Source organism: Takifugu flavidus, chromosome 18, assembly GCF_003711565.1.
Source record: "Takifugu flavidus isolate HTHZ2018 chromosome 18, ASM371156v2, whole genome shotgun sequence".
Classification (NCBI taxonomy): Eukaryota; Metazoa; Chordata; class Actinopteri; order Tetraodontiformes; family Tetraodontidae; genus Takifugu; species Takifugu flavidus.
The window spans coordinates 10,174,255-10,238,009 of NC_079537.1; the positions used below are offsets into that span (position 1 = coordinate 10,174,255).

At 43.7% G+C, this 63,755-nt stretch overlaps 6 protein-coding genes and 2 long non-coding RNA genes across 16 annotated transcripts in view; 3 read left to right on the plus strand and 5 right to left on the minus strand.

The window, feature by feature from the left end:
• Positions 1–4,050: 4,050 nt before the first annotated feature.
• Positions 4,051–17,217, plus strand: cntnap1 (contactin associated protein 1). Its single transcript, XM_057014905.1, has 24 exons — positions 4,051–4,841; positions 7,366–7,467; positions 7,588–7,781; positions 8,041–8,194; positions 8,493–8,696; positions 8,790–8,974; positions 9,068–9,217; positions 9,307–9,568; positions 9,720–9,869; positions 9,945–10,119; positions 10,199–10,305; positions 10,391–10,513; positions 10,653–10,856; positions 10,937–11,093; positions 11,163–11,290; positions 11,380–11,553; positions 11,648–11,866; positions 11,962–12,201; positions 12,322–12,561; positions 12,719–12,846; positions 13,021–13,114; positions 13,205–13,435; positions 13,527–13,571; positions 14,321–17,217. The coding sequence occupies exons 1-24, from the start codon at positions 4,781–4,783 to the stop codon at positions 14,518–14,520; spliced, it is 3,927 nt and encodes a 1,308-aa protein (XP_056870885.1). The 5' UTR covers positions 4,051–4,780; the 3' UTR covers positions 14,521–17,217.
• LOC130515019 (uncharacterized) lies at positions 5,912–7,419 on the minus strand. The gene is made up of 2 exons (XR_008947111.1): positions 7,358–7,419; positions 5,912–6,913 (listed from the first exon to the last, which is right to left on the minus strand). It is a non-coding gene; the product is annotated as an uncharacterized LOC130515019 (long non-coding RNA).
• Positions 17,218–17,283: 66 nt separating the features above from the next.
• Positions 17,284–25,701, minus strand: ezh1 (enhancer of zeste 1 polycomb repressive complex 2 subunit). 5 transcript variants are annotated; one of them, XM_057014926.1, is made up of 20 exons: positions 25,306–25,698; positions 24,366–24,557; positions 24,139–24,264; positions 23,849–23,971; positions 23,491–23,608; positions 23,140–23,364; positions 22,640–22,742; positions 22,197–22,360; positions 21,993–22,084; positions 21,758–21,920; positions 20,914–21,098; positions 20,712–20,803; positions 20,562–20,590; positions 20,344–20,469; positions 19,218–19,396; positions 19,013–19,108; positions 18,860–18,941; positions 18,696–18,779; positions 18,508–18,592; positions 17,284–18,410 (listed from the first exon to the last, which is right to left on the minus strand). In XM_057014926.1, exons 2-20 carry the CDS (start codon positions 24,534–24,536, stop codon positions 18,350–18,352), a joined length of 2,304 nt encoding a protein of 767 aa, XP_056870906.1. In that variant the 5' UTR covers positions 24,537–24,557; positions 25,306–25,698; the 3' UTR covers positions 17,284–18,349. The 5 variants fall into 5 exon arrangements, with proteins under 5 accessions (XP_056870906.1, XP_056870908.1, XP_056870909.1 ...); XM_057014928.1 differs by having other exon boundaries at positions 18,696–18,776; positions 25,306–25,696; XM_057014929.1 differs by lacking the exon at positions 23,849–23,971 and having other exon boundaries at positions 25,306–25,701.
• Positions 25,702–27,082: 1,381 nt separating this feature from the next.
• ramp2 (receptor (G protein-coupled) activity modifying protein 2) lies at positions 27,083–31,155 on the plus strand. Of its 2 annotated transcripts, XM_057014986.1 has the most exons (6): positions 27,083–27,235; positions 27,739–27,801; positions 27,878–27,907; positions 29,508–29,537; positions 29,665–29,839; positions 29,932–31,155. In XM_057014986.1, exons 1-6 carry the CDS (start codon positions 27,184–27,186, stop codon positions 30,179–30,181), a joined length of 600 nt encoding a protein of 199 aa, XP_056870966.1. In that variant the 5' UTR covers positions 27,083–27,183; the 3' UTR covers positions 30,182–31,155. The 2 variants fall into 2 exon arrangements, with proteins under 2 accessions (XP_056870966.1, XP_056870967.1); XM_057014987.1 differs by lacking the exons at positions 27,083–27,235; positions 27,739–27,801; positions 27,878–27,907 and adding an exon at positions 27,921–29,359.
• A 4,265-nt stretch (positions 31,156–35,420) lies between these two features.
• On the minus strand, positions 35,421–37,288 carry apnl (actinoporin-like protein). Its single transcript, XM_057014989.1, has 3 exons — positions 36,960–37,288; positions 36,350–36,457; positions 35,421–36,278 (listed from the first exon to the last, which is right to left on the minus strand). Exons 2-3 carry the CDS (start codon positions 36,448–36,450, stop codon positions 35,834–35,836), a joined length of 546 nt encoding a protein of 181 aa, XP_056870969.1. The 5' UTR covers positions 36,451–36,457; positions 36,960–37,288; the 3' UTR covers positions 35,421–35,833.
• A 237-nt stretch (positions 37,289–37,525) lies between these two features.
• Positions 37,526–39,099, minus strand: LOC130515009 (DELTA-stichotoxin-Hmg2b). Of its 2 annotated transcripts, none has more exons than XM_057014991.1 (3): positions 38,951–39,099; positions 38,607–38,715; positions 37,526–38,128 (listed from the first exon to the last, which is right to left on the minus strand). In XM_057014991.1, exons 2-3 carry the CDS (start codon positions 38,708–38,710, stop codon positions 37,699–37,701), a joined length of 534 nt encoding a protein of 177 aa, XP_056870971.1. In that variant the 5' UTR covers positions 38,711–38,715; positions 38,951–39,099; the 3' UTR covers positions 37,526–37,698. The 2 variants fall into 2 exon arrangements, with proteins under 2 accessions (XP_056870971.1, XP_056870972.1); XM_057014992.1 differs by lacking the exon at positions 38,951–39,099 and adding an exon at positions 38,801–38,896.
• Positions 39,100–52,917: 13,818 nt separating this feature from the next.
• LOC130515014 (uncharacterized) lies at positions 52,918–57,531 on the minus strand. 2 transcript variants are annotated; one of them, XR_008947102.1, is made up of 4 exons: positions 57,383–57,531; positions 55,005–55,043; positions 54,592–54,788; positions 52,918–54,237 (listed from the first exon to the last, which is right to left on the minus strand). It is a non-coding gene; the product is annotated as an uncharacterized LOC130515014 (long non-coding RNA). The 2 variants fall into 2 exon arrangements; XR_008947103.1 differs by having other exon boundaries at positions 52,918–54,264.
• A 95-nt stretch (positions 57,532–57,626) lies between these two features.
• LOC130514996 (C1q-related factor) overlaps positions 57,627–63,755 on the plus strand; it is a 10,763-nt gene continuing 4,634 nt past the window's right edge. Inside the window, exon 1 of one of the 2 annotated variants that reach the window (XR_008947100.1) lies at positions 57,627–58,753. Coding sequence is in view for 1 of the 2 variants with exons in the window: in XM_057014969.1 (XP_056870949.1) it covers positions 58,145–58,753 (609 nt within the window). In the remaining variant the exon portion in view is untranslated. The remainder of the gene's footprint in view (positions 58,754–63,755) is intronic. The other variant, XM_057014969.1, reaches the window with a different exon arrangement.

A 63,755-nucleotide genomic window follows, 5' to 3' on the forward strand; every position in this document is an offset into this window, starting at 1 on the left:
AAACTTACATGAAGTGACAACTGCAAACAACTTACAAATATATCCTGTGTTTATATCAGAGGAGAAGGGTGTAGTGTGCCGGTGAATGCTTGATACATCCCGTTGTTTGCACTTAATGATTAGAAGTCTCATTAACAAACTGGCTTGGAACTGGGAAGATAGTGGAAGACAATGCGGTTAATGTGTGAGTGTAGGCTGAGTGTTTGCATGAGAAAGCAGATAACTTATTGACAGTTAGGGAGGTTGAATAGAGAGCCAAAGTCCTTCATCTATTTTTAGAATCCTGGCTGTGCGAAAGGATCCAGAATTGATGACACCCTGCCAAAACACTTTCTGCACTTGGCATTTGTGCAATGAAGCAAAGAAGCACATCTAGTGGAGGGGAAAAAAGTCCGAAACGAATGCAGAAGTGGTCGTGTATTGTATTATGTACAAATGGAAAACAGAAGTTGTTTTGTATTCCACAGGGTGGAACTGTTGCAAATGATGGGCCGTGTATGCTAAATTAAACTGGCAGAAATGTTCTCTTACTCTTATTTTTGAAGAAGTGCTGTATAATGTTCCTCTTTCCTGTGTTTAAATGTCAGCCTTCAGAATGTCTCTTAGAGGCACGGGCGTTGTAATTATTCAATATGGGAAAAGTCTTGTTCAGAGCTAATGAGCTTACATTCTTCTGGTCCGCTGCACAAGCCTGCTTTTTTTGTGTGTGTATAAGGGAAGAAAAAGACATTTGATTTAACAAGTAATCATAATCTGAAGGTAAATGATAGGGTTCTATTTTTCTAGGATAGAAAACTTTTTAAATAGTGATTAGTGTAATTTCCTTGGTAAATAATTGTCTTTCTGTGTGTTGTTTTTAGTGATCCTTCACAGGAAGGAAAAGCAACAAGGAAATCTTTTACTGTCAAGGTGTGTTGTGATTTGAGCTATGATAACTATGCCAGCTATGAGACTAATGCAGACTATAAAGGAATAATTTCACTGCCCCGGCCAGATCACTGACAGTGCAACTATGTCACTTGTGTGTGTTTTTAGGAAAATGTGTCCTTTAGTACATTATAAACTGTGTTGTGCGTGTGAGCGCCTGCTTGTGGGCTGTCTCAAGTTTCCTTCGGGACATGATCCAGACTGTTGCTAGGTGGCGTGACCTCCAAGAGTAACATTCATGGATGCAGAGAGTGAACTCTGCAAGGCAGGTGCTGTATTTTATCTCTGCACCTCCCCCGGTCACACAGTCACTCTGCACACCACAAACCTGCCGACTGGGTTCTGGGTACTGTGTTCTGCATGTTCTCCAGAGATCTTTTACAAAGGATATCAAGTTCCCTTCTGAGTTATGGCCTTCTCTGTTTTTTCAGAAGACTCTAATGTATAATAGGTATATGCACTAAGGTTTTTGTCCAGTTCTCCTGTTGCACTGATTGATTCCCTTCAGAACACCACTGGCATCAGTGGCCCTTAACTGAGAGAACCTTGCTGCCATTTATTGGAGCTTATCTACAGAGAACATGGCTGAAGATCACTGAGGAGATTGATCGTGAGCTAATACTGACGAAATACGCCTGAAATCACTTAACAAATGCGACAACATCACTTTTGGACCTTGAAAAGTCAGTTGCCACGACAGAGTGGTGTCCATCTACGGTCCCACCTAACCATATACATCATTTCTCATTTGTCACGTGCCTTTCATCCTCACTTATTATCCTCCCAGCTGCAACTGTCACTTGTCGCCATCAGCAATTCACACCACATAAAGCCCAGGCGGAGCAACAAAAGACAGAAGACAGTGGGCAAACAAACTGGGAGGCAGAATAAATAACTGTGGCTTGTCTGCTGCGTGAGGGAAACACAGCACGGCGTTATGCATGTGTCAGCGGTGGTGAGACGACATCTGTGTGTGTTCGTGTTGGCAGCAAACACCCCAAACAAAAGTGTCTCAGCTCCGTGCATCTCCGCTATAGACTGCAGCTGTTGCTGGTATTTAAACTTAATGCAGGTGCTAGTGTTGTGGTCTTCGTGGAGCTGTCAGTGGCCATATATCTCTCATGTCTCCTCTCCGTTCATAAATACACCCTGAAAAAATACATATGTTCATTGCTCTGGTCTGAAATGGATATCAGTGGTTAGCCACTAAACAATAACCCAATAAATAAATAATTTATTTATAGCAGAGCCAGTTCAAAGTATGAATCCCACAAAGCACGTTCCTTCCTATCTAGAGTTTTCCGAGAACTCCCACGGTCCAAACCCATGCACATTAATTTAAGTGGAGCCTGTGGCCTTCTAGTGTGGGTGTGTAGTGTGTGTGTAAACTGTGATGAACTGAACAGGCAGCATCCCTGCAACCCTGACCGGGGATAAGCTGGGGTTAACAGAGAATAGATGTCGGAATTCATGTGTTTAAAATTACTTTATCGGAAAGTCAATTACGCGCCCGCTGTTTTAGAGGTTCTACAGGTTGTAGCAGCTGTCTTGGACGTACCAGTTGAGCCAACAATGGGGGAGAGCTTCGTTGGTGGGATATTAGTCAATGCATTTCTTGCTCGTACTAGCAGGGATTGCCTTGCAGGGGGTCATGATGGGGGTGTACGGACACCTGGCAGCATGCTGTTTTAATTGCTGTGTTCACCCACCCAGAATACCAGGTTTCCCATGGATGATGGACGAAAACACCTGGCTGGACTCCCAAAATGCTGAAACTTTACCAAAATTCCTGAAATAAATTGCAGTCTGTTTTTCTCATATACTGTTGCCCATTAAGTGGACAAATTCCCCTTCATGTTCTTATTTATAGGCAGCCGTAGTATCAGTTTGAGAAGCTACACTTTACCAAGAATAAATCACATGGTTAGAATAATTTCAGATGATAAAAATATAATATTCCAGGTGTATGGGCAAAAATACTCAATGGTTTCTAATAAATACACCCGGCATTCACTGTTAATAGCTCACACCCCTGCATACACCATCATAACACACAATACACATCCATGATAACATATCAGCATTGTTATCTGTTGGAAAGAATCTTTGGCAACAGATTATGGCTTTGGCCACTGTTGGGAACAGGTGTTTGTGTGTGTGCGTGAGAGAGAGACAGAGAGAGAAAGTTTAATGGTGTATGTCCAGTGTGAGAATTTCTCTGTGTGGGATTATGCTCATACCTTTAGAACAGGTCCTGTGCAGGATAAAGTGGCACCCCTATGGAAAGTATTCCCAGTTCCAATGGAGGCGGCCCAGGGCACAGATATGTCTGTGAGAAACAAAGCAAGCATTGGCCTCCACCTGCAAGTTTGGATTTGGACGTGCCAGTGAGAGACAGAGCATGACATTTAACATAATGTTTGGCTTTGTTTTTAGAAACATTTACATCAAATTCGATACCGTTTTACTCAGAAATGGAACGAGAGGGATGAAATGTATCGCCATTAAACGCCACTTACACATAAAGAGCGCATGCGTGAATTCCAAGTCTGAGCTTACTCTGACATCTAGTGGACATTTGTGGTAGTGTATACATACAGGATGAACAAAGGCAACACACATTTCACAACTGATCTTATATGGCAGAGGCAACTATCTACTTAGCTGTATTTCTCTGATAGTTCCCTGGTAAATATGAAATAGGTTACTTGTATATTGTTCTATCAGGATTCAAAGTGCATCCAACAGTATAGAGCCCGGCTTTCTCTGCCAATACCATGCTGTATTCTCTCCTCTGCACCTATAATTCTACGCTCTTACTGTATTCCACCAAGGAGATTATAGACAATCTGATTTGATTGAAAACACGATAAATCCAATGTTGGCCGAGCCATTCAATCTCAAATCATCACTCACAACTGACCGCCCCATAAACCCACTTCTTTAATCCCAAAGCCTTTTTATTTTGTGGTCATTCGCCACAAATCCTCCGCTGTCTCACCCTGCCCCCATGCCCTCCGTGTGTGTGTGTGTGGGGGGGGGGGGGGGGGGGGAATGAATCCTGAGTTCGGGCACAGCTGGCATTCTCATCCTGCACCCTGTTCATCTGCGGGTGCACTGATGAACTGAGTATCTTAGAAATAGAAAAATAAGAGAAAACGGCGAGAATGTTGCACTTTGCGGAGCTGCTGTGTCGGTCGTGTTCTCTCTGGGTCTGATACAGAAAAGTAAGGATTTTCCTTCATCGTGGGAGTTTGTGCTGGTCAACATTCCTGGAGAGAAGGACCATTTAACCATCCATGCACTCTCAGGATCACCTGGCAGATGCGAAGGTGTGCCAGAGGAGCACGATTGCATCAGAGGACACGGGACGTCGCACTGACGACAGGATTGCAAAGACACATTCAGGATTTCTGACGTATTTGGAGATCACCTCACTTTTTTAAATATTTTTGAAAAATAATATCTATTTTGTGGAACTTTTGGAATTGTTGTGTCTCCTCTGCATCCAGACTCCTCGGAAAGGAGTCAGAGATGGACCATCCGAATCTCAACACAGTCGGTTCTGTGGATTTGCAAAAACCAGACGCAGGCGTTGCTTTATTCAACTACGATCATATCAGTAAAATCATATTTTGAATTATATTAAAGAAGAGGTGCGCGCTCTCGACAAAGCACAGCATACAGCATCACTTGCGCGCCCCCGCGCTGACGGAGGCTGTCCGAGATCCCGGGAAGAGGAGTTGGAGCCGCGCTGGTTAAAGTTGGGCCGAAAGGGGTTGAGAGGATGCTGCAGAGCAAGCTATCATCTAATTAGCATACCATATGCGGAGAAACGTGTTTTAAGTGAAGGATGACTTGCAAAACACTGACCATATGCCTCTTATTTTGGGGCTTTCAGCATTGCTTATCACGTAAGTCTTGGAAAGCAGCAATTGTTCATCGATCGACAGCATGATAACATGTGCTACCTGAAATTGCGATTATATGCCTGCAGAATGTTTAATATCTCGGCTGTTTGGGGGGAAAAGTTACAAAATACCATTTGATAAAATGTAAAAAAAAAAAAAAAAAAAAAGAAAGAAAGCCACTGGGTGGCCTGGAGTGTTTGAGGCTTTGAAGGGCAGCTCACGTTGCGATGGAAAATCAATGAGCCTCAAATGACGGACAACGCTACGTTTCTGTGCTCGGCTCGGCTGGTTCGGTGTGACATTTGCACAGATCCACAAAAGGTCCGGTGGCGAACCGCGTCGGTCCTGCAGAAGGTGCGCGCGGCAGCCCCCTTCTCCTGACTGAACTGTCTGCATTGCAGTGCTTTTGCTCCGGGCCGGCACGCAAGTTACTGCATAGAGCACATTCAACTCAAGCACTTTGAGGATCGAGGTAGCGTCGTTCCGAACGCGACCTTTTCCAAATCGCCCCACTAATGCATGTTGTTGCTGAAATCCGCAGTAATGGAAGTAGCGTTTGTGAGCGGAGGGCAAAGCATCCTGACCGGGACCAGCCCATTGCAGTAGTTTTTTTTTTTTTTTTTTGGGAAGCTCGTTCCCCCCAGTGTCCAGCGCTGCATCATGCGGAGGGTTTATCTCAAGGAGCTCTTTGGCACAATAAAGCCGACATAGATGGGTTAAAAATCTCGATATTTTTACCCCTCTGCAGAGCTCATACTGCTGGTAATTAAAGGAGCATCAAGCATTCTTTTGAGCTCGTGTCCCTGTAACACAACGCTCACAAAGATTTCTGGGGACACCTGGTTCTTATGGGGTAGCTTGTATAAACTAAGTTATGTAATGTGTGAGAGCCGTGTCTCACTAGGTTGATTGTTCATTACATCCCCAGGCTAGATCATTAGTGAAGGAAGAGCTGCCATGACTGCCGATTATGGATGGTTTCCAATAATAGTAACGAACAATATAGAAACCCCATCTATGTCTAATGTGTCTTACAAAATCTGCCCTTTCTGTAAGTTTGGGAGCGAACACACTGCGAGAAAACTTGCTGTATTATATATCATTTGAAACAGGATCCAAAATGTCTGCAGAACAGAGATAAATGGAGACTAAATGAAGGGCTGCTGCATGTTAATATAAATGAGAAGTTTATGCTTTGGGTTTTCTGTTGGTAGACTTGTTGGAAAGTCCATTTTTTATGTTTGTTCTTTGTTTATTTTACTTTTTTTTTTTACAAGAAATGTCTCCCCGGCTGTATTCAGACATGGTGATAGCTGCTTGACGCATGAATGATTTATTAAATCCCCCTTTGCAGCAGGTGCACCCCCGTATGCCGCTCTGCCGCAGCATTTCGGTAGAATTGCGTCCATCGGCTGCATTCAGTTCCACAGATAGAGTCAGCACATCCTCTGACTGCCACGAGAGGCACCTTGCATATGTGCGCCAGACCAGACTGAGCAGCCGTCGCTTAGAGCAGAGCGATGATTCAGCAAGTACGGTGGCAGAGCGGCACGCAGGCAAAGAGATGGGCAGAGAAATGTGAATGTACTGCAGGAAGGAAACCTCTGCACAGTCACGCCACTGCAGCATGGCAGCTTCCACTTTTTTTTGGGGAGGGGGGGGTGAGGGTAGAAAATAGTAACAATTATTCTGCAGCTGTATAGTGCAGGAACACTAGGCAAGAACAAGAGAGGAGAATGAGCGAGGGAAATGTTTTCTTGATGGGTGGGGTGTGGCGTGCCTGCCATGGGTACAGGATGAAGAGATAAACGGTTCGGGTTAACCCATTTATGGAGCTGCTCTCCATACAATAATCAAATCGCTGTCATTTTATCAGAAAGTGATGTGATTTTCAGCTGGAGAGCAGCTCCATCAGCTGTGCCTGTTCTGTGCTTTAAAACAGCTACAGAAGGTCAAGGTCATGTCTTGCTTGCTCAGCATCACATTCACCTGGATGTGCAGCATGTCCTTGCATGAGGGGAGGAAGGATGTCTGTCTTATGTTTCCAGATGTCCTCTTCTCTTTTTCCTCTGCAACTGTAAGAACAGGAACAAGTTCACATGATTTCACCTTTTCCGAACATTTGGAGTTGATTATCCTGCCAGAATTAAGCAGATTTAACTGATATTGCATGTGATCTTTGGTCTTAATCCAATACAGCATAAGCAAATGTTGGTATATTGATTTGATTGTATCATATTTCCCTGCATTTAAATCCCCATAAAGACTAAAAATGAGAGCTTTAGTTTTGTTTTTTTAATTTTGTCCCTCTGAAAAAAGGAAATAAGGTGCATTTATTTCTGCCAGCTATATTGAGCTATCAGCAGTATGTGAGCATTTCAGGAGTAATCAGTGCTAAAGCAGCTACAGCGCAGCTGTGACAGGCTTTGTTGTCCAAAATAGCATTTTAAAAGGTGGGTGAGTGTTGCTATATTTATTCTGACGTGCTGCTTCCTGATCCTTGTGTATTTTTTTATTACCTCTGCAGGGGAATGTGTGGATCCTCTGGTGTCTGGATTGTATGCCTCATCCTTCCTGGCTTCCTCCAGATATAACTTTCTTTACTCTGCCAATTTTGCCAAACTGTACGGTGAGTTCTCGACAGTGGCACGAGATGATTCCCTGACAACTTAATAGTCTGTAACCACATAAGTGTCCAGGGATAAATGAGTTCCAGGCTGCACCATCTTACACACATTCTCACCTCTAGGCAGCAGCGGTTGGTCTCCGTCCCCCAGGGACAGACAGCCATGGCTTCAGGTGGATCTGGGCAGAAAGTATCGGCTGAGGGCCATCGCCACTCAAGGGACCTTCAACTCATATGACTGGGTCACCAAGTACGCTCTGCTGTATGGAGACCGACCGGACTCTTGGACTCCATATGTAATGAAAGGAGGAAACCAAGTAGGTATCGCTGTGGTAGGAAGGCTGCAGTGGTGCATGGAGCGCCATGACGACAGGAGTTATATGAGGAGAAACTGTAATCTTGAGACTTGTTGTTTCCTGTTGTCACTGGCACAGATGCAAAGACAGCACTGCGTTTTCTCTCTCACCTCTCACAAATCTAATCTAATCACGAGTTCGTCAACACTCCTGTGGTGACGATGCCATTGCGGTGACTCAGTAAGTCACTCCTCGGTTTCCTGCTTCAATTTAATTGCAGACTCTGCCTGGGAACTGGAATTATTATCAAATCAAGAGGAATGTCTTCCATTACGCCTTCACAGCGAAACATATTCGTCTGATTCCCCTGGCCTGGAACACGGAAAATGGGGGGAAGATCGGCGTTCGGCTGGAGCTGTTTGGCTGTTCTTATGGTAAAAAGGACTGAAAGACATTCTGGAAGATTTACTGTATGTGACCCGCACTCAGGGACAATAATATTACCATTCAGTTGTATTATATAATATGCCATTAGAGCTAAAGTGCCAGATATGCTGTAATATATTCTTAGTTATCAGATGAACAGGGACAATGTCACCTTCGTCATATTTAGGAAACCATAAAGCCTTTAAACGACACCATAACCACAGCTCTTTATGTTTTTATACTCTCTTACCAACATCGTGCTACGTTTGAGTGATTAGGACTGAAATGTCGCCATCTTGTCTGCAGACTCCTACGTGCTACAGTACAACGGAGATGACTCAGTGGTGTACATGTACCCAGGAAAGAGGTCCCGTACGCTCCAGGACCATATCGCCATAAACTTTAAAACTCTGGAGCAGGATGGGGTCTTGTTACACAGTGAGGGGATCCAGGGAGACCTTTTCACCCTGGAACTCAAGAGGGGCCGTCTTTACCTCCACATCAGCCTGGGTACAGAGGAATAATATCCACCATAAATCAAAAATATTGTCATTGTACTTTGTGTAAAGGAAATATATCCTTGCTCTGGCCTCTGCTTTACAGGAAGCAGTGTAATCCACAAAGTTGATGGCCGGATTACACTGTCTGCTGGAAGCCTTCTCGATAATCTGCACTGGCACTACGTCACGATAAAACGCTATGGGCGACAGGTGAACTTTACTGTGGACAGTCAGACGGTGACGGGCATCTGCAACGGGGAGTTCACACACCTGGATCTGGATACACAGGTACACGCCTGTGCTCCATTCACATGCCTGGAGCTGTACCATCAATTGAAGACTAAATCCAAGTGTAACAGGTCCCCGTTACCTTTCTCTTAGTTGTATGTTGGAGGCGTCATAGAGCAAAATCTGCCTCACTTGCCCTCAACCCCAAATTTCCGGGGCTGCCTGGAGAACGTTTTCATCAATGGAGTCAACGTCATTGACAAGGCCCGGAGAGAAGACCCTGAAATCCGGATCCCAGGAAAGGTAAAACATGCCTGTCATAACTGCATTACCGTATCTACATCGACGCAACGATACCTAATGGAAAATGTTTTTTTTTTATCTTCTTCCAGAAAAAAATGCATTTTGCCTGCAGGGATATTTTGCTCAAACCAATGACCTTTGCGGGGCCGAACAACTACCTGCAGGTACCGGGCTTTTTCAGGAGGCCCCGTATGTTTGTCAAGTTCAAGTTCCGCTCCTGGGACTACACGGGGCTTCTTATGTTCACGCGGTTTGCTGACGACCTGGGTGCACTCGAGCTCGGCCTAAGTGAGGGACAAATTAATGTCACCATATTCCAGCCTGGCAAGAAGAAGCTTCAGTTCGGAGCAGGTGGGTTTACGGAGCTCTTAATCCCGACATCGTGACAGAATTGTCCTAGTGGGGTTTAGCCATTGTTACACAGTCTCTCGTTGATTTTGGACTTTCCTGATGGTGTCAGAGAAACAGTGTGTGTGTGTGTGTGTGTGTGTTAAATCTCCAGGTTACAGGTTAAATGACGGCTACTGGCATACAGTGGATTTGGCGGCGAGAGACAACCTGTTGACCCTCACAATTGACGAGGAAGAGGGCTCCCCCCTCAAAATCACCAATCCTTTCACAATCCGGACGGGGGACCGCTACTTTTTCGGAGGTGAGGCGCTGGCTTAAAACAGCTCTTGGCGATTCAAAAATACCAATTGGTTTGTGTTTGTCTTCCTGTGGTCAGGTTGTCCACAAACCAATAACACAGTAAGGAAGTGTGAAACTAAGCTGAACCGCTTCCATGGATGCATGCAGCACATCTTCATCGACAACGAACAACTGGACATCGATATCATACTTCAGCGACAGTGGGGGCGCTATGCTGAGCTGTTGTTGGGCACGTGCGGCATTACAGACAGGTGTGGCTATTGAGGTTTCCTTAAACGGGGTGCAGATGAGTTTAAATTCGTTTAATTTTTTTTATGCTCACATCCACAGGTGCAGTCCAAATCCATGCGAGCACGAAGGCAGGTGCATCCAGTCCTGGGACGACTTTATTTGTTTGTGTGAGAATACAGGTTATAAAGGAGAAGTGTGCCACATGTGTAAGTGCCGACCGGTAATCTCGCCACCATAAGGCTTTTATTTACACGCTCTAATTCATGTTTTCACTGTCATCTGATCAAACAGCTGTTTATAAAGAGTCCTGTGAGGCGTACAGATTAAGCGGCAAGTACTGGTCAGGGAACTACACGATCGATCCGGATCTCAGTGGGCCATTGAAACCGTTTGAAGTGTATTGCAAAATGAAATGTAAGTTCTCTCCCAATATGTGAAATTCAGCTGATCGATATCTTTAAATGGATCTTTTGTTGCTTTGCAAGAGCTGAACGGTAAAATCTGGCTCCTTTTAAGTACTTGTTCACCGACAGTGCTGACTACCATGTTACAGCCTATAAAAGTTGGACGGTGATCATGCACGACCGTGTGGCCGGCACCTCGGTGACTGGCACTTCCATAGAGCAGCCATATATAGGCAACGTCAACTACTGGAACGCCTCCTGGGACGAAGTCTCTGCTCTGGCCAACACCTCCACGTACTGCGAGCAGTGGATTGACTACTCTTGCTACAAGTCCCGTCTCCTCAACACACCCGGTAAGTTAGATTTACCCGTGCGCATGTGCGTGTGTGCGTGCAACTAACCGCTTATAACACGGTATGCTGTGTAAAACCAGACGGGAGACCATTTGGCTATTGGATTGGTCGTGATAATGTCAGCCATTATTACTGGGGAGGAACCTTCAGGGAGGTCCAAATGTGCGGCTGCGCCATCAACCAAAGCTGCACCGACCCAAGGTTTCAGTGCAACTGTGATGCTGACTACAGACAATGGTGAGAGGAGGCCTGGGTCTGTTCTGCTGAGCGTGGAGGTCAACTGACCCAAATGCGCTGTGCTTTTAGGTACTCGGATAAGGGTTACTTGGACTTTAGAGACCACCTGCCTGTGAGGAGGGTGGTCGTGGGAGACACAAACAGGACTGGATCCGAAGCAAAGTTCTACGTTGGGCCCCTCCGTTGCCACGGCGACAGTGATTTTACACACACATGCATACCTAATAAATGCTGATTTTCAAGTTTTGAAGGGTCTTTGACATATTCGAACACGGGTTTTCCACAGGAAACATCTGGAACACGATCGCCTTTGTCAAGCCCACCTACATAACCTTTCCTACCTTCAGACCCGGCTCCAGCGCCGACATTTCCTTCCACTTCAAAACCTATCGAAGCCACGGCGTCTTCTTGGAGAACTCTGACGATCAACTTCGAAACTTCATCAGAATAGAACTAAACAGTGAGTAAAAACCGTTATCCTTTAGGGTGCTCTATCTGTCCTTCTCTACTCAATGCTGCATAATAATGCCGTATTTTGTATTTTTGTCCTTCAGCCACCCATAACCTCGTGTTCATATTCATGGTCGGGGATGGAATCCTCAATGCTACACTAAATTCCCCGGTACCGCTCAATGACAACGAGTGGCACTTTGTTCAGGCAGAGATTAATGTGAAACTGGCTCGGATCAAGGTTGATTATCAGCCCTGGGCTGTTAGACGTTTCCCGGGTCAGACCTTTGTCACCATGGAGTTCACACATCCTCTCTTAGTAGGTCGGTGGTGTGACATTTCTAATTCAAAATGAGGGTGTATACAGTTGAGTTGCCCTTTCTGGGAGGGAAAAATCACCGCTGATGATGTTTTACAGGTGCAGCCAACCGTACTCTGAGACCTTTCTTAGGTTGCCTCCGGGGGTTACGCATGAACGGCGTTCCTCTCGATCTGGAGGGTAAAGTCAACGAGGAGCAGGGTATAAGGAGGAACTGCACCGGGCAGTGCCTCAATGCGACCATACCCTGCCGAAACAGTGGGCAGTGCATCGAAGGCTACGCGTCCTACACCTGCGATTGTAACAACACTGCTTTTGATGGCTTTTACTGCCATAAAGGTGAGTCCGCGCACGCTTGTCTGGGCTGCTTCAGAACCACAGAAGCTGTCGCATCCCGACTGTAATACAGAACAATGGGACATCTCTGCTCCTCTAGTTTCACAATTCTTCTTTTCTCAGACATTGGGGCCTATTTTGAGCTTGGCTCTTGGTTGAGGTACAACATACGAAAGAAGCCGGTGTCAGACGAAGCGGCGTGGGCCAACTGGATCGACCCGCACTACGACAACTTCAGCCTGGGCTACAATGATACGGCAGATGACATCGAGTTCAGCTTCAGCACCGTCTACAAGCCAGCTGTGTTACTCTACATCAGCTCCTTTGTGCAGGACTACATCGCTGTTATCCTCACAACAGAGGGTAAGAGCAGAGTTGGCATTTTCAGAAATTTACAGAAATAATTCTCTTCAACAACCGGAACAGAAACCCGACCTCGGTTGACGTCGCGCAGTTACTGGGTCGGTTAAACCAGCGAAGCGTACGCTCACGATGCCTTTCAATGCATCTGCTTCCACAGGGACCGTAGATCTGCGCTATAAACTGGGGCTCATAACACACAAGTACCAGCTGACTAACCGAAACCTGGCAGATGGATTCCCACATTACATCAACATCACCAGACATAACAGAACCATCAAAACGCAGGTTCATGCTCTCACTGCTCACACGCTGTAATATTTGCTTCTTTACCATGCTAATTTCAATAATAATACGATTGGTCCTTCAGTCGCAGGGAGCTTTCAGGCTTGTAGAAAGTCAGTAAACAGGGTGAACACCCCTCAAAGGTTTCCATCATGACTTATTCTGTGGTGTTTAAAGGTGGATTACATGGAGCCCGCAGTGGAAAAGATAACCTTGGTGGAGGATGCTAGGTTTGATTCTCCAAAGTCCATGTTTCTCGGCAGAGTCATGGGTAACGTCCTAACTTACCACTCGTTGCTGGATGTGTTCTATTTAGCAGTTATTAAGCTGATCCTCTCATTATTTTCATCTCCTCCTTCAGAGCTCGGTGACATTGACTATGACATTCAGAAGCACAACGCCCCCGGCTTCATCGGCTGTATATCTGGGGTGCGATACAACGTTTATGCCCCTTTAAAGGCTTTCTTCCGTCCAAACGAAACAGACCCTCCTGTAACCACGCAAGGCTACATTTCTGAGTCGGTATGTGGTGCTTTCCCTCCTGTGCTGGGTTATGTACCATGGGAGGCAGACCCGTGGTTTACTGGCATAGGTGAGTATATATGTCCCATAATGCATCACTTCCTGTTAATTACTGCACAAGTCTTTGTCTTCATACACATATTTGGTTATTTTTATTTCAGAGTATTTCTATATCCACGATGACATTGGACTGTTTTGGTTAACAGGTACGATTTAAAGAGATTTTCTTTATATTGTCCAGTTGAACATTGATCCATATGCACAAATATTATCCCAGTTTTAACTTGCAGCATTTAAAAAAAACGACCAGTCATGTGATCTTTTGCTTTTTAAAAAAACCCAAAAAAAACCTCACCTGTTCTCAGATGCATGACACAGGTCTGCACGAGCAGACGGAACTTCGTGTTCCTTTTTTACTGAAATCCTTTAATCCTAAATTCAACCATGGCTGTCGGATGCCAGTATAAGCTTATAACGTTTATTCAGGATGACTGATTACATGTGGGGCTTTGTAAGATATTAACATTATCCTTTATTGAATTAGCTATGAAGGGCAGCAGATAAGTGGTGCGCGTTTAAAGGCTCCGATTATCTTTCAGCGAAAGTGTTAAAAAACAAAACATTTTTTTCTTCAGGGGACATTTTTTTGATTTTGTTAGTGTTTAGACCACAGTGGGATTAAACTGCAGTACAGACAGTCTGAAACCATGAGCAGATCAGCCATATTTAGGCTGCATCCTCCCAGCTTAGCTTACATCACTGATAAATGCCTTGGTTTCAGAGATCCGGGGTGGATTCTGGGGTGTTGTGCTAGCGCACGACATCGCTTGTTAGCATCCCGACAATGGGCCACCTGGTCACCGCCTTTTCTGAAGCACCGCTCAGAAGTTATTACACAAATGTGTGTTTCATTCCTTTCAGCTGAAATGTTGACTGTGCTATTTCTGCTCTTTAGTCGTAGCCATCCTGGCTCTGCTGCTGCTCTTTGGAGGTCTGTACAGCATCTATGTCTATGCGTATCAACAGAAGGGCAGCTACCGCACGAATGAACCCAAGAACCTGGGCTCCCCCAGCAGCTCCAGGCCGCTGACTGAGACACTGAGGAGAGAAAAAAAGAACCTCCCAGAAATTGAAGAGGAATTCAGGAGTGGCTAGCGTCACAACATTGGGGATAGTGGGTTGGGTTTTGCGTGAGGGATGGTGGGTGGGGAAATAACGCTTATATACCCGTTTTCTACATTGGTTCTTCTCTTTTGTCATGTTTTTGGGTTTATTTTCTTTCCTCAGCTGGTTGAGATCTGATGCCTGGTGCTCTACATAGTATATGTTGGTTGGTATGGGTTCAAAGTTCAAGCCACACGTTGCGTGAGTAGCCAACAAGTCTCACACTGCATTGCAGGGTGAAATACTAAAGTGCCTCACCTGAGCAAGCTTGACCTGAATTCACCATATTAGCTTCTTCTAGGGTTTCAACACTGTGTGGACAGGATTTTATGGGATGCTTAAATATATATGGAACATCAATTTAAGGCTGCTTTTGAGTCTACATATATCTTACAAAAAATGCCATTTACCTGCGACCCTATTAAGGGATGAAGCTGTCACTAATGGGCAGATGGATAGATGGATGGATGGATTGATGGTTGGGTATTGCCTATTTAAAGAGAAACAACTATTGACAATCTCTCATGGAGCCATGTTTGAACTCGTAGTTCACAATACATCATTCTTTCACTCTGTGAGGATATCTGTCAACCAGTTAACTATCCCAGTTCACCCAATAAACACTGCAAATCCAGGCCAAATAAACCAAATAACACAAATAACAATAACGTACTGCTGAAGTGACCATTGTTGACTTCTTAAACACTCATATGTGCATATGAAGATTGTGATAGCTATATATGCTCATTTGTTGTATATCAGCATATAATAACAGTGCATTACATTATTGTAAATGGTTCTGATATGCCATAGTGTCAGTGCATAGAAGCTACTCTGATAACAATATATGCCTGGATTCTTAACACGTCATCTTTGTGCAGTATGATGGTTGATAATACATCATCGTGTGAGAGCTAACCAATTAGCAGTGAGTTCATTTAAACGGTAAATGGCGGCCTAAGTTCTCATCGATCCTGTCTTACTTGTTGTGGGTCATTTTATTGGTCAAACTGCCAACGGCTCGGTGCTACAGAGTGTTCCACTGGGCAGAGATCTCTACCAACAGCGTCACGATACTATCCTTCTGGAAACAGCTTCTCCAAATGGTCACGCTGAGAAGCAAAAACACAGATGCGCACACACAAAAACATGTACAGAGGACCACAAGAGTGTAAATGCTAGCCTTCTTAGACATTCAGCTTGAATCATTTTGGATTTTGCTGTTGGATTAACCGACTATGCTGCCACTGCTGCTAATGCTAACTGACATTCCCTTCACTGGAAAAATTAAGTTCCATTTGATGTGTAAAACCAAAGTCTGGAGCTTCCATCACTCATCGCGGCTCACCATACTAAAACACCTTTGTCTGTGTGGATAAAAAAATGAAAACATTTACAACATATTTGCTACGCACTTGCAGCGCATGACCACCCTCTGCAGTATCACGCAATAATACCTGAGCTTCGATTAGCCATCCAGTGATGCTACTGTTACTCTTCCATTTGCAAATGCACAATAGTAATTAGGATGTAATAACTGTATAAATGGATGTATAAATATTGTCAGGTTTCTTTTCTAATCACATTTTATACAAAAGAAAATTGAAATGGAGTCATTTGAATGTAGAGGAACTGACTAATGCGTGAGTGGATTCACCCATTCGTGAAGCCGCCCATGGCAATGAAAGTAAAATTATTCATAGTAGCTTATGGATGCTCAGGATCAATGAAGGTACAGCCTTTGTAAACACCTTTGACGACTTCTTCCATGACAGGTGGAAAAAGCCTCTCAAAAGTGTAAAGTGTAAGAATGTACAGTAAATGTCAAAGCTGGAATTGCTGTTAAGGAATATATTTTTTAAAATGTTGTGATAAGATGAATGTTTATGATATGTGAGCAGGGTGAAAGGTTTTGGGGCTCGTGATTGACCGTAAGGGAGTGAACAAATGTGTCAATGAGGAGAGTCGGCGTATATTCAACATCCATGTCTACACTTTTGATTTCATCATAGCAATATTATCATAGACCCTATTATCATCAGCACAGCATTGTCACTATCATGCGTGGTCCCTGCAGTGTGTGTGTGTGTGTGTGTGTGTGTGTGCGTCTGTGGCATTGAAAGAAACAACAAACTCACTCACTCACTCCTGATCAAATATGAGGAAGCTGTGAATGTTTCCAAGAGTGGCTCCTCTCTGTGCACGTGTGAACGATGAGCCTGCATCCAACTGTTAAAGGCAAAGACTGAAATAAAATGTCCACCAGAGGGGGTCGGTCAGCAGGTGGTGGTTGGATTTGACAGGATATCTGTGTTTATTCGTGCAACAAAATTAACCTAAACTAATGAGCGGACCCAAACGAAGACATATAATACAAAACTGAATGTGGCAAATTCTTAATCGAAACAGACAAAATTACCTTTACACGGAGTTAACCTTCATTCAGATGTCCTGTCAGTCACGTCAGGCAGTGAGGAGCAGGCAGGGTCACCAATTTAGGCTTCCGTGCACCATCAAACCGAGTCCTCCGACAATACAGTACTATGATCTTTGCAGTTTGTGATCACATTGAAGTTTCGGCTTTATTCTGCGCTACACTCTTTGTTTTGTACTATTTTCACTGTAAATGACCATTATTGTGTAAATCCTGGGACAACTCTCACCCCAATAAAAGAAGCTTGAAGAAAAGACAGTTGGGATTATTTTAAACGAGATGGTTGAACCGCACAGAGACTCACGGAGCAAACTCGAATGTATAGTTATAAAGTTAAACTTTTAATTTTATAGGCATACAGTGTATATCGCAGTAAACTCCTCTTTCCACACATTTGATGAAAATGATTTCATTTGAAATAGGTTCTCCAATGTCTAGTCTTGTTGTTTTTTTTAAATGAAAATAGACTGAATAACTTTGACATACAAAATACAGGAAAACAAAAAGAAAGTTGATAATATTTTACATTCAATAATATTTGGTCATAATTTAAATTTGTGTTACTTTGCAAGTGTTAAAACCGCCATCACGGCTTTGTTGATAATTACTTTCGCCCACACTGATTTCCCTTTTTATCGTGTGGAGTCATTTGGCACCCAGGATTTTAAGGGAAGACGTTACGATGTGACACATAAAAAGCAAAGATGCCTTAAAGATGCCATGTAAATAGAATGACGGAATCTTGATATGCTTAAAGTACAAACAAAGCGGGGGAGAGACCTCATACGGTTTACATTCAGTCAGTCGGTTTCTTCTCTGGTTGCCTATTGCTCAAAAAACAAAGATATAAAAGTACTATGATTGATTTAACGGCGGTGATCCGAGCTGCTGAACGGGCTTCGAGACCAAAACAACAACAAAAAAAGCAACTAAGCTGGCAAATCAGTCTGTTCTTCAGGACAGAAGAGCAGGTGTTGAGTGACACACAACAGTAGCGAGCGTCTGACTGAGGCTATGCTGAAACAGACATTTAACGGATTGTTTATCCAAGAGAAAGCACATGCATTTCACCGATCATTAGCAAAAGCTTGCATTATGTACTCAGAAGGTCAAAGATAAGCTAGTATATTAGTACAGTAACAAAAGTGCTAAGATAGTACACTACGCTAATGGCCTGGGAAACCACAGCCCCTTGTTTAGATAATAACACAATGAAAAACCTTGTTATCATATGGTTGGTAGACGGTCATGTAGACAGATGGTGGCCTTGGGTGGAGGACAGGGACTGAACAGCTGAGACTGATGTTTTTGGAGGCGCAGGGACGGGGACAGCCGCTGTTCACGGAAAGTCGCCGGTACGAGAGACGCACAAAGAAAGGTGAGAGGCTAAGTCACGTCTACCTCCCTCTCTATCCCTACATATTTAAGGGCGTCAGCTTGGCTGTATCTGTTGGAGGAAGCAAATATTTAATATTTAGTTCAGTGACTAGTGTCTGATTTAGTGTAAAGGCCTCTGGGCCTTGTGCGTATATTTCTGACTTCACCTGTAGTCAAAAAAGAGCTCCTCTCCTTGCAGAATGGCTCGTTTGGCAAAGATTCCAATGCGGTGGTCTCCGTTTACCATTACCACTGTGATGATATGCATTAAGAGCATCTATTAAAAGCTCAAATCATGAAAATAGGGTCCAAATTCAGGCTTGAGTGGCTTGCCAGACAACCTGCTCAGCCTTACCTTTTGCATAGCAGTTGGGATTAACGGAATGATTTGCAAAGCGGATTTTGTTCCCCTTTCTTGTGGCATCAACAACAAAGTCTACTGAGAGACATAGAGTGTAGTGATGATTACTTAAAATGCAACGGCAGTGGTGGTTACCACCAGGAGTGGGGATTACTTGCCATTGTTTAAGTTGAAAAGGAAGCTTGACATATATTTATCGTAGATTCTTCCACGCCGGTCGGCCTCATCCTGGGAGATCAGCTGCTCGTGAACAGAGACACCCATCAACAACAGTCTCAGTCATGCTGGGGGCACAATGGTTAAAGGTTTACCTCGCCACAGTATTCAGAAATAAACTCATTCTTCTGAACTGGTTCTTTGATGAAGGTGCCCCACCCTGCAACATCCGATGGAGCCAAAAGTAGATGCTAAAAAAAAAAGAGACATGGGAAAATGACAAAATCAATGTAACAAGGATCATATCATATAACTGGTCCTTTAAAAGTAAACAATGCTTGTTCAAATGCCCCTGTATACCTTTTTCAGGCCTCTTTGGATGCTGCAGTTCTTGCAGGACACCCCTTTGCTGTCCCAGTGGTCTGCAGCACCACAGGTCATGCACAGATCCGGGTCACACTCCCTCACAGCCAGGTAGCAGGGACACTGTTTGGTGTTGCACTGCGTCTTACATCTGCAGCCTGGGAAGCGGTTCTGACCTGAAAAGTAGGCAGAAAACATGGCTGCACCAATTAGGTCGAGAATACTCATCTAATAAAGACAGAGCCTACAAAGATTATCAGCTCTGTTGCTTGGCAGTGCACAATATGAGCCAGATTAAAGCAAATCTGCAAGGCTCCACAGCACAGACATTATGATGGCATACAGAGAAGCTGTTCTCTCAGCGCCCTCTGGTGGCTCATAGGTCAAACTACAGTTTTGGATGGGGTAATCCAACACTGCACAGAGGGATCAGACATGAGTAACCTGAATGTCTTACCAGCAGCCAGTGCTGGTGGAAGGAGTCCATTTTAAAGAGCATTTTTTCCCTTTCTGTTACTCTCACTCTGTCAACCCACGTGGGCTTTAATGACTTTAATATCACGCTTCAGTTAGCTGGAGCCGTCTGTCAGATATGACACTGTATATTACACAGAGTTGACCACATCCCTTTGATTTTCCTCCTTGTCATTAAAACACACATGTGCTTCCTGTTTGGCCAAACATTCTGTGTTACAGGAAATTGCGAGATAACTGTCGAGTGTGTGTGTGTGTGGGGGGGGTTGAAGGTGAGTAGCAGAATAGATGAGACTAAAACCAATAAGGCAAACCATTCTGCTCAAGCTACAGCTAAATATTTATCTTAAGTATTTTTGTTACTCTCCTGAGGACAAGATTCCTTCACCATGTGGCTGCCATGCACTGCACATTTCTCTCTCATTGCTTTTGAGGCAAGTGCCTCATTGTGAACAAACCTGCAGATTTTTGCCAGAAGACAACGTCTCCTTAGACTTTTAAGTGCTGCTTTTCTCTCTAACTTCACAGTTTTCTTTGCATTGAAACCTCTTGGTGATCAACGTACTCTAAGAGCCAGTGAAAAACATCCCTTCAACTGCCTCAAACCCTGTGGTTTTCTCTCCAAGTGACTAAGAAATGCGAGACTCACACTCATGCTCACACAGGCAGAACTTCTCACAGAAATTCTGGGTCATCACACATGGGCACGAGCTGTCGCAAGGATGGTCCGGGTGATCACATGGCTGGTAGTTGTACACCTGATTGGATGAGTTATCTGGAGCAGGAGAAGAGAGTCCTCAGACTGACACAAAAAGTGCTTTCTGCAGTAGAAGTCATCTTTAGAACCATTTTGTGTGGCGAATATACCTTTTTTAAGCTGGATTTTTGCCCACAACCTGCGAAGAAAAGAAAAACAGATGTTGAGTTTAAACAGTTCTGATTTAAAATATGCTGACGAGCGAGAGATTATTACCAAATAAAGATTTATTACTACAGTAATCAATGGTGATATCATGCCTGTGCTTCCTTTTTTTCTTTTGAGGTGAGATTCCTCCATCGACCAATGGAACTCGATGGATTAGGACCTCCTTCACTGCAAATTCATACACCTTAGGGGATTTGAAATGACAAGACATCATAGTTATGCTTTTTCCTGCTTGTTTCCATTGGAAACCTACCAAGAAGAAAGTGTTCACTTCCTCTCCAGAGTGCACCTCACCTGTTTGCAGTTCTTTGTACCAATAAGTCGAGCAATGGAACAGAAGTTGTTGAAATATGTGCCGTGTAACACTCTGAACAGCGACTCCTCTGCTCCGCTCCACTGGACCACAGAGGATTCCTGCTCCGTCACATCATCCTCCCCTGGACGCAACTTGGTGGGAGTCTGGCAACGTGAATTTCCTTCTGTGACGCAGACATATGAGAACAAATTCATCGACTATTGCAGCTCGTCTACGAGGCAAAATGGACATAATGCATTCTTATATTCTGCTTCACAACTGTACATTTATTACAGCTGTACAGATTCTAGCAGGCTGTAACATTTTATAAAAGTTCCATGTTGCATATGTTAACACAAAATTACAGGCATTTTAATGTTCAAAACATGAAAATACCCATAGGAATCAAGAAAAATAAATATATATATAAGAAGGGGCTGAAGGAACAATGCGTTTATGCTGGGGCTAAAACATGCGGAACAGTTTAAAGTGAGTAATGGCAGGTTTATTTTCCTTGGCTGGGCAACGCTGAAAAAGAAACCAAAAAGCCGGACATGAATGAATGACTCTCATCTTCAGCCAAATATGCTGAGGTGACTTCCAGAAAAGGGTGGTGTGGCAGCGGGAGTAAAGTAAATAATGCTTCCTCTCAGTCTGAAGCATAAACTAACTCGTGACACTGCATTAACCTTGTCTTTACCACGTCTACGTGTTACTTCGGGACCATGGTGAAATCTCAAAACAACGTGCTGCACGTGAAACACGACACAGTGAGGATAAGGAGAGGAAACTGAACAGTGGCCTTGAAAACGCACGTTCATTTCCCAAAGAAGAGCGTCCCACCTGAAGAGGACGTGGTTTCGTGATCACTGTCCCCCGGTTTGCTCTCCTCGGCAGACTGGGACGGTCCAGGGCAGTTGGACAGGTTAGGACGTTGCTGCCTGCGGTGCCTCCGGGACCTCTGTGACCTCAGCATGTTCTGATCCACAAACTCCTTTGCCCCTTTCTTTAGAAATAGGGGAAGGCTTAAAACCTGTTGAGGGATTTACAAAAATCCTCCACGCTAATCAAGTCACACCTGTAACAGGAAGCAGTTTTCTCCACATGGTTCCGTCTCTATATGGATCTCCTTGTTCTTCCTCTTGTAAACGTTGGGTGTCGCATGAAAGGCTGTGTGGAAAAACACACAGAGAATGAACTTAGACGTACATTTATATTGTTCTGTAGCCGTGGCAACGGCACGCGTGTCCAAAACAACAATGAAAACAAATCAGGCCATTACGGTGAAGGAAACAGTCGTATTTGAAGCATCGTCTGCAGAAGAGCGTGTGGAAGGAGTGCAACGACTGCTCTCTCTGCACAGACTTAGCAAAAGGTCCGTCCAAGTTGGGGGTGCACAGCGGCAGCAGCTTGACGGTGCTGGGGGGCTCCAAGAGGTCCTTGTATCTGCGAAGCCACAGGACGAGCATTACCACTGAGAAGCAGCATGTCACCTGAATGCAACGACCCTGGCACGCTGTTAGCATGCCTTTGAGGTTGCTCCCGTGACTGTATGTGCGCAGCTCTTTTAGATGCTGATTAAACTGCTCCTTTGAGTCAGAGTGCTTTTGAACAGGCACCATTATTACTTTCTTTCCTGACAGCCTCTGTCTCCATGGTGAATACTAAGCAATGGCCCGTTCGGCGCTGTGCTCATACACCCTCATTTCAGTGTGTTTTTCTTACTTTTCCTTCAGCTCCTCCATGGTGCCCTTGTAAGGGAACATTGAGGCGATGGCTGTAAATATCTTATCGTTGGGGACTTTCTTGCTGCTGGACGTGTCCCTCACTTTCGGAGAAGCAGAGACACGTCGGTGTTAGCCACACATCAGGTTTTAATACAGATTCACAGGTTTATGCAATATGCTGTTTGGGTGTTTTGCAACAGAGCCCCCCCCCCCCTTCCTTTTCTCAAGGACAGTCAGAAATAACATTTACGTAAAATGTTCCAAAAGAAAATCAATAAAACCACAGCATAATTTTTCTATGAGAAGATCATTTGTTCTTGGATAGGGTTGAGCAGGAACAGGCTACGGGAAAGAGGGATTGCATAATGGGAATAAATTTGATTTGTATCAGATTTTGATAGTCTGGCTGCGCTATAATGAGCCAAATGTGACTGATATGCTTTGTGTCAGCTTTAACACGTAATAAGAACAGCCTCGGTCATGCTGACACTGCCCTACCCTCAGCGGTGTTCCTCCTCTTCCTCCTTATGAACGGCATTGTACCAGGCCTGGAGTCTTCCGAACCCTCCGCTGAGCTCCTCCTCATCATTCGTTCATCCTCCTTTTTCCTCATCACCTCAGATGCTGCGCCTGCTTCTTCTTCTTCCTCATCCTCATGGTCAGAATACTGGCTCAAGGCCTCCACCAGCTCTTTAAAGATCTCATCACTGATAAAACCTCCCTCTGAAACAGAAATAATCACCACTCACGTGTTTCTCACAGGCCTCAGATGCAGAAAAGATTTCATTTCTGAATGAACGGTACAGCGATATGAAAGGGGAACGGAATGATATAACATTCACAACACACCTCTGTCGCCGTGGACGCCGTCGTAATTATCGATGAGTTCCTCCAAGAAGGCCTCGTCCTGTTCCAGGACATCATCGCCCATGTATGGGATGTTGTGGAGGAAAGTCTCATCTTCTACCTACCGCAAGAACAGAAAGACTCATCCAAAGAGAAACTTAAAAATACAAAGAGTTCCTTTGAAAATCCAGGAAATTGCAGAAAGGTTTTCACCATTCATGTCTGGACACTGAAACATTTGTAAATACCAGAACTATGGAGGTCAACTAAGGGGGTATGTTGGTTATGTTGTCCCAATGTGCTAGAATACTGCATGTAGATTTAAAAAATAATAAAGAAATTAAAAAAAAGAATGTCATACCATGAAGTTATGCTGTAAAGGTGACCATGAGTACATAAAGGGGATTCCTGCTATCGTTGACAGTGGTCTCATAGCAACGGCTTGAGCTTTAAAACCCGGGAAGCCAAACTCAACTGTGCACATCTGTAAGAAAGTTTAGCAGGCTTTGTCAGGATCGTGTTGTCAGATATCTGCTTCTTGAAATAAAACCTGGCCCAGTGCGCCGTGGCCCCTGCAGCCGAGGAAAAATGAGAACAATTCTAAAATATTGACTTGCTGAAACCTAGCCGGGCTATAAAAACAGATCGTACCCTCTTGCCCACCAGAGCTCCATTAGACGCTGACAGCGGGATAGACTGAATCCTGAGGGCGGACCACTCTGCGTTCAGGACATTCGTCTGCTGCTCAATCTTCCGTCTGTTGGACATGAACAAGGCCTTGAAAGAAAGAGAGGGCTGTTCACACACACCGCGTCCATCAATGCACATACACGTGCATAACTGCAGCTTTTACACCACTGGAGATATTTGGAACACACCTTGACCTCCTCTGCTTTTTTAAGGCGTTTTAGTTGACGAAGGCGCATGTACTCAGACTTGACCCTCCGTCTCCATTCCTGCAGACTGCAGGAGGCTGGGAGGGAGGAAGGTTGGGGTCTCGGGGTGCCGCCGCTTCCCTGGGTGAGAGCTGTAGCAGCTGTTTCCTCCATTTTTAAAATGCAGATATCAGCCTTCACAGACGACACAGAGAGCAGATGCCGTTGTCGGACAAATGTTTTTAGACCTCAAAAAGAATTTGAAAAGACTCAGAGGAATTGTGGTCTTTTAGACAGAACTTTTGAATTTCATTCTGATAAAAGTTGGTGTTCTCTCCTTTTAGTTACCCAAAAGGGGGAAAAAAAACTCAGTCAGAGGGGGAATGGCGCCCCCTCCTGGTGGCAAAACAACATTGGAAATAAATGCTAAACAGGGGATTTAAACTGCATCCAGCAAGGCTGCTGTTCTTCCCGTTTATAGTCTCCGAATAACAACTAAAAGCAGTTTGAGTACACAATACAATCAAATTTAGGGTGATTTAACAGCACAGGATTCCACATTGCTCTGGAGTGGGCGTGTCTCTCCAGAAAAGCCATATGAAGCGAAGCAGAAAAGTGCGTAGTAGCGTTTATCTGGACCCATCATGACAATAGTAGACAAGTTCCCCGTTTGAAATAAATCCCACTCAAGGAGAAAGACAAAGCAAAAGCAGAAGCAGCACACCTGGTTTTTTGGTGTTTTTTCTGGAGGGGGCAAAAAAGACAACGTGCACACGTTTCAGCTACAGCTAAGAAGTGAGCTAAGTCCCGTAGCTGCCACACAGATCCAGCATTTAAACGTGGATTACTTTACAGACGTGCGCCACAATAACAGCACCGGGCTTAAACGGACGCGTGCGTGTGCACGTTTCCCCACACAGCCCGTGTCGCAGTTATTAAATACCTTCAAATCCACGTCGTGCGTCCTATTTGTTGCAACAGGAGCCCGCAACGCGATCGAGCGCTGGACGTTTTTTTTTTTTTTAAACAGCTACCGAAGGCTACATCTGGCGTAAACTGACGCAGATATGGTCGCAGGGTGAGGGGCTGCTGGAGAGAGCCCCCCGCTTCATGGACATGGTGCTGGAGGTTGTTGTTGTAGCTTACAAATAGCTGCGCACTCGCTTTGCTTGAGCCAGCCCGAGCAAGAGGGTGACGTCTTTATTATGATCACAGCCTTTTCGAGCAGAGGAGGATTCATGACTGCTCTGCGTAACGGGAATCAAAAAAGTGGCGTGAGCAGGACGCCGACGGCGCGCACGCAGGAGCTGCTGCAGCTCGCCACACTCCACATATTTAAAGTCCCGGCATGTTTGGTGCTGGGCGTAAAGGAATCTCATGCAAACCGCAGAAATGTGCACGGGAAAATCCGGAAGGACGTCCACGATTGACGCATTTGTTTTTTTTTTTGGGGGGGGTGTTCTTGTTTGTTTGTTTTGTTATAAATGAAGTACAAAGTTAGGTAAAGGTGCAGACCAGTACATAAAATGCAACGACCTTATTCTAGTTCTGGTGGCGAAAGTATGTTACGAATAGACGTATATATGGTATTGTTGCAATACAGGAAGTGACCTTCCAATTAGCATGTTTACTGTTTTCACAGCAAATTTCAGACATGGTTAATTAAAATCACTTCATTAAATCATAAAAGATTGAGCGAATGTCAAAGAATCTAAACGTTCTCAGCTCGGGGAGTTTTATACACCTCTAAATGGTATCAATTTCCCCAAGGCGAATCTGATTAGAACTCTCGATTACTATTGTAAGCACGTTGTCATGGTGACCCAGCCATAACTTTGACGTATACATTTGACGACCTTTCCTATCTTTTGCGTATTTACGGGGATAAAAATAGAATGGGTAGTAACCTTCTGCGCACGCAAGATGGCGCTGTTCAGCCACAAAAAAAAAGCTTCCGACTATATTCTGTGTGTCAAGCAGGATTGGCGGTGTCGCAGTGCTGTGTTGACACTGAGCAGCCAAATAAAAGCAAACACACATGCAAAGATGAGGCCAGGCTGTGAACAGCAGGGAGCTTTCGATTGCACCTTGTCTCACCTCACAGCGAGCATTTTAATTACACTGCACTCTACGTTGTTGATGCTTTCTGAAGAAGGCGGTTATGTAATGGTGGCCTCCTATATGAAATGAATTGTGGAGGCAACTTTGGCCCACAGCTACATGGCTCATTCCCAACTCCAGCAGCTGAAAAACAAAAACGGTCCATCAATGACGTCCGTGATTGCGACAGTTTTCAAAGCGACCACCCCCGCGGCCCCTCTATCCCCCACACGCTCAGTGATGTTTAGCCCAGAGGTGGCAGGATCATAATACCATCAGCTCCGTGATGTAACACAGCACAGACGCTCAATCATACACATACAGTAAATCCCCTTTAAAAAAAGAGATGCTCCACAGCAGCATTCAAGTGTGTAAAATGTCAGTAGGTGACTTGTAAGAGCTTACAAGCTGTCAGTGCCATTAGTGACACACAAATATCACTTCTGTCTTAAGGGAAACCCTGACAGATAAAAGAAGAAGATAATAATTTGAACTAGAAATGGGTTATTAGTCCTCTCATTTATGGGAAGGGTGTGGGAAGATAAAGAGAGCGATGGTCAGGCACCAGTGTTCCAACTTTATCACAGTCTCTCTGTCACATTGTATGAATCCACCCATCCTAGGAAACGGGGGGCTTCCTGTTGTTTTATAGCCTTCCTGCAAAAAAGGAGAGATATTTAATCTCTTCCTACCAGTGAAGACAGTCACAGTAAAGATAGCCATGGGCAAATCTCTTGTGCTTTGTTGGGGTTTTTGGATTCTTCTGGGCTGGGGTGAGTAAAAATACATTACAACTACCTTCTGAGCATTTCATGCACTGAGTTATTTATAGTATAAAACTATAAATAAGTTATTTTTAGTATATAACTTATGTCCTCTGGCTCACCTCGCAAGAGACAGCGTTAGATTTAGAAATGAGTTCTGGGAGTTTGTGAGGGTTGTTACTTTGAGGGGTCTCAGTCAAAGCAATGATTATATCAACTGTTAGTCAAATATCTGTATAACATGTGAATATGGAGACATTAGTTACAATTCTTATATATCTGAATATTCTTTCAGGGGAAATATATTGATGTTATTGACTACCTTTTTAAGAAAATATTAAGATATTAATCAATATTATCTAGAACAATCTAAAAACAGTAATTAGGATTGCTATATATTCTTAAAGTGGAAGTATTAAGTGGAAATACACTAATTACTGTTCATAAATGCCACCTTCAGAGTTTTGCTGTCCTACCTAAAGTCATCCTAATCGCAACCTTTTGTGTTTCAGGGTGTGAAACGACGGTTTGCTCGGTTGATGATAAGTCGACAGTGCAACCGGTGACCAGCACTGGTACGTCACTATAACAGAACACTTAAACACGTGTCATTCATCAACTTTGACTAGTTTATTCTTTTTCACTGCACAGCATATCTGTCAACAACGCCCGGGATCGCAAGTAAGTCCTCCATTCCTCTTCCTTTACGCCCCATTATACACTGTCAAATACATTGTAAAGAAAGTTAAAAGTTGGGTGAAGTAGATGTGAATTCATTTCACAATCATAAAGAGCGATCAAGTGTCTTTGCCTGGAGGTTATGCTGGATCCGATTCCCAGAGTTTGCCTGGTTTGGAACTGAAAAACGCGGAAAAACAGCTCTCGGAAAGCACACTTCTCCAAAATCTCCCCGTGTAGTCTCATGAGAATCCAAGACAAACTCCTCGGGAGGTCTCCGCTGGTGTGAGGTCAACTGCAGCAGACACAAGGCCCACAATGGTTTGGGGTTGGAGGTTAATTCAAACCTCCTCATGGGCAGCCCACACCTGGCTCCACTTCCTGAATTTGTTCGTCATTCACCCCATGCAACGTCTGTGATCACACGTGAACTCCAGAGTTGTGAAATAACTGGAACGGCACCCCTTTTACTGTTCCTCATTCTGTGCCTCTTTTTTTTATTTTTTTGTTTTCCCCAGACTGTCTCCCCTTCTTCCCCTGCCAACTCCCCCCAACTCTCGACTCCTCCTTTTTCTGAAAAGGCACATTTCTTGATGTGATCAAAATTTTACTCGGCAAACAGATGTTGTGAGAGGCCCAACATGTGGACGGAGTGACAGAAATGAGAGTGCTCCTCGTGAGGAAAGCAGAATCTTAGATTTCAGTCCCATTCACCTCTCCCCACTTTTCCTGCTCGTCTTTCCCGTGACATACAAAAACACAGATGTGGTGCAAACACAAACACTCACCCGCTTTATTAACACTGTTTGTGCTCCGATCAGCTGATCCGGGGTGACTAAACACTTCTCCCCGGCCAGCTCAACTTAACCTAAATATGAACAGCAGAGCCTGCAGAGCAGTGATTACATCCACACCACAAAAGCGAAGCTGTAAATGTTTACTTATGTTTCCTATTTGGCAGAGGCAGCCCAAAAGGCAAATAAATCACATGCTGTGAGCTGGCCAGGCCTTTGACTGTGAGAAACTGAGACTAAAAAGCAGAACAAGAGTTAAAGAGTAAAGGGTTTTCAGATGTGAGTCCAGCCCAGCTTGGGTGTGCTCGCTTTTATTTGGGAGAATGAAGACGACGGCGCTCGGTGCCTCCACCCCTTTAAAACGGAAGAAAACCCAAAGAAGCCCGCGTTGGAGACGGGAAGAGCTGCTGCCAAGGCGCTGGCAACGGAGACAGAGCGCCGAACATCTGCTGTTGGGGGGCAACGCTCTCTGGACATCTGGTAGTTGAAAGTTACCCCGCGTCTCTTCCGTCCTGTCGGGTTTCCTGTTATGCATTACTGCTGTCACTCTGAGACGTCCAGGCTTGTTACACATCAAATAGGAGTGAGCCACTTGGGTTTGTTTTTCCTGACATGAAGATAGCGCTTGGCTTCATTGGGGTATTCCTCTCCGTTCTCTTGGGTGAGTGTGTGGGCTGACTGAAACGAGCTGTCTTGATGTATACCTTCACTGGGACCCTGATTAATGTATTTACAGATATAAACAGGTTATTACAGGTTATTACTGTTTGAAAGGTCTGTGGTCTGAGAGGTCTTTTTGTCTCTTTTAGACCACACTAATGGACAGATGATGCCATTTGGTAGGTGACCTTCTGTAACCTCACGAGACTTTCTAAACATTTTTAATGTCTTTATTTTATTTTGACTGGATTGTACTTTTCCCATCCCCCCCCCCCCCCCCCCCCCCCCCCCCCCCCCCCCCCCCAGCCTGTGGGAGTAAATCTCACATTTGCCCGGAGTACTGCAGTACCTGTTATAATTTTGCTGGACCAACCATACATTGCATTTCCATACTTCTTCACAATGAGTGCCTCAAAATCTTCGAGGACGAAATGGTCTCACGCAACAGGGATGACTGGTGCAACTGGGGTAACGTGAGCGGGTAAGTCGCACGTGCTTGCGAGCATAAAATGTAAACATTATTTATGTCGAGGCTCCTTGACGAACCCGGAACCTTCTGTCTCCAAACTGCAGTTTGTACAGCAACCTCAGCCTTTGCACAGAGAAAGTGTTTGACTGTCTTCTGATCCCGTGGCCGAACCCTTTCGTGGAAGCGATATTTGTGGACATTCACGCCACGTTCTTCAGGGATTGCCCCACAGAGGAACTGAACGACCCGCCACCAGCCATCGTGTTTGCTCTGGTAATAACTCCAATATGTCTGATCCCTGTCATGGTCAGCCTCGTGGTACTCAAGACCAAGAATGGAGATGGCAGCTCCTGAAAACCTGGCTTCCCCCTTTTCAGGCTTCAAGACAATAATTATTTTGAGAACTTCATTGCTCTTTGTATCCCAGCTTTGGAAAAACTCGCCGGTGCACACGTGTGCACGGCCGCTTTCCTTTTCATTTCCTCAACGACCTTTCGGGAGACCGAGTTTTGTTCTTTATTCCTAATTCTGAGGTGATTCTGATTTAGAGTGAACGTCCTGTTCCGCAGCGTCGTCCATTCTGGCTCTTCGGCAACAGAGACCAACCATCTATCCCGTTTGCACACGCGGTTCAAGGAACACAACTTGAATTTTACTGTATTTGGGGTCATAGTAACAAGAGCTCCAGAGCTTGCAAAGGTTAAAATAACGTGTATTTATAGCGACACTCCTCATTACGATGGGCAGCAGTTATGTTAATGAAGGACAAAGTAATTGTTATTGCAGGATTCTGCTTTGTATTTACTGCCATTTAACCCTGCTTTGAGCCACGTTTTAGACAATGCGTGCCGAGGGCACCTGCCGTCTCGGGGTGAGGCACAGCGATCGAGAGGTGGCTCTGTTTGTTTGTGAACATGCTTAAAAGAGCAGGGAAAGGATTCGTCTTGTGCATGGAGCCACTTATATAAGGCAGCCTAGGATACGTAATGTGTGGGGTCAGGGGTTACAGATGGAACACAATGGATGAGATGAGCCAACTGTGGCAAAGATCCATCATCTCCACCCAGACAAAAAGACGTTTGGAAGGCGAGTTGGACCGTGTGCCAAAATTGTGAATTATTATTAATTCTTTTTTTTAATACATTGTTCTTTCATCCTGACTGGTGGTTAAAGTGACTCAAGTTTAGACTCAGTTTAGATGAAAATGTGCATCCATGTACTGTGATTTTGACTGAAGGAACATGATTTTTCTACTCCCACAGACATATTTTACACATGTTTAAATATTTTGTTGTTTTTTTTGCAAATAAATCTACTGTTGCACTGCTTGTAACGGGTAAAATCTTTGTCCCTTAAAGCAAGTCAATCAAAACCAAGAATGTTTTCTGTTTAGCCGAAGATAACCTTTGACCTTTTCCGTACTTGAAACGCTCCTGTACGACTGTAGTGTAGTTGGCACTGCTCTGTCCCTGGGTTTGTGTTTCGGAGTGTCTTGTGAGCAGCTCAGTCTATTGTGATGTGGTTGCTATGCAACACAAATGCTGATGTAGTGAAGGAAGCAGTGACAGCAATCATGCATCACACACCCTCATCTGGCAGGAGGAGCAGTTCAGGGCGGACCTGTGTGTGTGTGTGTGTGTGTGTGTGTGTGTGTGTGTGTCTTATGGGCATGGCTTGATGGGGGAAAGTGTGTTCAGTGACCTTCTTCCTCTTCAGATTTTGGGGTCATTGTGGTTCCCATCCCTGCAGGATCCACCTAAATCTGTCAGCCAGAGGCAAGTTCATAAAATACTATTCAAACTGTATAAAAACGAATGAAATTAAATTAACGTGTATGAAGTTATTAATGGTTTTGCCGTACATCGACAGCGCAGTTGGTTTTCAGTCGGTAAAGTCCGCCCTCTAGTGGTCACGATAGTTTCCAGCGAAGTTTTTAAGTCAAGATAATGAAAGTATTCGTTTAAATTTATCAAAATAGCGAGATGTAAATAAAAATGCCTGTGTTTAGAGAGCCACAGTTTTAGAAAGGAGCTGGATCCTTTAAATGAAGATGACCAAAAATGTGAAAAGCGCAAGTATTTCTTGTTTATTTACACGCTTAAATTAGATTAGAGCTGGTGTGATTAACTAAAAAGTGTGTTTATAGTAGCAGGACAGTGCTGGGAATGTCTCTGCAGTAATCATTTCACCTGGTAACTGTCAAAGCGTGTCTGAAATCAATCTCTTATTTTCCGGCTTGTCAGCATTATTACGCAACCCTGCAAGATTTTTATTTATCTTGCATAAAATCAGCCGGCTGCACACAGTCCCAGGGGCCTCACCTCCGAGCGATCTGTGACTGATTGATGCCTGATCCCACGGTGCCAGACTATGAAATATAACCTATAATACGTCTGTTTCTGTCTCCCTGTTCTCCTCTTTATGATTAAAGGTGTTGTTATTACGTCAGAAGAGTCAAAACAGGAAAAGTCAGAATCCATGGCAACAACAGCTGCACAACTGACTATGATGAGTAGGATACACTATATTTGACACCCCTGGTTAATAAAAGACGAGGAGATAATAAAAGCAAACGGTATCTCAGGTTACTGAAACCATTATGTCACCCATGTGAGTAGAATCATCAATAATGAATTATATACACATAACAATGTAAAAGGCTCCTTCATTTAAGTCAAAGATACGACACCATACAGACACCAAATAAAGCGTCTGCTTCCGCTGAGCGGTGTCCTTGGTGTGAAGGTCAAAGAGTTGGCACTGAGAGCTCCTGTTGGGGTCCTGGGGACAGAAAAGGGAAGGACATCTGTATCACCTGCTGCCATTTTGGATCTCCTGTTGGCTGCAAAGTTAGCAGAAGAGTTTTAGCTGGTGGAGCAATCAGCTGCATTAAAGATGACCTCCACAGCCAGCCGTGGAGGTCGACCTTTAGATTATTTGTTATTGATGCCTCACTAACCCGTTTGACTGTACAACAGTCCTTGTTCTTCCTCCATACCTGCTACCCACTGATGTTTTTACCCACTTAAAATGGTTACCTTGCACACCGATGCACATGACTGACTAAGTTTGTGACGTGAGATCCCGGCAGCTGGATGTGTCAGAGCAGATCCCACAGTTGAATGCTGCCAGATGTCCGTACGATTGAATACTGTTGTTGCAATAACAAAACTTAACCTAAAGAAATATGCAGTGTCGACAGCTGTGGTCAGCCATCAGGAGTGTGTTGGCTATCTGGATCCCTCAGGCTTTGTGAGATGGTGTTCGTCTCATATCGGAGATAAAATACGGTCACCAGGTTGTCCACAGACGAGACACTTTGCAGATTCATCCAGTAGATGTCGCACTTTCCCTCTGATAGAAGGCACAACAACCTGAGACGGAACCATTTGCATACCTGGAACAAAAGTTCTATGAGAATGGTGGATTCAATGTTTTTTCATAAAAGGAGTTAACCTTTGATCACCCTGAATGTGTTCATTTACAATAAACATTTCCAATAAACAAAAAGAAGGTTTGAATTTTTAAAATACACCGTATTTAAAATAATTATATTTTTAATCATGCATAATTATGTATCGAACACAATAGATTATTGTGGATTTTTTAAAGTTATTTGCGGTGTTGTATTATATACGGTTGTGTTGGTCTGCATGCCGGAAAGTGAGAGTAACACAATGAGGTGAAAAGACATTAGGTAAACAAATAACTTTAGCTTTTGCAAGTCTGCAAAGTAACGCCCAAAGAAATTTGGCAAGGGAAAGCGAACTTGTTCCAGATGATTTTAAGAGCATTTGTCTGTCATGTTTATCCTTGAAAACAGCCTGGAGAGAAACCTGGGAATTCATACGATATTGGTGCCTTACCAGAGAGACTAATAATGACTCTTAAATATACAGAGTTCTACATTCATGAGCAGTTTTGATCCATAAATTAAACTTTTGCTCGAGCTGACGTGAACTGACTGTATTACTTCCAGAGATCGCCGCTAGATGGCAGCCTTCGGAAGTGTATTTGAAGTGATGCCCAAATTCACCGTATGCAGCTTAAAGAGAGCTGAGCAGACAAGACGGCATAATTATTATTTTTATTTGATTTAAGAGAAGAGAACGTGTGTTGGAGAATATTGCTCAGCTTTGTTCATTTACATATTTTCTTTGTTGTTGCAGAATGTTGACATGACCTCTTTTAGGCACATATTTGTCTTAGATTTCGGACGCTCCCGGTTTAAGTAAATGCATAATCCTCACGCAGCTCAATTTTCTGCAAATATGTTGACAATAGTCTAAACAAACTTGAGGGACACATCCCTGTGATGATCTAGCACTCCCTGTAAAAACAGTCTGAACTCTGTCAATCAGGCTGTGGTGAAACTGTCAAAACTAATATAATAAATTAGAGAATTCCAGTCAGATTCGCCCCATCGTCAGACATTCCTGGTTAGCCGTGAGGTTCAAGTCCTTTCTGCTGAGGTAACATGCTCCTTACATGTTTTCCTGGGAATTCTCGTTCTCCTCAGAAATGCAGGCTTGATGGGGGACACTTCTTGTGGTCTTAAAAAATGCACAGCTGAAGAATACATGTAGGATTCCGCATGATTTTCCTTGACATGGTCGGATTTTTTTATGCCCATTTGTTCTTGATTTATAGAAGCTGTTTTCGAGAGATGGGGTTTCTTGGAAAGTGTTGGATCTGCACACATCCCTTACTTTAAATATAACGGCAGGATTCTGACAGAAGCTTTTTACCATGACAAAACATTAGATTCACAAAGGCTTAAACCCTGAGCCTCTTACTATTTTTTCCCTTTTTTGGGGGGGGGCTTCTTCTGGCATGTGCAGGATCATGTGGACCCCCCCCCTCACACACACACACACACACACACACACACACACACACACACACACACACCCTATTTGCAGGTATACTAAACATAGAAGAGTCAAGAAGAACAAAAATATGGAAGATGCAGGAACTTATCAACACATTAAAGCTGACAAACAAAAGTTCCGCTTGGCTTTACCATCTGTTCTCGAGGATTTCTCCAATACACTAAACGATGCTGCAGGGTTTGTGTCTAAACAGGCCTAGTTTATGCTTCTATTACACATTGTATTTATTCAAATGCAGCGGTGACAGTGAGAAAAAACCTTTGATCTGGGTGTCTTTGTGGCTGCAAAAGCATTATGGATCTGCTGGGTGAAGGAGCACAGCATCGAGATTGGAAACACAATCGGGGGAAATAGGACAGCTTTAAATGCAACGTAAATTAGGAGCCGATGTACAGCCCCCTGCCCCAGACCCCACACATTATGCTTGATGATGCGAGGGCACGATTAATGTTCGAAGGGGAATAAAAATATTCGGACCTTTATTTATCACCACCTCCGCTGATATACATACATGTTTGCTGATGTTTGTGCCGCTGGCAGTAACTTTGGAGTTTAAGGCTTTCACAACATGCAAAAAGTGTAAACGTTCAAAACAATTAATGCCTTTCACACGTTGGGATGTAAAAAATAAATATATATATTCTTTTCACAAACTTCTACATTTTCCCGAAGCCTTTCTACAGATGACACAGACAGACAGCTTGGGCGAAAAAGGTTTATTTCATTCTTTTGATGATAGTGTCAAGGTAATACAGAAGCTCCTGGGGTGTTTTATTAAGCGATGTGCCCTCACGCTTCGGTGAATCATCCTTCAATTTTCATTTCTAAAGACGGCGTTTGAAAATCAGATGCTATTGAAACAGACAGAGGCTTAGGCTGCGAAAGGGATTTATTCCTGCCTGAATTTCAAAACAAACAAAAGTCTGATCTTAAGCAGATTTTCTGAAGGATAATACCCAGGTATACATACACATGTCGGCAACCATAGTGTTAAATCATCCATGTTGACGATTAGACACAGTCTGCCCGGTAAAAGCTGCAGATGGAGGGATTAAAGCTGATGTAGGGACTCATGACAGACGAGTGCTTATTAAGAGAGGTTTGGGAGTCTTCGCTACTCCAAGGATGGGAAAAGTTTATCCCACACCTCCACCTTCATGATTGCGTTACCCAGTGGATTCATCGTGGCCTTGATATCCAGGTAACTCCCAACGTAATTGATTCCCGACCCAGTGGCCTGATCCCTGACAAATCCATGCTCTGCTTGTTTCTTCTCATAGTACATTTGTTTATACAGCCCCTCATCACATTTAATGCCCTTTTTATAGATGCCCACTGCAAACACGTTGTTGTAACTGCTGTAGTCCCAGGGGACGGAGAACAGGATGGCCAGCGTCTCCACAAAATCATTCCGAGACCTCTCCAAGAGATCGTATGTCAGCACGCCGACGCTGCCGGTCGGAACGCCGCTGGACTTGGAGAAGGTGCAAACCTCTGACATCATGGGGCGAACCGTGGGCTGAGGTGGGTTGTACGTTTCCCCACTGTCAAGATACACCCTGAGAAGCACTGGGACATGTTAGATACAATCAGAGCTTTCCCCAAACCATCCCAGAGTGCAGGAACGTACCTGGGGTTGAGGAGGCAGTAATTATCTGTCATATTTGAGATCTCGATGGTCGTGCTTCTTGACCTGCTCACCTCAGCTGCGACAGCTTCAGCCGACTCCATCCTGTAGCTGTAAGATGTAGATGAGGTTAACGGACATTGGTGTACCGGCTGTGGCCGCTCTGGGAACCGCACCAGGAACTGTGGAGATCCTTCCCATAGCAACATAAAATTCTGCTGCTCCGCTGACACGCTGCATTACTCTGACCTTGAGAAGTTCACTCCAGCCGACCATGAATGATGCATTTCAAGGACTAATGAGATTTCCCAACAGTTGCGAGCGATCAGAAAATAGTTACGGACTCCTTGGCTCATTAGAAAGTCTACCTCCTCAATTACAGCACTAAGTATGATGGGTAATGGAGTTAGAGTCACAACACTAGAGGAAATGATGCTCCATTTGGTGAGGATGGAAGAAACAAATCAAACAAATACTCTATCTGGCTTCTGTGTACTTCTGAAAATGACTTTCTTCTTTAAGACTCATGAGCTCATGACCCATTTGTGGCACTGCATGGTCCCAAATCACCTAAACATGAATTATTGTGTCTTCCTTGAGATCTTTGACTCACCGGTTCAGATCCTTTGCAGGTGCTGCTTTATCCCTAAATGGCAAGTTACCTGTAATGGAGGCGCGTGTTAGTTTTCTTTTTCTTTCTTTTTCAAGGTTGTATCAGCTACTAAATCCTCCCATCTAAGCAACACGTCCCCTGTGGACAGGACACACCCTCCTCCAAATCCTCTCCATGTTGCATACACAAAAAAGAGACAAGAGACAATATTTGTCCATGCGCATCCCTCCTGCCACACCTTGGCACGAGGTCGAGGTCGCCACTTCTCCTGATCTCATCACCCTCACAATCAAATCAAATATCGGGCCGCCATTGCCTCTTTCTGTTTATCCTCGTGTATTTCTGACCCAAAGCAAAAAACATTTGGGTAGCGAAGTGAAGAGTCTCGGGGTGAATGAGGAGGACCGTGATTGTTATCTTGCAAATTAAGAGCCTCTATGAAGAGAGGCCATCTGCTGCTACTTATCAAAATTGGATAGATCAATTTCAATGATGAAAAAAAAAGAAACTGTTCTCCTGTAATAATAAAAACAGAGGCAGAGCAAGTAAACCAAAAAAACAAGCACTTGGTCTCAATTCTTTATTATAATAATTTCAGGGGAAAAAAACCCAACATGGTGAGATGCCATCTTTTTATACCCTGTTTAGTACAACAGCACTCCAATGCAATGAAAGACATTTTCTTTTTATTGGTTGGGGCACTGCAAGGTACAGTTTTGGCTGCTTTAATGCTTTTTCGTTAGCGGCCCAATTTATCATAGAGCTCCATTTTAATAATGGCTTTGCCAATAGATGACATTGTTGCCCTCAGATCCACATTTGGAGCTAGGTATTCCAGCCCACTGCCAATGTTCTCAGAGCGAACAAAGTTACTGGGCTCCTCCCCGTCATACATGAGGTCGTACAGATTCTCATCACAGGCGCAGGACTGCTCAAACACGCCCACAGCGAGCCGGTTCTCGTACAGGTTGTAGTCGTAGGGCACGGAGAACATGATGGCCATGCGCTCAGTGCAAGATCGGGTATGAGTGTGGAACAGGTCGTAGGTCAGCACCCCAACGGCACCTGTGGGGAAGTCTTCATCCTTTACAAAGGAACACACGCCGCTCTTCATGCTGCGGATGGTTGGCTGGGGCGGGTGCTGGCAGAAGCCACTTGACAGGAACACCCTGTACGGCAGGAAAATGCACAATTATCACCAATTTGACAAAAGTTACTTGTAGTTAGTTTCCAAGAGACTCTCAGGCGACTTTTTCGAGTGTTGAGCTTTCCAGGGTACCTGAGATGAGTTATGCTGATGGATGGAGTACCAGCGTAGACTTCTAAGCAACAGTGAGTCTACCTGCATGTAATGTGCAATGAGGCAGCGTGTGTCACTGCGTGATGGATAGGTGGATGTTCTCAACAAAGCGGTGTCACACGTGAAAACCACCCATCCATGATATGTTTTGTCCTGTCATAAATGATAAATGTAGACACACGGGAGAAATTCCAATGGGCCTGTGTCATGCACCCCTTTTATCCTTTTTTTTTTAGGTTTGATAAACCAAGTGATGAGTGCCTAAATAGATGCCCAACGTATTAGTTAGTCTGTAGATTTTCGATTTTCACTTGCAAAATCCCTACGCAAATCATAATTAAGCTTACTTGGGGTTGATTAGGCAGTAGTGTTCGCTGATGTTGCTTATCTCTATGGTGCAGTTTCTGCAGGTGGTGAGAGTGGCCGACACTGCCTCTGCTGTCACGTGCATGTTTGCTGCAAGAAAAACAGAACCAAGAGCTTAGAACATTGCAGCTGCACCGTACAAAAAAGATTCAGGCAGTAAAAAAAAACATCACACCATTGATCTGTTAGCATCTAGCGCAGGTTAATGGGTTAAAGAGAAAATCCCTACCGGAGGGAAAGAAAACAGAATTTATCTTGCTTTACTGTACGGACAGATAAAACATGCTCCCATCACAGATTAAAGAAAAGTGTCACACGTTATTACCTTTTGGCGTTAAACAGGGATTGTTTGCGACAGCAGTGTCAAGTCTCTTTTTCTAGGATTTTGAAGGGAGGTGGGGAAAGTCTGTCCTGGCTGCGTACACCCCCACGGCTCTTCCTTTAACACAAACACAGGCGTGTCCGTGAGCAGGTGCTCGGAAATCTAATATTGCTTGATTGCATTTTAAACAAAGATATGAATTAAACAAGAAAATTTGTCCACATTAAAAGACTATTACATTTGAAGAAATAAAGGCTTCTTTATTGTTCTCTCTGCTGCCTTGTTCATGTTGTTATCCAGCCTGCTGCTTGGACCTGTCAGCAAAAATCTAATTGTGTGGCAAACTTGTGTGTTAAGTTGCTTTTTTTTATATGTATATATTTATATAAGCCTTCAATATTCTATATCATGGCAGTAGTTTTAAGATTATTTAAATCCTTCATATCAAGTACTTGAAGTCAGCAGATGGCACCAAACATGCATTTGTAAAAATACATTTGCACTACACAGACTTCTCTGTTGAGTCTTGCACTCTGATGCGGATCCAGTGACCATTGCAGGAAAATAAATATTCAGCATGGCCTTCATTACACCCTGAAAAACAGCTCCACTTGGAGAGGCTCAAACTCAACCATGAACTATACGGTGTGTTAAAAATAAGCAGTTTTTAAAAAAAATGATAAATTCAGGAATACGTTCAGTGTTGGGCAGCCATCGCAATCAGTCGAGCTAACGAGCTAAATCCAAGTTCAGGTTGCTGAGTGAGTCAAATTTGTGTTTTTTCATCAAGACAATTTAATGACTAAATGTGTTTTGTAGCTCGCAAAAAAGATCATCCTGTTATGGACGCAGGGTTATAGTGGATTATTAATGAAAAATTAGGGCAAACTATTTATTTATTACTTCTGTCTGTGATGTGTTTGATAGGGAAAAAACACCCTTTTTAGGTGGTTGCCTGTGGAATTCATAATCCATATATGGCGGAACAGCTTGCAATTAGATAAATTAGACTACACTATGAACGCCCTCACTGTTGCCATGTAACTATACCTTTTCTTAGATTTCTCAGTGTCACCATCACAGCAACAACAAACCTTGACCTCATCGTTTGACCGATTCTTACAGAAACAAATTTTCTGTGTTTCTGATTTGAAGTTTCTGCAGAGCTTTTTGTAATTTAACCCCTGGTTTGAATTGGAGGCTTTGATGAAACCACTTAGCTATGAAAATGGTCTTCAAAGGTAAAGGACCTTCACTGAGTGACAATTGGTAGGGGTGAAAGAGGGGATTATGCAAACTTCACAGTGATTAATTTCAGCCTGAGATGTATCTCCAGTGATGATAGCCTGGAGAGGAGCATATTGATTGATTGCAGTGGGGGATACGAGGTTCTGCACATTTACTTTTTGATGAATAGGCTGTCAGGGCCACGAATAACAAACTTTGGCTCCTTAAATGAATGTTTCAGTGATTATGGTGTAAGTGTAAATATTACACGAGCTTTAAAGAGGATTACATTCCCTGCCTCTTCCAAGGGTGGTGGTGGTGGTGGTGGGGGTGCGGGACAACTTCACGGAATATCCAGCGGCTAAGGTACACGGAGAAATGCGGTTTTAATCTGCATATGTAACCTTATAAATTCTAAATGGGATGTCCTTGACATTAATCTGTGTATATGTGATGCCTGGGCATGCATGCCTGCCCATGACTGTGTATGTTTATGCCGGCTAGGCTGGGGATTCCAAGAAGACAACCAGAGAAGATGACAGCGCATGCTACTGCATTTACACGCCTAAATTACCACATGATAAACTGCATACAGGTTCAAGCACTGAAGGTGAGAGTGGGAATAAATGCCGGCTCCAAAGATGATTGTGATTAATCCCCCAACCTGAGAAAATCAATAACTCGGGAATACATTTGTGTCACTTTTTACGGACAAGGAAGTGAGAACACGTCCCAGGATCAGGCTCTGTCCGTACCCTTAAAAACTCCCCCCACAAAGACAAATCAACCGCCCAAAGGCGCGGCTCATCCGGCAGACCTGCCAGTAATTAGGAACCCGCATCGCAGAGCTCCACGTGAATTAAATCCATTTTCTTCCAAAGCGGCACTGGCATAATCTTTAACATCTGAAACTTTAACATTTGATCAGGAAAAATATGCAAATATATTCACCATATTCATCACTTGTTGTTCAAAATAAAACACTTTCAAGTCAAAGTTGCCTTTGCGCGACGGATCTGTTAGAACACAGAGTCATTTTAGAGATAAATTTCTGTGTATCTAACCTGAAACAGATACTTATATCTAAAGTAAATAAATAAAGGCTTATTCGCGGACAAATACACTTTATCCCAGAAAGCAACACGGAATCACGGCCCACAAAGAAATTCTGGATTCTCACAAAACAACTATGCGAGAAACTAAGTGGCTTTTATTCTGTCAACAGCACGTCAGGAAACCAGTGAAAACAAATCTGCCGTCCTGATTGTGCTCTCAATCTGCTGCAATTCTGCTAATTATCAACTGTGAATACATAATGATTTTCCAGTCATTTAGCAGACTGCTGTGCATTTCTGAAAAGCGTTTTGACGTCGCCTCTTTACAGCCGCTCTGTCTGCATCGTGCAAACATGCTGAATTGCAGGGTTTGATGCACATTTCCATATCCCAGATGGAGCGTCCTCGTGGTCACATTGACGTTGCAGGTGATAAACACCGGGGCCTCTGTTTGCCAGTGATCTTCAGAACAGAACGCAGACAGCGGATCAATAAGCTCCATCCCACCCTCCATCCCATCTGTAAGCATTGTTTTTTTTTGTTCATCCCCTCCACCCTCCCGTCCTTGCCCAACCCCTGTTTTTCACCAAATTGTCACACTGTCATCACATCCCCTCGCAGCCTCAAGCAGGCCGTGTGACGGCTTGATCCCCTGCCTTTCACTTGCACACCCATGCACACGCACGCACCCCCGTGCCACCCTTCCTGCTGCCCCCGCTTCCACTGCACCATCCTGCTTTATAAGAAATATAATCCCATTGATCCAAAATCCAATGGGAAGCGTTGATCTGTAAACATACGAGTGCTCAATAATGGCTGTTCAGTCCTCTTGAGAGGAGATGGAAGGATGGGATCTGTCAGAGACGGTGGGGGTGTGTTCTCGGCTCAGCCAGTGCAGGAGCTATATTTGATATGCTGCTGCGAGAGGGGAGAAGGTGGTGGTGGTGGTGGTGGTGGTAAAGTCTGAACTAGCATCATTTATCAGATTTATTACTTCCTTGTCTTATTGCTGCCATTGTCCCTCACCTGGCCCAGCCGGTCTCCCTAAACCTCGCTCCCATCTGAGCGGCAGCCACAATTTTATAAAACTATGTTCGACCAATGCAATTAAAAGAGCACAGCTCAGGGTGAGCAGATGAAAGGTGTGACATTTTACTTTGACTGACGATGAATTCGGACTGACGGGCCAGACAGGCGCGTTCAGGCAAGGATATGGATTTATTTTTGTCCGTTATGCTCCCCTACAGCCTCTCCACCAAGCTCCCCTCCTGTCTTCCCTCCTTGTCTCATTTTACCCATTTCTGGATGATGGGCCCTATGGCTTAAGGGTCGTGTGCCCCAATAACCCCATCCCACCACCACCCTAAATCATTACCTGACAGTTTAAAAGGGCACAGAGAAGGGATGGTCTTTTTATCTTTCTTTTTTTTCTGTTTCCTCTCTTTACGTTTTGCATCTGTGAAGTGAATTGAGTCCCCTTTACATACCGCACATTGTGTCTTTGTCAAGGTCAAATGTCAAGGTGAATACTGTATGGTCTCCGACAAGGGTTGAGGAAAGTATACATAGTTCAAGGAACTTTTTTAACCAATGAAACTCTCGTTATGACACCATTTTTTCGATTCTGGCTGCAGTTCTTGCCACTTCAGTGTCTGGATGATGGAGCATTGCATGAAACACATTAAGCTCACTCAAAAAAGTTTGCCTTAGTAGACAACATCGGTGCCTCGGGTGATGTTCTTTCTTCAGTTTGACATTTATTTAATCATAAAATATGGTACTGAGTGGAAGAGTCCAGAGAGTTGGTGAAGTCTTACAGTTTTACCCCTCACAGGTATCTGAAACACCTATAACTCATAAGACGGTTTAATGAAGCAGGTTTTATTGATGTATGCTAGAATAAAAACAGCTGCAATGGTATTTAGTAAATGTATTACATCAGGCATGCTTTCCTTAGCATGTGGTGGACTGTATGTACCTAAATACCCTGTTAGAATGTTGATCTACCAGTGTTCCCAGTAAACCACCAGCCACATGATGGAGATTAGTTTTTGTCCACTATTTCACATGCACCTGATGTGGACGGCTGATCAACTGCCATTTTCTTTTTAACGCCACAGCTGTGTACCAGTCAATGCAGTGGAAATGCGCTGCATCGTTCGTTACTGTTGGCTCATTTCAATGCAAGAAGAGGCTCTGAAAGTGGAGATTCCTACCAGATCTCCTGGTGCAATGTACAACAAAGGGAATTCCCGACCAAACCTTGGAATGGAGATGGATACAGGAAAAAAGAAATTATGGAAGCTAGTCAAAACTAAGGAGGAATAGAAATGTGTCATTATTCATGATAGATTGTTAGAAAACGATGATTAATCATCTGTTGACCGACTTAGACATCCTCAATCACAGGCTATGGCTACAATGCAACGGTGCTCCATCTTCTGTTTCATGGGGACTAAATTCATGTATGCGCACGGAGGTCAGCCTAAGAGATGCAGACAAATGCTTTGGACCATCAGCAATTCATTTACATTAAATGTAAATGACAGCATGTTTTATCAGTCGGTGTGCCCTGCGTGTGGCTGTGTGCACGTCTCTGTAGGGTTTCTTCCACTTACCCACCGTGATGAGGAGAATTCTAAATGATTAAACAGAGACAGTTACATTAACCTTATTGTTGGGTCTCATGTTTATTAATATCGTTCTTAGATATTTTGCTAAAGCATACTTGACACATCCATTTTTTTAACCAGATGTATCTCACGACTATCAATTTGCCCCCCCCCCCCCCTTTTTTTTAAAGGGACAAATCACATGGACGGGCTGTACTGTACATGTCTCATCAGGACAGATCATACAGTCTCTTGATGAAAGAAGTGAAAGGTTTTATGTGCCAGCGAAGGGTGCCCTGACCAAGTTGTCAGTCAAAGGAAGCGAGAGAATTACTTTAAATTAAACCACAGACATCTGGCAGAGCTCCTGGGCTGTTTTTGGCACCTTTGCAGAAGGCGAACCTTAAAATATCAGTTTTCTCTCCAAGGTGGGAGGTTGAGAAAATGAAGCACCAGTCTCTGGAAAAAAAAAATATCTCACAACATGTTGAAGAGAACAATGTGCAATGTGACACCCCATAGTGTAGGCCTGGCGTGGAAAAAGAAGCAATGTGCCCTATTAATCATTCGAATTTTGAACTAGTTTCAGTGCATGTAAAGTACATTTTGCATTTGCATGTTAAGTACTTTTTGCCTGATTCTTCACTCTGCATTCTGCTCTAAGTGCATACTGTACAATATTTGAAAAGATTTAATTATACATTTGACAATTATACCAGAATCTTATCAGTTTAGTATTTTGCGCCGACATCTTTCCCTCTTCACTTTTTGTTACCCTCTGCATCTCTGACTGTTGGGCCGACTCACATTAAAACCAGCCCACTCGTCAGAACAAATCTCACTCCGAGCTGCAGTCAGAAGTTGGCAGTCTTCCCCCTTCAAGATTATTAAAATTAGCATTTGCTGCCTGGAGGCTGTGTATTACTCAGGAGCATCTCGCGAAGAAAGTGGTTGTGATTTGTAAATCACAGGAATTTATCAGCTGATTGTCATTGATCCTGTAATAGATCATTTTCTAATCTCTCCTCCAGCTTTAATTCCGGTCCTTGCGTCAGAGATGGCAATGGTGACGCTCAAACCGTCTCTGTAAAAGCAGGAAGTAGAACAGAAAGATGAGCTTGAGGGAGATGGAGGCAGTTACAAAAGATGGTCAGGTGAAATTACACCTACTGCTCTGTTAGCTCTACCAGTGTGATGTCCCATAACACACCCCAAGGGCCCCTCAGGAATAAAAAAGCTAGTAAACCTCAAATATCAAAGTTTCTTTTGCTCCGTGCGACTGTTATTGCTCCTGCGCTTCTCCTTGACAGCCCTGTGATTCATTTCCTCCAGCCTCAAAGATGGGAAATGAATAGAAAGCTTGGATATTGTCAGGCACTAAATGGGAAGGCAGTTGCTCAGGAGACACAATACAGACAAGAATGGGGAACTTGGTTTAAAATGCCACTCAGTCCCAGTGTGCAGCTCTGCGCCTGTCTTATAAGGCTGAGGAAAAGAGGGAGGTGTGAATAGGAGTATAACACCAAAAAAAATCAGCATGGTAAATTGTTTGAGGGCGATACATTTCTTTCTTTCTTCAGTCTGCCAGACTTAAGAATCTTTACACGTTTTTATTCACCCACATCCTGGATAAAGAGAGTTTTTTCCCCCACATTTAACCTCTTTTATTGAGAAATGAAAAAAAATAAAAAAAACTCTAGCAGCTGGTCGGGCCTTTGTGTTCCCCGCAAGATGAATCTGTGGAGGTTTTTGAGAAGTGCATGTGGGCTGAGCAGAACCTCAACAATGGCTGAGGGTCGGTGCTGAAATAAAAGCCCACATATACAGAATGCCGGTATAACAACTAATTCACATACCTAAAATACCTCATAAAAGTGGAAAAACATTTTCATTTTTTAAGGGTACAATTTTTTTAAATTTCTTTGAAGCTGTCGGTAAACTTTCCGGAACTCAGAGTTCTAATTCGATGCACTGTAACAAAAAACAAAGGTTCTTAATTAACTGACCTAAAAGCGAAAGATAAATGACTGAATACCTGCACACGTGGAACAAGAATTCAGGCATTTGTTACAAAATCCCAGAAGCTTGATCTGCGTTCTTCTCTGCAGAGATGTAAAAGCCTGAATCTGAACCATCAACCTGCCCATGAGCCCAATTATTATCACAATCCATTCCATCCTGTCAGCATAAACCCCTCATCAATAGCTGGAATAAATGGGCTCTTGAGTTTAGTAATCAATGAAAGAAAGACTGTTTTACCTTTTAACTGGAACGGTGATTTCCATTGTCAGCATTTGTACTAGTAACTTCACATTTCACTCAAACCAAACAATGCGAGTTTCAATTTCATTTTATTTTAATTGTGGTTGCACTTGCTGTGTTCAAATCGAATGCTCAGTGATTACTCTGGAACCACCGTGCCATATTTAAGATTATCGCTTCTTAATACGTGTCTGAGTAGGGCAGCAGTCCAATGGGCTGCCCCAAAGACCATCAGAATAAATATAAAACATTCAGAGGGAACACTGTTTCTAAACAGTAGGAAGATATGGATGTATGCTGTTCAGCCTTGTTAGAATAATAGATTTTATGTGACTTAAATGTCTCCATACATTTTCATTAGAGTGGGTGTAAGGCCACGCAGCGCTTGGGTGACACTAATGCAGCCTGGCAGGTGCAAAGCAACCCGGCAATGTAACAAATTTGGACCAAAGGTAGAAATCTGAGCTATGGAGTCAAACGTAGTGGGTGATGCCGTCTGCATGGGCCGGTTCATCATGTTCTGTGAACTTCTCCCCGCGAGCGTGCTCCATGGGGCCTCGGTCTTTATTTGTGAGGATATCAGTGTGGTTGGGGGCTGCTCTGGAGTACGTCTGTCTCTGAGGTGGCAGCCTGCTGAGACTTGGACTCCCTGAGACGTGGAACGGGTAAACCAAATGTTAGTTTCACAAAAAACATGCTCTTTACCTCCGTAGTGAACAGCAGCTGAACGACACCAAACTAAGACACAGTGCTCTGGTTATCGCCCATGATTCATTCAAATGTGAACGTCGAAGCATATTGATGCATACTTGATAGTATGCTGATAGTTGCTGTGTATATGCATCATGCATACCAGTAAGAAGGATGAGGTAAGAGTCAGGATTTGGCATGGAAAGCTTCCATATTCAATTGACTTTAACATTTTTCTGGCTCAAAAAAATCAGAATAAGTAGTCAGAATGAATGACAATAGTTCAGAAGAAGGATATATATGTAAATCTTTAATGAGGCAAAATTGAATGCATCTTAAAGTTGACCAGATTTGAAGGAAATAATTGTGATTTATCTCAATCACGGACTTTTGACTGTGTTTATAACTGCAATAGTGACATTTGTTGGTTGCATTTTAAAGCGAACTAAATCTTTCATCATGCATCAAATGTACATTTTATTTATCAGAGCCAGTGCCGACTGCCTGTGGTGACATGAGATTTAAAGTCCTGCTGGGATTCAGAACTAAACATTGCAAGCATGCCGTCCTCAGTCTGCAAACATTTAAACATTCCATGTGTGTGTAAGTGGTCATGAGGTTTGAAGAGAAGAAACAATAAATGCCCAAGCTAATTAAAATTCCTGCTTTTCTTCTACTACGAAGACAAACGACAACTATAGCATCTATAATCCCACAGCAGGCTCACGAACTGCGATCACTTCTTTTCCCTCCCAATTTATATATCTGCAGCTGTTGACAAGTAGAACACCTGTCATCCAAAAAAAAAAATAGACAAAAGATGACTGACTACCCAGAGGAGATAAAAAAAACAAACCCAAAAAAACCCTTCTCTTTCAAACACCTTGCATGGAGGTGTGGATTCATGGCAACTCTCTGAAGAAAAGGGATCAGGTTTGGTTCTTCTGGTGCCACAGAGTCATAAGAGTCAAATACCCCCCAACAGATGAGCCATATGGCCGTGGATGAGTTTCATGGGCGAATATTTGCGACAGCCAGCCCCATGCTAGTCCCTCTGCTGATTTCTCATTATCGAGGAATAAATAGAACAAGACTACAAAAAAGTTGCCCTGTTGTGTCATACCCGTTCTGACATCAGTATGAGGCAGATGGCACAAACTATGTGGCAGGATTTAAATAGTCTTATGAAAATGGGGCGGAAACGCTCGACAAAATGAATGCTCTATTCTCCTTTGCTGCTCATTTAATGAAAAGCACCACCGCAACTGCAGACTCACCTTTGCTTTGTGGTCTGGAGTCGGGCGTGAGAAAGAGAGCTCAACATGGGCTCCTCCAAGGTGGGACAGGAAGCACAGACAGGCAAACCAAAATGTGTAAAACTGAGGAACTGAGGCTACCTGAAAAATTATTATCACTCACAAGGTCCAGTTTCGATTAAATAGCTACGCATTTTCCAGCTCCTGGCTTTATTGCATCGCTGCTGTGGGAGCAGGAGCCCAGGAGGCTCTTCAACATTATTAGCAGCTCACAGTACATAATCCCACGGCAGATTCTTGTCCGTCTTCGCACCAGTCTCACATTTATGGACAGACAGCAGCAAAAGAAAGGGTTTGGTTTTTGTTACTCTGTGGCCCGGCTCTCTTTGGGTACACCTGGAACAGACCGAGACGAGGACAACTGAGCCGGAGAAGAAGTGACTCTTCATACCGGTCAGGTAAGAGTAGCAAGAATTTCTCTTCTTTCATAACTGGCAACCACAAATGCACCAAGCAGCATTTGTCCCGTGTGGATTATAGCAACTCCTCATCTGACTTTGACATAAACTCAACGTGGTTAAGGAACTTTGAGAGAACCAAAAAATTCCGGCCATGCAAAACACCTTTCAATGACTTCTACCATTAATACCACTCGACCTTCAGATTAAACTGTTTGTCCACTGACCCTCAGAGAGAGAGGGAGGGAGAGGCAGAGGAGCAGACTGCATTTCTCATCATGGATAAAGCTGATTCAATGACAGACTCCAGATGGTGGCCCATCTCCAGGGGTGCCCTGTCTCTAAAGGCCAGATCCTGTGCCAGTGTCCTCCTCCACCATTCCTTTAGAAGGAGAGGAAGCCACTGCATTTGGCCCCGAACGTCTCAGCTTGGTTCCAATTCTGGCTTTCTGAAAATTCCCAGGTGCCGGTTCTATTTATCAATCAACAAGGAAGACATTTATTCCCTTTTCACCAAAAAGAATGCAGACACATTTTTATTACTTTCTTCTTTATGCACATTTAATCGTTAAACCCATCACATTGTGTTGTTTTGCTTTTTAAACTTCATGTTACTGAAATGGACCTTAAATAGGGGACAGAGACACCTGCATGTGGAGCCGAAAGGCATTTATTTTAAATACACCTTAAATGAGTGTGACTGATCTACAGCAGAAGATGGACAAAAGCAACAACCTTCATATGATCTCCACACCATTACAGTACCTCCAATCCGACGTGTCCACGGCTGCTCTTCTCAATCTTTGTCTCCTCTGTCAGAAGGTGAGGACGTCCTCGTAATACCTGCCAGCGAGACACGCCATGGGTCGGTCAGTGGTTGTGGTGACGCTTCGCGCCAGCCTGTCATTGGCTAATCAGCAGATTAGAAGAGATGCCTCAGAAGAATCACAGCATCACAGAAGCACTCACAGCCTTTCTGATGTGCTGGACAGGGAGGAGTTTAGTGCGATGGCCCACCAAGCACCCTTTTATCCAGGACGGTGTCTGTGATTTTTAAAGCCCATTGATGGCATAAATAAATGGTGTCAAACCCATCACGCTGCCAGACTTTTAATCACGTCCACAGGGGCGCGGAGTTTTTTCTTTCTTTCTTATTTCCTTAAGCTTATAATGAATTGAAATTAACATGTAAAGACTGCCAACAGTTATTTAGAGATGCCATAACAGGAAGGAAGGAAATACAAACAATTTAAATTAATCTGCACAAAAAACCCATCACATTAAAGCAGAAGTACCATGAATGACGAAGCTCAGGGTGCATTTCTATGGGGGGGGATGAAAAATCACTTTATTAAAATGATGAATCACATCAGACATAAATGCAAATAAAATCATTTTTTTTGCTGTGTATAAACCTTAACTTTAAGTTTAAAAGTGAACTTTAACATCCGTCAGTTCCACTTGTCATATTAAGTTCAAATTATGGTTCAGGACTGTCTGAGCAAAGTTTCTGCATCCAATAATATTCGTCCGACTCGCTGTCTGCATACTCTACCCGCCTGCCTGACCTGGTGCAGGTAACTGCTGCCACAGACGTAAAGGTTAATGAATGCTCATTGAATGCCAGGAGCCATGGGCTGCTTTGGGGCATTATGCATTCAGATTTTTCAGTGGTTGGCCTGAAGATGATCTACTGTATATTTTCAGCTCTCAGCTCGGGGAGAGAAATATCCACCTGAGAGGGTAGAAATACCTCACTGCATCGCCGGCAACGTGCAAAGGACAAGTGCATAAGGTTCTTACCTAATGGGTCTAATAAATAAATAAATAAATAAAACTACCTGAGAGGTTAAAGTTCAGTTATAGTCAGGGGCCTGTTTTACACGACATGTTCAGATATGTCCTTTGACAAAGATAAAGCTTGCCTGACATGTCCAAGTAAGAACCATCCAACAATCACCTTGTCAGAGTCCCGATCTTTTCCTTGCGTCTTGGCAGCAGCAGTAGCAGAAGTGACAGGGTGCTGGTGACACATATGGCCAATTATAGGTGGAAGTGGAGAAGATGATGTGAGCTGAAAGCTTGTTCACACATGGCAGGTGTCCGGACACCCTGTGGATGCTTAGTGGAGAGCGATGGGAGGGAAAATGTCATCAATAGCTGAGTTCCTCTCATAGATCCTCGGTTCCTCTCTTCAGTTCAAGTCTGATGTCAAATCAAAGATGACTACCTTCAGCGATCGATAAGGCCCCTTAACTTCCTTTTATTACTCCGTAGCCGGAGTAATTGTTTGAGAGGAAGATACAATATTCAGTTCATAAATCATGTGGTGTAAAATGTCAGGGCAGTAATTGTGCATGTTTTTTTCCCCACACCCTTTCAGAAAGGTAGAAATTATTAATGGGTTAATGTTGCCGGGTAACCCTCATTCATTGTGGGACTTTGAAAAAGATGACCTCTGCTGAACACAGATAAAACAGTGAGGGGCACTAAAGGTGTAAAAACAAAGCCCATCTTTGTGTTTCAAGTAGTTAGGACGGTCTTATATACACTATTCTTCTTTTATTTTTCTTTTATTACACTTCTACACATGCACATTGAGCAAAATAACTGGTTTTGCTTAACATTGGAACTGCAAAATAATGTCCAATACATGGAAAATAATTCTCTATCAGATTCCCAAGTTACACTAGTTTTGTCTCATCTTTTATGATTAAATGGTTTGATTTCTGTTCTCTGTGGGCGATTAATCCCATGGGGTTAAAGAGATTACAGAGATGGAGCCACACAAAGCCCTGGTAATGGATTCACACAGAGGCGCTTCCATTCAATGAGCTAATGATATTGGATTATAGGACCTGGGCTTCAGAGAGGAGAGGGTCTCACAAGAGATATCTTCTGAAGAGATCAAATTTAGGGAAAAAAAGAAGGCTTTGAGGATGGGAAACATCTTGCTGCTAGGAATGACCTTGCCTGAAGTTCTGCTCAAGTGACCCTTTCTTAGAAAGACTTAAATCTAAGTACCAGCTAAGCTTGTCGCGTTTACACCTGAGCACTTTTTCGTATTCCTGCAGAGAGTTTCACATATTTCTTGGGATTTATCATAATAAGGAGTATTGAGAATGGGAACTCCTAACACATTTTTTTCATTCTACACACTTTTTCAAATTAGATTTGAAATTTTAGTTTTTTCTTTGTTCAAATGTGTCACTCATTCACTTGCCGTGACTGTTTTTGACATTCTTGACAATTAAAGATCCATGAATAGAACCAAACCCCTGTTGAGCAGTAAATGGCTATTTTACATCCGCTAAATGAGTTAATGTATCTTTTATCCACAAGAGAGAGAGAAAAGTCCTAATTTGAGGTCATTTGCATCACAGTAGAGAAAAGATCCAGAATAAAAGTGGTCGTATGAGGTCAACATATAGACAATTAAGCATTTCATGAAAGTACCTGCAGAGACAGAACATCAGTGTTGTGGCTGTTTTTCCAAATAGCTCCCTATTTGCTTTGACCGCTCCTTTTACCTACATGCTAAAACAGGAAATGGAAGGAGGCAGATTTACATAAAAGCTTGAAGAGCGCACATAGTGAAGTGTTGACAGATGCCAAAGTTAGCAAAGAGATGTGAGGACAACAAAATTTATGCAACTTACACTGAAACTTTTATGGATCTGTTGTACTGGTGGAATTATGCTGCACCAGTTAAAAACAACACACTATATACTGTACGTGTTTCAATGTATGTGTGTTTTCCCGCCAAGGGCGTTTTAGGAATCCAGTTCAAGGTGAATTGTGTTTTTGCAACACCCCCTTCTGACATCATAAGGCTGCAGTTATGGAGGCTAATTACGGCCCAACACTGGGGGATTTCTGCCCCCCCAGTGAAACCTGCGGCCGTGGAAATCGCACTGCTGCTGACTTTCAAAAAATGTCTGTCTGAGTGAGGCATGAACATACATACAGCACACACACACACACACACACACACACACACACACACACACACACCACACACACACACACACACACACACACACACACACACACACAGGGTTTCAGCCTATATTCATTGCAGTGCTGAATGTCTCCAGGTACAGAGGCAAAGAGTTTTCCCTCAGTTGCAGAAGCCATTAGTCAGAATGGAAGTGATTTATGGGTTGTCTCCTTACAGAATTTAAATTAACTGCCATGCAGTGTGGGGAGAGCAGTACTGCTTTTTGGGCCTTTGCACTCCACCTACCTCTGGCTGGCTTTCGCTCTCTCTCAGACTGTAGACTCCTCTTTTAGACGCTGAAGTGTCATTTGGTCAATGTAAAATATGCTTGGTCACAGGACATAAAATTAAATTCAGAGGGCTAAAAAAATGAAGATGGCATTATGAATAATAAAGACTCTAGGTCAAGGTCACCAGTCACTAGAGGGTTTTATTTGTTTTTTGTAAGCCAACAGCTCTCCAGAGCCTCCTTCTCCATATTAGTGTAAATATAGATGTAATGGTTTCCGCACTAATTTATAAAGGTTAATTAAAAATGCATTTTCAAATGTGCAGTGACATCCTTGCTAATTATAGATATATCACTGTAAGATGTTGTGTTCTCAGTGCTCCCAGGTCTACTGTGTATTAATGATTCTGTTGTTTTGTGCCGTAAACTTTCTCATCTCTAATGGCTGCATGAGATGACCTGGACTGGTTCAGACATCGTGGGCGATTAGACCTTAAGGGACATGAAATTAATCAGAGCTCATCAGAGATTCCGCTCCACCTATCAGCTGATTCATTGAGTGGACTTTTATTCTAAAAGAAACACAAATTTGCATGAATATCAGATGTTGGATGGGTGGTAAAGAAGCATCGAAGCATAAATGAAAGGAGAGAAAACAACGCAACAACAGTCACTATGGTTAGCCCAATAAAATTAAAATGCACCAGCTGTACATTAAATGCATATAATTATTGTTATTCAACTTTACAACTCAGTAATTAACATGCTGTACACCAATGTCAATGTAATAATGCGTAAAATTTACAGTAAGTAGCTCAGTGCAGTTATTGAGTCATTTTACTGGATAATGTAAAGTCATAACGTAGAGTTTTCACTGCCTTTATCCACATCTATAAGGCTCAGGGATGGACAAACTGAGGTTCACATTTATATTTACAGTAATAGCTTCTTCATTTACCATTTTTTCTTGAAACCTTTGCACCTTCCATAACAAAACAGCAGTTTGTGAAACAATGGAATGCAAGATCTAATCCAAATAGTATCAATCTTAATTGTAAAATCAAAGAGGAACAGAATAAAGGAATTGTGTGGAGCCTAATCTGGCAGCATTAACAACAGTATCACAGATGGATGGACTGGAATGTTCAGGCATCACATCCTTATGGGCTTTGAGATTCCCGCGACTGTGCTTTATTTAATCCTTCCATCCAACCAATTTTTCTTCATTGTCATAACTTATTTAATCACAAAGGAACATGTTGGCCATCACTGTGTTATAACTGTTTTAAAACCGTCCAAGCATCACGTTGGATCTCCTATAGTCACGTTTGGAGAAAGTGGTTTATTGCATCGAGGTTTTATAGGGTTTCTCAGGACAGACGATTCCTCCCATGCTGGCAGCACGAAACCCCATCGTAGTGTTTTCAGTTGACTCCAGCTGAGTTTTTGACAGACTCTTGTCTTCAGCGCCTGGATGAAGGAAACCACCCTGGGACGTCCCCTGGGTCAGAAAGAAGGGGAAAAGAGGCTGAGTGGTGGAGGAAGAGAATAGGAGAGTAAAAAGGAAGTGTTGGCTACAAATGTGGCAGGAATTCTTCTGTTCATTAACAAATCTTCACAGCAGCTGATCTGTAAGATACATTTCCCCGTGTGGAAAGAAAAAAAACCCTCAGAAGTAAAAGCAAAATGATAATCCTTAAACAGATCCTCACAATCCCAGTTGAATGAATACATTCAAACAGAACAGCGCCATATGTTTGAAGTTTATAGGCCAGCTGAGAGAAACCAAATTCTGTCTGGGGCCATTTTTGGAAATCACATTTATGTCTTGAAAACTGTAATTCAAAAGTCTGACCTTTCTTGCATGCATCACTTTTAACCCCATGCAGAGCAGTAGACAACATTTAGACATGATGCTTCAGAGCAGATTTCAGTTCAATCTGTGAGTGACGCTGCAGCCTCGGCCAAGGTGAAAAGGTCAAACTATCTTCTGGGAGGAAGTGATGTCGAGATGGACAAAGGCCAGAACCAGTTTGTTGCAGGCAAGAGACACTGAGGGAATATTAAGAATAGCAACAACGCTAATAAGGATGCTAACAGTAATAATAACAACAATCCTATAGAGCATTGCAGTCATGAATAAAAATGCATGTATTTGGAGATTTTCCAAACATGTATACTCTCTTCTTCTGCCGGTGCACGTGTTATGACATGCAAGAGGAGCTACAGTGTGACATCTGAACACAAAAGAACACCAGAGTGACTCACCTCCAAATGTCTGATCCCAGGTCAGCATGGTCAGTTATTCTGCGGAGACACTTGATTCGAGTAAACACAACAAATGACAGGCTTGATCCCACTGTTAGTGTAGTCTGTAGCAATGTGTGGCCTCGGGGAATCCTGTGTGTGTGTGTGTGTGTTGTGTGTGTTTGCTGGGTCGTGTCCTTCACCTCAATATTCACAGCATTATCCAGCATGTCAGCAAGAAATCAGTAAGGCGGATCAAGTTCAAAGCAAACATGGGTTGCTCTACCAACAATCCACACGCTTGTGCAGGAACGATTGCCCGTCTTTCACGCCTGCGCCGCGTTTTTGAAACGTGCCCCCCCCCACCCCCTTAAATGTACAAATGCACCGTAACGTCCCTGCTCGCCGCCTTCAGTTCTGACTTCCTCTGCCCCCCTTTCTTGTTGTAAGGTGTCACACCCCACCTCCACCCCGCTGCCCTCCCTATCTCCACCCCTCCTCTGTGGATGCCAGCAGTCACAGCAGTGCCTTGATCCTAACATTTATGAAAGGAGCGCTTTGATAAGCCCCGGCCAGGAGCAACACAAGGGAAGCAATCAGAGACACAAACTCAGCGAGAGACGAGGCATTTTTGTGTGTGTTTCAGGTCCCCCCTCCCCCCATCTTTGACCTGTTAAACTTTCTACTTGAAAAAGGATGAAATACTTCAAAGTTTTTATATACTATGTTTTTTGGATTTCCCCTGTGAACTTCCCAAAACTCTTGGCTCTCCATTTCTTTGTAGCAGGGGAAAACAACAAAGTTATTAAAAGTGTTTGAGGTGTGCTCGGGCTTCCTGTGTTCACCCCGGTTTTTTTCCCCCGGAACCGAGTGTATTAAAAATCTGCTAGCAAATTCCACTGTAGGTAAATAAAAGCAACCATCTGTGCACGTTATCATTTTACGTTAGCAAGACTATAAAGTATAGTGGGAGCTGTTGCCCTCTGAGGAAACATGGCACCAGCCGACATCTGCACTGTCCAGTTGGACTGAAATGACCATTTTAGACGTATATACTACTGAATTAAAGATCAATTACGGGGTTGACAGCATTCAATGAGTCATGTCACCATTTAAAAACTTGCTGGCATATCTAAGAAGCCCGGCCATCCTGAAACGTGATGAAAGACGAAGGCAAATCATGCTCACTATGGACCGATGAGAAAAACAAGCTCCACCAATGTAAAGCTCAGCTGTCACTGCACTTTCTATATGTCGCGCCTCTTGATACCTTCCTTCCTTCCTCTGTATTGCCTGGCTCCCTGTTTTTCTTGTCTCTCTTTCATCCATGTGTCTGCTAACTCTGTTTGTCATCTCTGGTGTGCATTGATCTCTGGTTGAGAGATTTAGAGATTTGGGGCACAATGATCTGACTGGCAGTTACAGCCGGCAGGTGTGAAGAACAAACAACCCCTAAACAAACCCCAAAACCAATTTAGGGCTTGTGTGCCTCCTCGTATAGGCAAACACGTGCCTGTTATGATGAAGAAAACAAACCAGGCAAACATGCTTAGCAGGAGCACCTGGTGTGGCGTCATTTGGGTGTCCTGGTCAGAAATAAGTCAACCTTCTGATGATAGCATAAGTTTGCAGCTAAAGTTTAATGAGGACGAAGCAACAGATGCAGCAAGCAAATAAGTAGTGATGTGTCAAGGGAGCTAACAACAGTTAGTCAGGTATCCTACACATCAATTAATTTCAATCCATAAGAGCTCGGCGCGGTTCTCTGGAAACCAAGCGGAAATAATCAGACATGTGACGTAGCGAGCCAAGCCCTTTATTCAGAGCTACACATGTTAGGTAGGCAGTATATGTATAGATCAGAATAACCAGGAGAAGACTTTGTTGGTTGAGACTATTTTACTTTATTTCCTGAAACCATAAATTAAGTCTTTTTACTTTGGTGGCGTCACTCTGTTTTGCACTTTTGAAACGGCGGCCTTATTGATGGATACTCTGCATGCTGTGTTGTCTATGTTCAAGTTGATTCATTTTTCCATTTTATCTTTTAGAAATAACATTGAAAAACACTTTATTTGAACTGGCCTCATATTTCAAACGCCTGCCTTTTTTTTTTGACATCCACAGACTCTATTTGTTCCCCTACTTTGCCATTCATCACTATTTGAAAATGTCAAACACATGATATCACTGCTGTATATAGATTTCCCCCCAACCTAGGCCCTTAATTTGATAAGGAAGAAAAGAACAGGAAATCAATACCTAAAAAAAGAAGCCAGGGTAAGTGACACAAGGGAAAAGGAAACATGGGCGCGAAATACCAACAAAAGCGCTGCTTTGCCTTGAGGATTTTATCACGTTTCATCTGTGCTGTATATGCATGGATTTCTGCAACCCACCTCCAGGAAGAAAAAGATGACATGCTGGTCGGAGAAGACAATTGGTTTTCTATGTGGTTTAGGAGAGCGCTAGGAAGCAATGCAGTGGGATGAGAGTCCTTCCTCTGAGTAAGCTGGAGAGAGAAAGGGACATAACCACATTCAGCCTCTCATGCTCAGGATGCTGGGTGGGGAGGTGGTAACTCGGCTCCTACTGCTGTATAAAAAGCCAAGCCTGAAAATCCAGCACCACAAACTCACCACACACACATACACAGATCGAGTGGCTGCTCTCTATTTCTCACTCACTCACCCTCTCTCATGCTCATTCTCATTTCCTCTCTCTCTCTCTCTCTCCCTCTCTCCCTCTCTCTGTGTCTCACTCACTGTGTCTCTCGCTCAATTCCTTTGGGCTCTGCATCCTTGTTGCTTCTTCTCACACTTCTCACTTCAGACTGTATTTGTAAGTATGTGCTGAATGTTTCCTTGTGTATGCTTGGGTTTTCTTAGCTCTTTATGTGTGCATGAATGACTGCTTGCCTACTTCAGAGTGACTGAGAGCAGAGCAGAGTATCAAGTGTATGTGGGTCTCTGTGTTACCCTCACACACTTGCCGGTCCTCTTGCAACTCTTCTTGGGATCTCTGGGTCCCTTTCTTCGGTGGCAGGCTCTCCACACCAAGTAGTCACCATTTCCGCTCCCGGGAGACCCACGCTGGCAGCGCAGCCCCTTCCCCGACTCAGCATCGGGAGGAAGACCCTGGTGGCGGCTGCCGTAGGGGTTATGCTAGTTCTGGTACTGGTGGTCCTCATTCCCGTCCTTGTCAGCTCTGTAAGTACAGATGCCAGTCACTATGAGATGTTGGGCACCTGTCGCATGGTGTGCGACCCCTACCTGAACAAGGGCACTCCACCCAGCAGCACCAGTTCCACCGGTCTTCAGGCTGAGGCTGAGGCATTGAGTGACCACAGCAATGTGCACCCTCCTTCAACTTTACTACAGGGTCCACAAGGGAAGCCTGGCAGGCCAGGAAAGCCAGGACCACCCGGACCACCAGGAGAACCAGGCCCACCAGGACCAGCTGGGCCTCCTGGTGACAGAGCGGATCAAGGAAGGACTGGGATTTTGGGTCTTGGGGGGAACGGAGCTATCAGCACCGCCACTTACAGCACAGTGCCCCGGGTGGCCTTCTATGCAGGGCTTAAGAACCCCCACGAAGGCTACGAGATCCTCAAGTTTGACGATGTAGTCACCAACCTAGGCAACAACTACGACGGCATTTCGGGCAAGTTCATCTGCAGCATCCCAGGTACATACTTCTTCATCTACCATGTGCTGATGAGAGGAGGGGATGGCACCAGCATGTGGGCAGATCTCTGTAAAAACGGCCAGGTTAGTGCTTTTAAACTTTTCCCGTTTTTTCCCCCTAAAACATATCTCAAGCGCTCTTTGGACGTAGTTTTGTAAATGTGCCTCGCTCTAAATTGAGTTTTCATCCAGCCATTTAATGAGAAGCGAAGGCGCATCTGCCGTGCGTCCTGAAAGCGCAGAACGCACAGCTGTGGCACCACCGCGCCTGGAGATAAAGATGTGTTGACTGGTTGTAACCCGCGCTCCCTTTCTGCGTGATGTGTCTTGACATTATTGTGCACGTCCTCGAAAGGACCGTTAGAGCCGAACAACGAGAGCGCACGGCTCTTTTATTCCGACAACGACGAGGGGTTCATAAAAAACGACGTCACCACAAAACTCTGATTAGCATGCTGGAAAAGTGGAAATATGCTGTAATAATAATCGCATGCTGTTACACCCATACGTAAAACAACTATTATTATTATTATTATTATTATTATTATTATTATTATTATTATTATATTATTATTATTAGTCGGGTTGTCACTATTTGAATCTATTTTCTGCGAAAACAACTTTTTACTTCGGTGTTTCGGAGTTAGTCTGCGCAGTGGATTTTCAGTTGCTACACTCCCGCACAAGTCCACTGGATTACAGCCAGCGCCGCTGCATTTATCTTTATTTGCAATCGGGCTAAATGGATTAGGTAGTCGACGTGATCTATTCCGGGCTTCTTTGGTGAACCGTGTTAATGGGGCTGTAATTTTATTTTGCGCCCCGCGGGGTTTTCTCAGGTTGGTAATGCGCGCTGGTGTACTTTGCAGCCTTCCGATCGTCAGATGTCTTTATCATAGTACCTCTGAAATCCGCTCCATGCAATCGGATGCTGTATAGTGTGTCCTCGGGATGCCACCCCGTCGTAATTAGTTGCCAATATGACAAAAACGGTAAATGTAATAATGAGCGTGGAAATGAGAGACGGTGCAGCTTGGTTTGTTGTTACGGAAATCAGCTTTCAGATTGATCCCGCAAATCTAATGTCATAAAAAAGCTTTCATCACTATCCACGCAGGGGTTAAACTTAATTTAACACCTGAGACGCGCCCAGGTTTCCCAGCATTATCTTGTCTCAATCTGATTCACATATTGTTCCATTATATTATCAGAGCTCCGCTGTTAAACAGTTATACAATAATGCCTTTACATTATTAATGGAAATAAAACAAATGCATGCACATTTTTAAAACAAGTTGGCTTCTCTGACAAATATGGAGATCGAATCAGAGCCTCCTGCAGTCTTATTAACAGAAGAAGTTAATCCCATTATGCTTATTGGAGCAAAAGATTTGCACCAATCACCTTCTGTACATAATACCTCACCCAGCAGTGATGGTTAGGGCTGTGGGTAAAGGACTTGATATATGATAGGAGAGGAACAACACATAAAACAATTTCTTCATTGTGCTCTGAGGAGAAATCAGCAGCCACTTAAGGTAGATTCACAGATGTATCTCCAGGGGCCAGAGAATTGTTTAGCAAGGGGTTATTCCCTGTCTTTCACTCAGCAGATACAGTTATCCTGCCGTGGCATGTCTAAGTTAGGCCTGGCTGCTGCAGAACGTGCCAGCCCCAGACCTTCTAAATGACTGGAGCATTATAAATGTTGGGCCACCTTATGCAGCATCATTGATGAAGTGCTGAAGCTCATACAGTGACAGCACTGCGTTCCTCAGCTCATTAAAGAAGCAGAAAAGCTACATTCTGAGCTGCAGTTGTTTCATCCAGGGAATTGTGGACAATAGCAGTGTTTTATCATCTTTAGGCTTGTGTGAAGCATTGTTTCTCCAGGCCCTGCTGTGCCACTTGACTCCAGAGGCGAGTATTACCGGGAACACTTTATTTTGCCTGTTGTTCTTCTGCTTGGAAGACTGCAAGCATCCCAAAATTATCCCCAGAATTCCAATAGCTAGAACTTTCAGCACTGTGCTTTAAACACTCTCTTAATGAATGAGAATACCTGCTTATTTCAATGTCTTTATTAGACACAGCATTAGCAACACAGGCAACTTCTTGGATGCAGTGAGAACAATAGGAGCAAAGCCAGTTCTAATGCCATTGTGCCATGCTTGAACCAGATCCAGGATGTGTGTGCCCTCCTCCTATCTATTCCCTTCTTAATATCATTATTAATCCGCAAAACCGTTTCAGAGTTAATTAAAAGCAATGACTTCGGCGTCAGTCTCTCAAGAGGACCATGGTGAATAATCACTCTGTCTCTTCCTTTAATAAGCTTCAATGTCCTTTGTGCACATGGTTCTTCCTGAGCAATTACCACTGTGTCTGCTCCTCACATCCACACATGCTGACAAACACATACAACACACACCCGTGGATGTTGCTGAACCCACCCGTCATAACAACCCGCTGCCTCACCCCACCCCAGCTGTGCACTTGCCCTCCAACTCTCCTTTAAGGCTGATTTACAGATCACAAGTAAAATTGTAGATTATTCTCAGATCCTGGTTTTGCTTTCAAAACCTCCATCAATTGATGTTTTAGCATCATGGAAACTCTTTGAATTGTCTCTTAAGACTGTGTTTTGCCTCTGGGGTTTGGTCTCTGGGATCCGACGTGCCACAACAGGTTCCCGTGAATTGTTTCTTCATCACAAATGCACGGGAAGACAGGGGCAATAATGCCATTGTTTTACATCCATATCAAAGGCAAACTGTGTTGTGCATATGCTGTCAGTTCCACCATTAAAGAGAAGAGCCGAGCCATCTGGACAAGGGTCTGTTCTAGCTGATTTGCTTGATGACAAACTGAACGTGAGCTGGGAAAAAAAATCTGTTCCATTAATCATAAAAAATAACAAAATAAATAAATGCAGGCCTCTTCATTAATTTTTTAAGGCTATTGCTAGCCCCAAACAATGACAATATCTATATGCACAGCGACACGTTGACTTGATTTTTAAGATTCCCGTAATGCTTAGAGCTGCGCTTCTTCGTGGTGGTGTGACTTCAGCACTGAGGGACCTCTGTGAGTGTGCCGAATAAAGACAGAGAGACTCTGTCTCCAACTGACAGCCTGGGCGGAGAGAGCCAGCCTCAGTGCCTCAACCTCTTTGTCCGCAGTATTGATCTGATTACACGTATGTGTGTGCATGGACATGTGCCTCTTTGCAGTTTTGTTTTGCCGACAGACCCATTTGGTCGGTGTGATGTATTGTATATTGTGGCATTTCTTCTATAATCAGTCAGAGAGGTAGTGGAGGCGGACCTTTGGCCTTGATCTGCCGTGTAATTGGACATCGGCTTTGACACCCTGCCAAGTGGAACATTAGAGCCGCTCTAATTAGGTAGGAGGGCTATCAGCTGAAAATTGGTCCATGTTGTTAGGAAATACCACACAGAGTGGAAATGTCAAGATGGGCGGCTTCATTGAACATTTGCTTGAAAGCTGCTGATCAATTGTTGGCGATCATTTTATTACAGAACATTTTTGCATTCAAATATTTAAATGGAGAGACTGGAAATGAGCAAGCTCCCTGCAGTAGCGACTCAGAATAAGTAACTCCCAGCTATAATGTCTTGGGTAATGTGAGAGCAAACGCATACTGTCTAAAATAGGCTTTGAATTTCCTCCTGTGGCAGGCTGACTCAAGGATTCTATGATGTTGACTCACAAGGCTTCTTCATTATAATGAGGGCCATGTGGGATATAGACAAGTGCCCCTGGTCCTCTTATGCAAACATCTCACTCTCCATCTCTCCTCACACCCCTGACATTTAACTTTACCCCGATTTCACTTTTTAAGCGATACCCACAATTATCTTGTCCCTCTTCACGGGGAGGCAGAATGTCAATGGTTTCCAATAACTAACAGTCTGCTTCATAACTCAGTGCATTTAACATCTCCTTCCCTCATTCCCAAAGTAAATATGAACAACATGCCAATAATTTCCCAAGTGAAAAGAGGATTTTTCATGAGAAAAATGTCACAGCAAAAGTTGTTTTTAAAGGAGCCTTTTCATTTTTAAAATGGGAGTTTTTGGTGCCACAAGGCTACTGCAAAGCAGGCTGCGGAAAGGATTTAGTGTTAACAAAGGTTGAGAATGTTGCTGGCAACGTCTCTTCTCCCATGAAGCTGCGCAGACCGAATGTGGTTTTGGTGTAAGAGACAGATGGTGCTGCGTATCTGAGCAATTAACTGAGCGAGATGAGTCAGGCGCAGGGAAGAAAGGGGCGGCTGAATGGTGGGTCAAAGTTGATGCGTCTCCTCTCCATCACTGTTTTCCTCCGACGGGCAACTTTCAGGGCAACTCTCCCTCCCTGAGTTTGATCTGTACGTTGGGGGTAAACAACTGTAAATAACAGCAAAAGTGCAAAGAATCTGAACTGCTGATGAAATAATTAGATGAAATAATATGAGCAAACAACTGTCGTCCAACTCAGTGCCTCAGAAAATACACAGGGATGGAAAGAAAATAAATAATATCAATAAAATTACTCAAAACCAGTATGGGAACGGAGTGTTCCTTACACTGTAGCGTAGTTTAGATATATGTTTGGCCTGTGTGGTGCAGAGAGATGTTGGCCGCAGCCCAACAGTGGTGGGATATCTAAGCTGCTCCTGAGCATGCAGTGCACGGTTGGAATGTTCAAACATAATTAGATGGCAGTACACTTTGATTTAAAGAGGATCGACAGACCTCGCTGATCCAAAATGGAGGCTCAACACCAAGTCAACAAACCCCTGTGTGGAAAGTTCTCGTCTCCCTGACGGGGCCTCTGGGAACGTCTCCATCCCACCAACGCGCTGAGGCAGCCTAAACTTTAAAATGCGCCTTGATGAATTTGTTAATTGTTGTTAATTCCACACGAGCATAAAACACCAGAAGCTTTGCATCTGCCGCGTACGTGTCGTTCAGCCGAAGCCATCAGTTTAAGAACGTGGCGCTTCCGATCACGCATGAGCAGCCTCGAGAAAGACACTTCACATGACACCTCATTTGCTGTTGCTGGCAGCTCGTGCGCA

Coding starts and splice junctions, on each gene's coding strand:
- ramp2 (XM_057014986.1), top strand. CDS start 27,184: ATGGGCAAATCTCTTGTGCTTTGTTGGGGTTTTTGGATTCTTCTGGGC. Junction 27,908..29,507: donor AACAACGCCCGGGATCGCAA/GTAAGTCCTCCA, acceptor TGTCTCTTTTAG/ACCACACTAATGGACAGATG. Junction 29,840..29,931: donor AACTGGGGTAACGTGAGCGG/GTAAGTCGCACG, acceptor TCCAAACTGCAG/TTTGTACAGCAACCTCAGCC.
- LOC130515009 (XM_057014991.1), bottom strand. CDS start 38,710: ATGCACGTGACAGCAGAGGCAGTGTCGGCCACTCTCACCACCTGCAGA. Junction 38,129..38,606: donor TACTGCCTAATCAACCCCAA/GTAAGCTTAATT, acceptor CCTGCCGTACAG/GGTGTTCCTGTCAAGTGGCT.
- cntnap1 (XM_057014905.1), top strand. CDS start 4,781: ATGACTTGCAAAACACTGACCATATGCCTCTTATTTTGGGGCTTTCAG. Junction 7,468..7,587: donor CAATTTTGCCAAACTGTACG/GTGAGTTCTCGA, acceptor TCTCACCTCTAG/GCAGCAGCGGTTGGTCTCCG. Junction 8,975..9,067: donor ACCTGGATCTGGATACACAG/GTACACGCCTGT, acceptor CCTTTCTCTTAG/TTGTATGTTGGAGGCGTCAT.
- apnl (XM_057014989.1), bottom strand. CDS start 36,450: ATGGAGTCGGCTGAAGCTGTCGCAGCTGAGGTGAGCAGGTCAAGAAGC. Junction 36,279..36,349: donor TACTGCCTCCTCAACCCCAG/GTACGTTCCTGC, acceptor AGTGCTTCTCAG/GGTGTATCTTGACAGTGGGG.
- ezh1 (XM_057014926.1), bottom strand. CDS start 24,536: ATGGAGGAAACAGCTGCTACAGCTCTCACCCAGGGAAGCGGCGGCACC. Junction 23,972..24,138: donor GAGCTCTGGTGGGCAAGAGG/GTACGATCTGTT, acceptor ACTTTCTTACAG/ATGTGCACAGTTGAGTTTGG. Junction 21,099..21,757: donor CGAAACCACGTCCTCTTCAG/GTGGGACGCTCT, acceptor TCTGCGTCACAG/AAGGAAATTCACGTTGCCAG.